Genomic DNA, 72,089 nt, shown 5'->3' with positions numbered 1-72,089 from the left:
AGAATGGAGTCAATCTTTTCAGACCAACGAACAAAAGCAATGGCGCCTCCTGTTCCATCGTAGTTCAAGGCCTGCAGTTCAGGAGTTGCTCATAGGTGCAGCTAATTGGAAGGTTACTTCCACTAGTGCCATTGCTGTGCTAAAAGCGAAGGGCTTTATGTCGTGCAATTGCCTGGGAGATGCGTTTTTGCAGCTCGGCTTCCATCCTTTGCAACGTACTGGTGTTTGTGTCACGCCTGGGTGGCATCCTCTTTTGCCGAAGTGGTATGAAGTGGGTTAGACAACTTTCCAATTGTCTTATAAGATACATAGCACCGTAAGCCATCATGTACTCACCCAATTTTACACATAAATATACTCAATGTATGGGTGGGGAAATAAATTACTGAGCCTTCACATAGGCTTGCCAATTTGGCTTGTTGCTTGAAATAGGATGAACTCAAGGCTTCATCGCCTTGGTCATTCGTGTTCGAGTTATTTCCTGCCACATTAGTTTTCATTAGCTTGACCCGCAGAGTCCACCAGGATTTCTGTGCACTACAAGTCGTTATTACGTGGGCCCCCGTAATAATAAATTGTCTTGCACAGTTACCCCAAATTTTCTCTCGTCCAAGCAGATGATCAATCAAGAAGCAACAGCAGGTGCATTGGCATGAACAGGGTCATGCTCTAATGCGGTGTTAGGAGCGATGCCTGGCTCAGGGGCCACGGCTGGCTCCGGATCAACAAACCCCATCTCAAAATCAGCTGGATCAACCATCACCGGGGGTTACAGGATCCTCCAAGGACTGGCCTAAGCGTATGAACTCAAGGTCATGGTCTGGATCAGAACCAGATAGAAGAACAGGATCACCCTCAAAACTGTGATCAAACTCAAAGCTGTGTGCGGGAAACGGTGCAGCTGATGATGCCGTATCAGGGTCGGCGTCGTGTGAATGGTGCTGCACTCCCTGTATATGCGAAAATGCGGATGTCAGGAACTCAAATGAGTCCGGGACAGGGAAATGGGCATAAGTCTCCCCTGCAGGAGCGTCCGCAAGCAGTAGGTTGATACCAGCAGCAATAGGGCCTCGCCCTCGAATGGGTCCTCCACTAGTAGCTCGTTATCGTCATCAGAGGCCACGTCGGGGGGCATATCAACAACAGAATAAGCGGCAAGGGGCACAGGAGTAGGGATCACCGCGAGTGGCAAATTCCCAACAAGATGGCCATCAGTAGGCTCTGCTACGACTTCAGGCAGCGCAAAAGGGCTGAAAGTCGTCATTGTCTGTGCCGGTAGTATCGGAAATGTGCACCTCGTGCTTCGATGTACTATGTCGTCTGATGCTATGGCCATGGGATTCGTAGCGTCCATCTTTCTTGTGTATGATGAAAGCATGACATTTGTAACATAAACACATATACGTATAACAATTAATCACATCCACATATAAACAGGTTAGCCAGCAATAAGCAATCAAATAATTCTCCTAGTCCCACTAGCCTCCCAGCCTCCCAGACTGATATTCCTAGTCCCACTAGCCAAATTCCTCCCAGTCTCTAAGACTGTTCTATCATCCACCTCGACCTCCTAGATCGAGCCTCGGCCTCCATGACCGAGCCTCAGCCTTCATGACTGAGCCTACTCTTCCTAGTCTCACTAGCCATCTACCTCGATCTCTAAGATCGAGCCTCGGCCTCCAAGACCGAGCCTCAGTCTCCAAGACTGAGCCTAATAATAAATAAATAAAATGTGCTCAACATGTGTTTATAAAAAGGTTTTGGATCTGGACTTAAGTGGTATGCAGTAAAAATGTTTTCGTGAGAGCCCTAGTGATCATAGTCTAGACTCGAGAAAGAATCCTAGTTCGCTATGATCAGAGCTCTGATACCAAGCTGTCACACCCTGGCTTTGCGGAAGCGTGGTTAATTTGGTGTGACTTCTTAATACCGTAGCTTAATCATAACAAAGCTATATGAATTAAAAACATGCAGGATCATCCATTAAGTTTTGAAAACCAAATACAATACCATTGTTTTAACGGGAATACACCCTACAACCATAATCTTGTTCAACAACCAAACAAACATAAACACAGTTTAAGGACTGTGACTTGTCCAGGAAAGAGTCACATTCCCTAAACCCCGGATGACCTCGGAAACTAGTGCAGCGGGAAAACGTGCCATACCGTGCCAGATCCTTTAATTCCCTGAAATACATGTAAGTTGAAAAATCAACAATAATGTTGAGCGAGTTCATGCGTTTAGTATGTGCGCGCGAATAAACCTTTACAATCATTGTAAGTGTGAATATTTTTGTAAACTCTGGTATGAAAGCAAATGAGGAAGCCTATCAGTTAATGTGTACCACATGGTCCAACCTGCGGGCGCATGGGTGGGGATAGGACAAAGTCACCACATGGTCCAACCTGCGGGCGCATGGGTGGTATTACGACAAGGTCACCACATGGTCCAACCTGCGGGCGCATGGGTGGTGTTACGATAAGGTCACCACATGGTCCAACCTGCGGGCGCATGGGTGGTGTTAAGACAAGGTCACCACATGGTCCAACCTGCGGGCGCATGGGCGAGGTTTGTTATGCTCAAATAGGCCTATCACTTCTATCCCTCGATCGTACTACGAGGACTAATGATCTTTAAGATTTCGCCTACCCAATCACATAACCTAACAGTTCCTTCCGTAGCTGACCATACCATGTAAGAAATATTCGTAAACATAGTAACATGTATTTCACCCCCGCAGTTAAGTAAACTGAAAACAGTTAGAGAAAAGGGGGACATGAACTCACAGTGAGTGCGTCACAATATCAAGTAATCCAAATGTCCGAAAGCTGCGCAACGACCTACATGTGCTAATTCTATTAGACGGATGGCCGTGCTTTAGCTTCTTAGTTTATATTTTTGGGAACCGGTTAGACAACCGCTCCGTGTGTCTACTTGATAACGTATTCTCCTTCCCAAGGATGGGGGAATTAATACATGTGTAATTATATCATTTTATTAAGTCCCACTTAATATATTTTATTCCTAATTCCAAAATATATTTATTTTTCTCAAAAACAATATATTTCCTTTTCCATATAATACTTTCCCAAAATAATATATTGACAACACACGCGCTTATGAGTATTTCCGAATAAAGCGTAAGTTATGTTTTGGCGATTAAGTGGTAATGATAATTACCGTTGTAACTTATATATTCGTCGTGTAAGCGTTTGTATTATTTTGGGTTCATCAACGTTTGTAAATATTATTTTTACTCTAAAAATAATATTTATATATTTTCACAAAATAATCATAAACAGTGTGGTGAATAATATATTTATCGAATAAATATTTATCACGTTTAGCTTTGTGAAAATCCCACCTCCGATTATTTATAAATAAAGTTGTGGCGAAATATATTTGAAAACATGTCAAAGTAGTCTAACACTTGTATATAATTCTAAGTGTTAGATTTTAGGAAAATTTCGCCAGAGTTTCCCCTGTAACTGGAGGTGGCCACGCTTTCAAGCGTATCATTTTCTTTTACAAAATCATTTCAATACTTCCTTTAAATCAACCAATCAATTTCCAATACAATCAACAAGTTTCAACACTTCAAATTTGTAGATTAAAATGTGAAATCGCATTATCACACGAACTTGTAATTTTTCCGAAAGTCGTTTTGTAGATCACTTTATATTTAGTGGATCTATACATAAAATAACTTAGTCTTGCAAAAACCCCGTTTTTGGAACAAATCACTTCTTACAACTTCCCGACAATTTTTGTAAAAATGGTTATTTTGCCGGATCTTTCATTTTATAAGTGTTTCTACACTTGTAGACTTTGAAAATCATATTTGTTAACATGTTAACCAACTTTTATAAAACATGATTTTCTCAATACCCGGTCCTACGAATATACCACTTGTACATACGTAGATCGGCTCGTTTTAAATACTATTTTTCATGTTAGAACACTTTTACACAAGTTCATGTTTCCCGTGTGGTGGAGTTTCACCTTTTAACCCTTGTACTGCTAGAAACAAGTGTATGTCAAGATTCGGGATCTTAACAAAGTCGGGTTAAACGATGATGAGAGCCACCACATCATAGATCGGGCCATATTAATCAACATATTCAAATACTACGACATTTACACGCGTTATGAGCTTTTATCCAACGATATACGCATTTTAGTAGACTTTAAAGTTTCATTAAGCGGGTTACCGACATTCAACCGACAAAAATCCTTTTAACCACTTTAGACATGACTAAAAACGAGTTTTAAACATTATACCTCTAGCTCGGGGCTAGGGAAGATTCTAGTCGAAAACTGCGTGGATAAAAGCTAACGGTAGAGGTCCTTCAACTTCCGTTTGTTCCGAACTTCGTTGTATGCGATCACCGACACTTGTACAAGCTTGGAATGGCAAGACTTGAACCGAAAAAATGGATGGATGGGGGTGCTATGTTCGGCCGTGAGGGAGGAGCAAGGGAGAGAGAGAGATTTTCTTGTGTGTGTGTGTTATGTGTGAGAGAGAGAGTGGAGGGTATTTATAGAGAAAAGTGCCTCGTTCTTCGCGTAATCTAATTAAATATAATAAAAATTGTACCCTCATGTACTCTCTAGTTGGCCGAATAGTTAGGGTGGTGGGGCCACCCGGTTCGTTTTCAATCGTTCAGTTACGGTTCAGTTAAGTTAAGTTGGTTACTTTAGGGTCTAACCTCGTTAGTTGTTTATTGCGTTATAAGGTGGGTGTTAGGGTAATCAGGGACCCTAACTGGCCCAGAAAAATACCAATAATATTTCTGGCAATATTTTTATGTTCCGGGTATAGTCCGGTTGTTCGGTCGGATGGTAATCCGTTAAAGTGCTTAAGTAATCCTTTAAGCGTCGTAATTAATATTTTTAGCGACACAATTTATTCTGCAAAGTGTCAGGAATATTTCCCCATGTTTTGGCACTTTATTAATTAGCTAGAAGCTAGTGTGTTGATAAAAGTGCTGTGTTTTGTGCTTAGAGTACGTTTTAGGCACATCCAATCTCTGTATCTTATTCCTAGAGACGCAATTATACAACCCTTGTATCCCTACACACACTATGGGTGTAGTAAAACAATTCCGGCTCATTCAGGCCTTTAGGGGCAGTGTCTGCCTGATGCTGGCTATATCAGCATGTCAAATAGGTTATCCGTTCAAGTGCTACTGTGCTTTTGTGCATCATGTTTGTCACTAAAGTTCAGTAAGTAAATAATGTAGTGACGGAAATCAAAGTATGATGCAGATATGTACAAGTATCAACAGTCAAGTAGCAGTTCATCAGTAATCTCAGTCAAGCACAGTAATTAAGCAATAATTAATAGTTAATTAAGTCGTACGGATACCTGGTTTAGTGAGGGTTGTCACAAGTTCTCTACTTTAGCAGACATCTACTTGAAAGAAGTTGTTTCAAGGCACGGAGTGCCAACCTCTATTATTTCGGATCGGGATGCACGATTCACGTCAGAATTATGGCAAGCAATGCACAAATCTTTTGGCTCTCGATTAGACATGAGCACAGCTTATCACCCTCAGACGGATGGGCAGTCTGAGCGCACGATTCAAACTCTAGAAGACATGCTTCGGGCATATGTTATCGATTTTGGCAACAGCTGGGAAAAACATCTCCCTCTAGTGGAGTTTTCGTACAATAACAGTTACCAAACCAGCATTCAAGCCGCTCCATTAGAGGCATTGTACGGACGTAAATGTCGGTCACCTCTCTGTTGGGCAGAGGTGGGGGATAGTCAAATCACAGGTCTAGAACTTGTAGTTGATGCTACTGAACGAATTGCGCAGATACGACAACGCATGGCAGCAGCTCACGACCGTCAGAAAAGTTACGCTGATAAGCGCAGGAAACCGCTCGAGTTCTAAGTTGGGGATCGAGTGCTACTCAAAGTCTCACCCTGGAAGGGTGTGGTTCGTTTTGGTAAACGAGGCAAGCTCAATCCGCAGTATGTTGGACCGTTCGAAATCATCGAGAAAATAGGCAAGGCGGCCTACAAACTGAACCTACCAGCTGAACTCGGTGCCGTTCACAATGTTTTCCACGTGTCGAATCTGAAGAAGTGTCTGTCAGATGAGACACTCATAGTTCCTTTCAAGGAACTTGCTATCGACGAGCGGTTGCAGTTCGTCGAGGAACCAGTAGAAATCACGGACCGGGATGTTAAGGTCCTCAAGCACACTAGAATACCTCTTGTTCGAGTTCGTTGGAACTCCCGTCGTGGCCCAGAGTTCACCTGGGAACGAGAAGACCAAATGAAACTCAAGTATCCCCAGTTATTCGAAAACCGTGCAACCACTACTAAGGCTGAAGCTACTACAGAATTTCGGGACGAAATTCCAAATCAACGGGGGGATGATGTGACACCCCAGGAAAACCAGTAAACGATGCAACTTACCTAGCTTCCTCAGTAACCGCATGCTAAATTTCGGGACGGAATTTCTTTCAAGTTGGGGATAATGTGACAACTCGAGTTTCTGAGATTCCACTTTCGCATTTATTGCACGTTCACTGTTTGTTTAGTTGTTTACTTGCACAATTGGTTTGCTTTGTAACTGTATACATTTCGGTTCAATAAAGTGTATTGTGATTGTGCATGGTTATGTGTTAAAGATTTGACAAATACAAGAACTTGGTGATGAAATTGTAAATTATATTGTGATGGGTGTGTTTTATGTAAAAGATGATACTTAGGGGTGAGTAGAGTACTTAGTGAAATTTTAATCACTCTTAACCCTAATCTTCTTCACTAATCATATCACAAAAATCAAGATACATACTTTCACATCCTCCAATTCTCTCTACAATCATCTTCTTCATCATTGGCACAAGCTCTCAATCATCACTCTTGATCCCTCTCTTTATCTAGAATCAATCCAAGGTAATTGTTTAATGATTATTTGTTGTCAATCATTGGCAGTTTGATTCATGCAAAAACCTAGTTCTACATACAATAGTTCTGTGTTTATTGATTGATTCTGGTTATTGTGAAATGGTTATGATTGTTGTGTAATCATTTGCCTGATGATTAAGATGCATGATATGTTAGAACTGTTGATTGTTAATTTGATTACTGCACAGGCCAATGTATGAAATTAGGGTTTCTTGATCGAAGAACGTAACTGTTCCATTGATTCTGAAAACTTGTTTTGGAAATCACGTATGTTGTAACTCGGAGATTGTGTCAGGGGTTTTTGTGAAGTAGCAAAGTCAGAGTTTTGCCATGCTTAATTGATCTGAGTTTTGATTAACATGATATGTCCGAAGTTTTATAAGAGGATGAGATGGTCCGAATTTTATTGTATATATGAGTAGTCCGAATTTTGTAACACATGAACATAGTCCGAACTTTATAATTGAGGTGTGGTGTCCGAATTTTAGGATGATGTACACAAGGGTCCGAATTTTTTTTTTTACAAGAATGCATGAGGACCGAACTTTATGAAATGCTTGTTGGTCCGACTTTTGTGAAGTGTTTGGGTCCGAGTTTGTGCTTGATCAACTAGTCCGAACTTTGTGATAACTATGTAGTCCGACTTTGTGATAACTGTATGAGGTCCCACTTTTGAATGAATAAGAGTCCGACTTTTTGTATGTTAAGGGGAGTCCGACTTTTGTATGTTAAAGGGGGTCCGACTTTTTGAATGTGAAGGGGGTCCGACTTTTGATGATAATATGCATGGTCCGACTTTATGATGTTTATACATGGTCCGAGTTTTAAGGGGTTGGGTTAAAACTTGTGTAATGGGCCATGAACTGTTTTGATTAGGAGGTTGATGTGATAATGTTAACTGGGTTAGTTATATGTCGTTAAATGTAACTCATGCGAATATGCGATTAATTGTTTAATGCTATGAGTCGTTTGTTACTTAATCGATACTGTATGATCATGAATGATACGTGAGCTATGTGGATATAAACTGATTGTGTATGCATGCATAACTATAGGACTTGACTGATTTCTTGTGAGCACATAGTTTAGCATACCGAGCAAACCAAGGTGAGTTCACACTCTTACCAAGGCATGGGATTCCCGGGATTGGGAATGGGGTTGAAGGATTAGATTTGTACTTACACTGTTACTAGACTATCTACCATCATCCTCGGATGCGTAGGATACATACGTAAAACCTACATATACTTGTACTCATCACTGTCCTCAGGTTGCGAAGGACACTTACGTAAAACCTACGTAAACTTATACTCACTACTGCCTCGAGTTGTGTCAGGCACTTACGTAAAACCTACGTAAACCCCCGCGTACCCCTGTCCTCGGTTGTGAAGGACACTTACGTAAAACCTACGTAAACTTTGTACGTACTACTGTTCTCGGTAAGAAGAACACTTATGGTTACAAATAGTCTAGTGTATATGCAAACATGGAAAGCCCCCACTAATAGAACATACTATCGGCCCAGTAGAGCCACACGTTACGAAACCAACTTACTATTACGAACTTACTTACTGTGAACTCGCTCAACTAGTTGTTGACTCTCTGTTACATGCCTTGCAGGTCGTTAGGTATACATGGAGCTTGCATGGGGAGGCGCGGTCGTTGTGGACAAGGAGCGTGAATGCTTTGATTGAACATTATGACATTACATACTTATTTATGATTGGGCTTTTACTCATTTGTTTCCGCTAAACGTTGAATTTATACTTATGTTTTGAACACCTTCCATATGGATTGGTTTGGTTTAATGACATTTACTTTTACTATATACGTTGTTCTATATGATTGGTGGCTTGATCCTGGTCAGTCACGCCTCCAAGCGGTGATACTCCGCGTGTGGATTTTGGGGGTGTGACACGTGCAACAAGGTTAACGTGTACTCCATTAACAATAGAAAACGAAAACAGTTCATCTGGTGTGGGGTTGTCCCCAGAACTGTCCATGCGACCGGCGATAGTGTTGCTCATCACTTGGTGGAGTACCCTAAGAAGCGGGTCTCTTAATCTTGATGCCTTAGCTCTCCTCGCTTCATAAGGTGGCCCGACTGCCACTTGAGCCCAAAAATGTGCTCTCGGACGTTCACTTTCGAAATTATACATTGATGTGAAAAGCTCGGAGTTTAGTTCCTCTTCGATGTAAATGCCTAACTTCCTACCTAGCTTCACGACTGACCATTTGTGCCAACGACCGCCAAGTCAAAAACTCACTCTTTTCACGTTGTAGAAATGGGGATTTGTGCCGCCTCTCGGTTTATTGTAAGAGTATGAGGCGAAATATTCTAAGGTAAGCTCCAAGTATAGGGGTCTCGCGATATTTAGAAATCTTGCCCAAGGGTAGGAAATCATATTCTCAACCCTCTCAGATTGATTTAGTGCCTACATAACTGCCCAACTTAACCTCCGAGGCTCACCGATTTGGTTCCTCCGATTCCAAAGAGACTGCATTTTATTGATACATGGACGATCTTTGGATTTTCTGGGTCAAAATGAAGGAAAACATGATCCATCTGCACGTAGGAAGTCAATATAATTAGACTGGATTTGAAATTTTAAAGTCCCCGCAATAAACAATGAGTATACAACATTTTGTTGTTTTTCAGGCCACGCACGCCCGTACAGGGTATGTGCACGGTTGTAACACCCCATAATTTGCAAAATAGGACACTTTAATATTTAAAAGTCTTATATAATTACTTATGGTTATTTTATTAAAAACCTAAAGAAAGTTTATAATATATGGAAAAGGTTATTAAGGGACAATAACCCTAACTTGAGGGTTGATAGTGTAAAATTGAGAAAGTAACATAATAAAATTTAAAAACCCAATACTTCTGGGGATGTGGGTATCACGACCAGAAGGCAAAACAGGGGGAACCCTAACTTCATCAATTAACATCAAAATTCAGCAAGATTATGGAGGAATTCTGTCACAAATCGAATGCATATGCTTAATTACTCCCTAATCCAAGTATTTTGAACGTAAGGTAAGATAGAATTTCATCTTTTGATGCATCTTGATGAAGTAGGGTTTATACCAATCCGTGAATCAGTATGAAATTAAGTTTATATGTGGGTTAGAATCACTATGTAGAAGATGTATTATGCTTGAATTTGATTTGCTAAAGACTTTGGGAAAAACCCACTTGTTCTACTAAGACGATGAGTATGTAATTGATTAGTAGAGTAAATTTTTAGGTATAATTGTATGATTGACAGAATAATGATAGATTATTTTGTGTAGGGTGAATAATTTGAGCAAGAATTGTTGATTATGTGAATTATGTTGTTATCTAGTGGAATTACGCATAGGATATATGTACACTATGCTTGTTATGTTGTACGCACACTATGTGTTTGATGAAATGCCTCAATGATAATCTAAGTACCTTTGAATGAAATATGAACAAGTGGTTTTGTATGACGAAATTAATGTATTGTCAATTATTATATGAATTAGCAATGATATTTGAAAGTAGTGTTATGGGTGTAAGTATTATGATCTAAATAAGAATGAAATACGTGTAGGATTAAAAGAAGAAGGAGCTAGTTCCGGTTCACAAACAAAGTCTCAAGATCGAGGTAAGTTCGTTACTTACATGTTTATTCATGAATGTAGTAGTTGGTTCCTTTTATAATTAGTTATCAAATTAAAGCCATTGTATCAAATGAGAATGCGAAAGTAGGAATCCGTATCGGTCCGTAGTAAATGGTCCGGTTCGGGTTAGAACGAGAATGAATAAGTTGATGTTTTTCCTAAGGATCCGTGTTGAACGGGTTAATGATATTGAATGAGAAGGAGTTTACTCTTATCTGACTCGAAAGGGATTAGAATGTTGGAATAAGAATGATGGGAATGTTATCTTTGTGATCCATGTAAACGGAATGTGATAGAATGAGTTGGAAAGAATGCACTAGCCATGTATGTAACAAGATTTAAATAAGTGATTATTAGATCACCAAGTCTATTAATGTGATAGTTAGTATATGAACATTACGCTAATGTATTTTGTTGTAATGATTGTAGGTAAAACTCAAGCATAAATGTTATTGTCTGGCTCGTAAATGAACACACCTTGATCGTCCTAGTTGCGCTTCCGCAATTTTTGAAGAAACTATAACGGTTAAATGCTTTTGTTGTAGTTGGTTTATGTTGAAGTTTTCGAACTTAACTTGGTGTTTTAAATCTTTTGATAACGCGTTGGTTGTAAATATTTTAGGTATTTTAACTTGATGTTTTGAATGGTGGTTGAAATGTTATGGTCTTCTTGACGTCTTACGGAATGTGTCGTAATTTCATATGGTTTGAAAATTTTAAACAGGGAATTATTCTTAATATGAACGGGTCATGCCCAATTTTTGTCAAGATTAGTATGTTATTGTTACTATTTTCGAATGTGGAAAAGTGGGCATTTCAAGTTGGTATAAGAGCCTAAGTTTGAGGGATTCAAGTACCAAGTGCTTGAACTCAAACCAAAAGCTTGTGCAAGTGTGTTCGTTTCGAAGCGTAATGCAAGTAAGTAAATTGTAAACATTGATTATACTTATAGTTATGAGGTTTGAAAGTTTGTATTTAAGAAAAAGGTTAGAGATGGAATGTTCGTTTTGTTAATAGAATGTTCATTATGTTACTGAATGTTCATTATATTACTAGAATGTTCATCATGTTACATGAATGTTCATTATGTTAATAGAATGTTCATTATGTTACTAAATGTTCATTATATTACTAGAATGTTCATCATGTTACAGGAATGTTCATTATGATAATAGAAGGTTCATTATGTTACTGAATGTTCATTATGTTACTAGAATGTTCATCATGTTACAGGAATGTTCATTATGTTAATAGAATGGTCATTATGTTACTGAATGTTCATTATGTTACTAGAATGTTCATCATGTTATAGGATTGTTCATTATGATAATAAAATGTTCATTATGTTGCTGAATGTTAATTATGTTACTAAATGTTCATCATTTCACTAGAATGGTCATTATATTACTAGAATGCTCATCATGTTACAGGAATGTTCATTATGTTAATAGAGTGTTCATTATTTTACCGAATGTTTATTATGTTACTAATGTGTTCATTATTTTACTGAAATGTTCATCATGATCTAAAAGATACAACATGATCGTCGGTTACAATAATGCACGGAGTATGAATTGTAAATGGAATGTAGTATGATAATACAAGTTTATGTGTGTCGAAGAGGTGTATAAAAAGGAATTCTAATATATAGAATGAATGTTTTATGTAGATGACGGACATAAGTAATATAGATGATGCTGAAATAGCAAGACAAGAGGCATTCGATAATAAGATGATGGAGGCGGCAGAAAAGGTTATGAATGCCAACCTTCCCAAGTTAGCTCAAGAAGTCGAATGCCGTGTCTTGGGGGTTGTTGATGAGATGATGAATAGCAAGATTGAGGAGTTAAAGGAAATGATTGAAGGGTCTAGGACTAAAAGTAAGGAACGAAGGTGTACATATAAGGATTTTATGGCATGTAATCTATTTTCATATAATGGGGAGGTGGACCCGATAAAGTGTCAAAGATGGATAGCAAACATCGAAGTCGTGTTTATACATAGCCGATGTGAGAAAGAAGATCAAGTAATGTTTGCTACGGGTCAGCTCCAGCAACAAGCCAAAGATTGGTGGGATACCCAATGTAAAGAGTTAGGGGAAGTAAGACTCTAAACACTAACTTGGCAAGAATTCAAGGAGTTGTTCCTTAAGCATCATTGCCCACAGTTGACAGTTGATAGAATACAAGACGAATTCTTGCACCTTCGCCAACAGAATGAATCCATTGATGAAACAAACAACACATTCTTTGATAAGCCAAATTTTTGTGATGATTTCGTCAAGTCCGAAAGGATGAAGATAAACCGGTATTACGGTATGTTGAAGGCCGAGTATAGGGAGTTCATTACCCCCTCGAAGTGTGAAACTTTGAGTGAACTTATCAATTTGGCACGGGATAGAGAGATAGAGCTGAAGCGACAAGTGGAAACGGGGGAGAAAAGAGCTGCTGAAAAGACGGTGACTACGAGTCCATACAAGAAGCCTAAGCAGCATGACACTAGAAATAAGGGAGATCTAAAAGTAGTATTCCTCCATGTAAAACTTGTGGAAAGCTTCACACCGGAGAATGTCTATTGGGAAAGAAGGGATGCTATAACTGTATTCAGGAGGGGCATCCTTATTATAAGTGCCCTAGTCCTGTGAGGACGTGTTTCAATTTCTTTACTCCTGGTCACGTCAAAGTTGAATGTCCAAAACTTAAACAAAAGGGGCAGAAGACGAAAAGAAGAATGAAAATCAGAAGGCTCGGGGAAGGATGTTTCAGATTACCATGGAAGAAGCTAAGGTTCTACCAAATGTTGTATCAGGCATTTTCTTAGTCAACCTAATACCCGTGAATGTGTTATTTGATTCTGGTGCTAGTAGGTCTTTTGTGTCGAGTGAACTTATGTGCCATCCCTCTTTTAGAAAGGAACGAATGTCTATACCCTTAGAAGTAGAAGTTACGGATAGCAAAAGCTATTTGCTAAGTGAAGTTTGCATGGATTGGTTATCCTGTTATCACGGGGAAATACAATGCGAGGCGAAAGTCATTCATGTGTTGTCACCTAATGGGACTCGAATAAGTATCCGTGGGTAAAGAAAGTTAGAGACAAAACTGTGTACTATTGTCGAGGCGGTTAAGTACGCAAGAAATGAGGGTATGGCGTATTTGGCTTACGTTGTGGACACAAGACAGAAGGTACCTGAAATTGGAGAAGTTGAAGTTGTGAACGAGTATTTGGATGTGTTTCAGGATGAATTACCGGGGTTACCACCCGAGCGAGAAGTGGAATTCCGAATTGAACTAAATCCGGGTGCCAAGCTAGTAGCTAAAGCTCCCTATAGATTCGCTCCCGCTGAGATGCGAGAGCTGATGACACAGATACAAGAATTAATCAATAAGGGCTTCATACGCCTGAGTGTGTCACCCTGGGGAGCCCCGGTACTCTTTGTGAAAAAGAAAGATGGTACAATGCGCATGTGCATCGACTATTGAGAGTTGAACAAGTTGACAGCGAAAAATAAATATCCTCTACCTCGAATAGATGACCTTTTTTACCAATTGCAAGGAGCGAGCTGGTTTTCAAAAATTGATTTGCGCTCGGGGTATCACCAACTTCGGGTATGAGAGGAAGATGTTGCGAAAACCGCATTTAGAACCCGATATGGGCATTACGTTTTTTTAGTAATGTCATTTGGGTTAACTAACGCACCGGCCGCATTCATGGATCTTATGAATAGAGTATGTCGGCCCATATTAGATAAGTCTGTAATAGTGTTTATAGACGATATTCTAGTTTACTCTCGTAGTAGAGCCGAACACGCAAATCATTTGCGTAAAGTATTAGAAATTCTTCGGAGGGAAAAGCTTTACGCGAAGTATTCAAAATGTGCCTTCTGGCTTAGAGAAGTGCAATTTCTCGGCCATGTTATCAATAAGGACGGTGTCTTGGTGGACCCAACTAAAGTGGAGGCTGTTATGAACTTGGTTCCTCTAAAGAACTCGAGTGAGGTAAGAAGTTTTCTGGGTTTGGCTGGGTATTACCGAAGGTTTATACAGGATTTTTTCAGAATAGCATTACCTTTGACCAGACTGATAAAGAAGAATGAGAAATTTATATGGGGGATTGAATAAGAAAACGCATTCCAAACATTAAAAAGTAGGTTGTCTAACACCCCAGTTTTAACCTTACCCGAGGGATCAGAAGACTTGGTGGTATACACCGATGCTTCACATCAGGGGTTGGGAGCTGTTCTAATGCAACGGGGTAAGGTGGTAGCCTATGCTTCAAGGCAGCTTAAACCGCACGAAAGCAACTACCCAACACACGATCTAGAATTGGCTGCAGTAGTATTCGCGTTGAAACTGTGGCGACATTATTTGTACGGAACAAAATGCACTATATATTCGGACCACAAAAGTCTCAATTATTTCTTCGAACAAAAAGACTTGAATGTGAGACAACAAAGGTGGTTGGAATTAATTAAGGATTATGATTGTGAAATCCTTTATCACCCGGGGAAGGCCAATATCGTAGCAGATGCGTTAAGCCGGAAGGAATACCCACCACCCATACAAATCAAATCAATGAAAATGACTGTCACCCCTAAACTTTTGGAATTGATCAAAGAGGCCCAAACCAAATCCTTAAATTCTAATGATCCAAGGAAGGAAAGAATGAAGGGCTTAGTTTGTGAATTAAAAGTGAATGTTGACGGTATCATGACCAGGTATGGCCGAATATGGGTACCTTGGTTACGTGAAGTGAAATCACGGTTACTAGAGGAGGCCCACAAATCTCGCTATGCGGTACACCTCGGAGCAACAAAAATGTACCAAGATTTGAAGAAAGGATATTGGTGGCCTGGAATGAAACGCGACATTATTAAGTACGTGGCTAAGTGCTTGACATGTTCCCAAGTGAAGGCAGAGCACCAAAACCGTATGATAAATTGCAACCTTTAGAGATACCAGTTTGGAAATAGGAAGACATAACCATGGATCTCGTTACAAAGCTTCCTAAAAAAAAACGAAGTCACGACGCTATTTGGGTTATAGTTGACCGACTTATCAAGAGTGCTCACTTTTTGCCCATACGAGAAACTATTTCGTCTGAAAAGTTGGCAGAAATTTATACGAATGAAATAATAGCTCGTCAGGGAGTACCCGTGTCTATTGTGTCGGATCGTGACACAAGATACACGTCACGATTTTGGCGTAGATTTCACGAAGATGTGGGCACAAACTTGCGACTAAGTACTGCGTACCATCCACAGACAGATGGACAACCGGAAAGAACTATACAAACCTTAGTAGATATGTTGAGGGGTTGTGTCATAGACTATGGGGGTAACTGGGACTCTTATCCGGTTCGGGTTAGAACGAGAATGAATAACTTGATGTTTTTCCTAAGGACCCGTGTTGAACGGGTTAATGATATTGAATGAGAAGGAGTTTACTCTTATCTGACTCGAAAGGGTTTAGAATGTTGGAACAAGAATGATGGGAATGTTATCTTTGTGATCCATGTAAACGGAATGTGATAGAATGAGTTGGAAAGAATGTACTAGCCATGTATGTAACAAGATTTAAATAAGTGATTATTAGATCACCAAGTCTATTGATGTGATAGTTAGTATATGGACATTACGCTAATGTATTTTGTTGAAATGATTGTAGGTAAAACTCAAGCATAAATGTTATTGTCTCGCTCAGAAACGAACACACCTTGATCGTCCTAGTTGCACTTCCGCAATTTTTGAAGAAACTATAACGGTTAAATGCTTTTGTTGTAGTTGGTTTATGTTGAAGTTTTCAAACATAACTTGGTGTTTTAAATCTTTTGATAACGCGTTGGTTGTAAATATTTTAGGTATTTTAACTTGATGTTTTGAATGGTGGTTGAAATGTTATGGTCTTCTTGACGTCTTACGGAATGTGTCGTAATTTCATATGGTTTGAAAATTTTAAACAGGGAATTATTCTTAATATGAACGGGTCATGCCCAATTTTTGTCAAATATTAGTATGTTATTGTTATTATTTTCGAATGTGGAATAGTGGGCGTTTCAACGGTCGTGCGCATCGAGATCGCAAGACAGTTCCCGGAATCACATCAGATCAGTAGCAACGTCGGAACCACACTGTCATGCAGATGGAGTGCATGACCGTGCGTCATCTGCAGATTCCTTAGAATAGTTCCATTCACCGAATTTAACCATTTTGTTTCAAACCAAAGCAATTTCTGAGTGAATGGACTATGTTTTTGCGGTTAAGGCTTGCGATTTATACCAAAGTATCAAGAATTAGGGTTTAGTTTGTATTTATGAAGAAAACCCCAAAAATTCTTGAATAAGAACCCGAAACTTCCCTAGAAACAAGATTAAAAGTAAAAGAAGAAAGGATTTATACCTGTACCGAAGATTTGAAGTGTTTTCTTGCAAAAGATGGCGAAGGGTTGGTGGGGAGGACAAACGGAACGACTATGTGACTTAGGGTTTCTGTTTTGAAAAGGATTTTTTTACAGAAAAGTTCTTTTTATAACCACTGCTTTTTACTATGCAAACACGCGCACACGGTCGTGCCGAAATGTGCATGGTCTTGCAAACTACCAAGTGCACCGGTGTGCACCAGCGTTCAAGTGACGCACGGTTGTGCAGTCGGGGCGCACATTCGTGCGTGACCGAAGAGTTGCCTGGTCGCACAGTTGTTCTCGGACAGATGCAATTATGAAGTGCACGGTCGTGCGGGACATGTGCACGACCGTACGGTATCTGTGTATCTGCAGACAGCATTATAGAATCCTCCCAACTCAATTTTTTCAACAGAATTCACCATTTTTGCAAGGTTTTACCTATTTTGGTAACCTATTTTTTGCTTACTATTTGGTTATGTAGGATTAAATGTTTAGTTAATGAGTTTAACTACAACGAAACAACTGATTAGTAAATGGTTGAGTCACATATTAATGATGGTTACCTGTAAACTCACATAACTCCACCAATACCCTGCTAACCAACATGAACATGTAAATTGCACCTTGTACTGGTCATGTGGCCTTTAAGAGATTATCGTAAAACAAGCTTTCATTTATGGTACAAATGTTTTGAGGTGTTTGCATATGTGTTTGAAGCTTTCAAGAGATTATTTTAAGATAAATAGATCCTCTGGATAAACAGAATTTTGCCTTCTTTGACCTCAGATATTTTCATAAACTACCTAACATCGGCCTGCAACACAATTGTTACAACTTATCATCAATAATCACAGGAGTTGAGTTTGAGCTCGCCAACCTCGAGCTTGGCTTCTTTCGAGCCAAACTCGTTTATTAGTTGTTAAATATATAATTATTTTTATACACATGCTTACTTATAAATTTTGTATATAATATAATATAATATAATATAATATAATATAATATAATATAATATAATATAATATAATATAATATAATATAATATAATATAATATAATATAATATAATATAATATAATATAATATAATATAATATAATATAATATAATATAATATAATATAATATAATATAATATAATATAATATAATATAATATAATATAATATAATATAATATAATATAATATAATATAATATAATATAATATAATATAATATAATATAATATAATATAATATAATATAATATAATATAATATAATCGAGAAGCGAGTGGAGCTCAAAATCCCTTTGGAAACAACGACTGTCACAATAAGACGATTTATCATCAAGTCACACCACAACCATATCAACAACAACAACAAGCACCGCATCAGGCACAAACTGCACATGGGAGAAATGTGATTGAAGATTCAAAGTCTGGTTAATCAAGGTAAGAATGGTGGATTCAGTTGGGATAAATACATTCCAACAGAAAGCAAAGTGTGTTTGGCAGATCAAGACGATGAAAAGTTGGCTGAAGGCTTTAGTTGGGAAAATTTTTGCCCAGACCAAGAATTCATGGCCAAAGAGATGTCCAAAGAGATGTCAAACATTAAAGCCTTTGTTGCTAATGCTTATGATAAATACTGGGCTGAAAAATACAGAAAATTGAGGGAAGCTGAAGAAGAAAAATGGAGAAAAATTGAAGAAGAGGAAGAAGAAGAAGAAGAAAGGTTAAAAGCTGAAGCTGAAGCCGAGAAAAAGAAAAGAGCTGAGTTTTTCCAAGCGAGAAGAACAGTTAAAGATGTTCCGGAATTTGAAATCAAAGTTGATTCTGAAGCAGTCAAAGTTCCTGAAAAGTGTTTAAATTGTGATTCTTTGATCAAGCAAAACAATGAGCTGTTGCATAACATAAAGAGATTGAAAGAATCATACGATACTTTGAACAGAGAGATCAACAAATACACTGAATCAAACAGTGAACAAGCTGTAGCAACGAATACACTCAAAGGAGCTTACATGAGACAGCTTGATGATGTCAACTTCTACACAAAGAAGTGTGCTGAGCTTGAATTAAAGTTGGCAACACAACGAATTGAAACTGAAAGAGTAAACAATTTATTAAAAAGTTACTCATGTTCTACTTTTGTTGTTCACAGGATTTACCCGATTGCGGAGAAATTGAAGACATTTGAAGAAGAAAAGACTTCGGAAGAAAAGAAGTTCGTGACAAAAGTCGAGGATGAAGTGAAAAGTTCTTGTAAGAAACCAAGTGTTGTCTACAATAGATGTCCGCCCCCGATCGAAAATGGATATTCGCCTCGAAATCCAAATTCCGAAAGAGTCAAAAAGGCAATTCACTTACAGTGGGAGTCTGAGCCGTCAGATAACTTGCCAGAAAACATTGATGTCACATACACATCGTCTGACACTGATCATGAGTCAAAGTTAATAAAAAGCGGGGTCGATCAGGTGTTGAATAAAGATGACAGTGAGGAGTCAAAAACAGAGTCCAAACCCGAGTCAAAGTCTGAGTCCGATACGTCAAAGCCAACAATCAAAAAGGACAAACGGGTTTATGATAAGGAGTTTTTGCTATCAAAATCTAATTTGAATGATGAACTGGTCAAAGTAGCTTATACTTTGAAAGATTCTGACAAATTATATTCTGATGAGATTTTTCCAATAAGAAGTGTGAATATTGAAATGATTAAAAAGGTTTTCAAAATCACAGAAATTAATATTTCTGAAATAAAAGATTTAAATCTTTTTAGAAAACCTAAACAATACACTTCAAGAGACCAACAAAGAATTAACAAGAAAATGGGTTACAATTGTGGTTATAGTTTCCAAAAGAAACCAAACCATAATGGTAATGTCAAAAAGAAAGGTCTTGGATTTAATCAACCGAAAAATCATAAAAATGAAAAAGTTTATAAACCAAAAACTGTGTTTGTTTCAGGAAAATCTTCAGAGGCTGAGAAAGAACAAGTATTCAGGAAGCAAACAAATCAAGAATTCCTTGCCAAGAAGCAAGAAGAATCAAAGAAAAATGTTGTTCAGAAAAATACAGAAACAAGAACCTATTTTCATGCAAAACTGCTGGTCATATTACCAAGAACTGTCCGAAAATATTAAAATCAAAACAGGAAGTTTCTGAAAAATTGAAGGAAAAGGTTGTTGAGAAAATCGAACCACCAACGAACAAACATAAATTTTTTGAAAATTCAATTTATGAAGTTGGTGAGTGTTCGAAAAATGTTTCCAAAAAGAAGGAGAAACTTAACAATCAAATATGGGTTGTTAAGAAATCAAGAAACAGTTCTGGTAATGAATCTGGTTCCACAAAATCAGATTAGCCACGTGTTGAAGAAAAAGTTGAGAAATCAGGTCTGACAGTGGATGATGTGAATTTTCCACCACTAAGTGCTAAGAATTTGAAATCTAAAATTGGGAAAGTTAAAATTTCAAACCAATTCTTTCCTAAAAAGAAAGAATTGGATATTGAAAAAGCCTTTAACCCTGCTGTGAAAAACATTTTTGGAAAGATGATTGAGGGGAAGGCTAAAGGGGTAAAAGAATTTAATCGATCGAAACGGAAAGATACAACCCCAAATGAGACTGAAAAGGTTACACCCAAGGCTGGTCAGGCTTGGGTGGATATATTCTTCGTTGAATAGAAACCTGACTTGCCGGAGCTCCCAAGTTGGTAATCGGGGAGCATGAATCGACATCTTTCTTAAAATTTGTTTAAAATTTTTTTAAATTGAGAAGTGTGAATTGCCGGAACTCCCAGGATGGTAAGTGTGGAGTAGGAATCGGTACCTTGAGAATTCAACCAACAGATGGTAACTGGTTGAAAATGTTTGATAGTTGATCTTACAAATGGTTGAGAATTACAAGTGATTCAACCATCGATCCTATAAGTGGTTAATCAAGGTCATTAAGTTGAACTTATCATTCAAAAGTTTTAGTAAACAAAGTGATGAAGTAGCCCCAAACTTACAAATGGTAAAATCAACAAAACTAATTTTCTGGAAAAATCATTTTGATTAAAACAAACTTAAGTGTTTTGAAAGCATAATCGGAAAATAGTTTGTTGTGAGGGGGAGTTCTGATTGTTTATGCCACAGGGATGATGATCTGAAGCTTGATACATCAGTTTGTCACTTTCTTGTACAGTTGTTTTCAATTTTCTTTAGATGTATTTGAATTTTAGGGGGAGTAAGAAATTTTTCAGAAAATCCAAAAACATTAAAAAATTGAAAAAGCCAAAAACATGATAAAATGAAAAATGAGTTTTTGTTGCATAAAAGAGGAAGTGATAGTACATCAGTGCACTATCACAACACGCTAAAGATATGAAATGTTTAAATGTGATAAACAATCTTACTGTGGATGTGTCAGTAGGTTTTTTACACATTTAGTAAATTGTGACGAGATATAAACTTAAATTTCAAACTTGCTTATCTCGTGGGGAACATTTCTTGGATATATGGGTAACCCCCGAAATCTTGTTTGAAAGGTCCCTCTTTCTGAGATACTAGGTCTTTATATTCAGTCATATTTGGGGTATTATTCCGGGACTTCTGCTGAATGGAAATTCTGACCTAGTCCCCGAATAATGCTTTATGCAAAATGCTTTGAAATATAAGCTAGCCCTCAGCAAAATGATTAAACAATAAAATTGATAATCATTGCTGTTGAAGAGAAGATCCTCTAAAGGGGACACACCTAAAGTCGAAGTCGTCATCTCTCTGCATATACGGAAGTATCGACCTGAGCTCTCACGGTCCTCGCAATGTTAACCCCTTTACAGATATCATCCGGGTACACTCACCTGTAAGACTGAATATTGGGATCTGGATACCGGAGTATATTCAAGTAATGGGACACGCGAATGAGTTTAAGTATCTAAGATATTAATATCATATCTCGGAACAGTTGAAATTTGTGTAAAAATTTTAAGAGGACCGATATACTCACAATCTAGGTAGATTGTTTAGAACTTAAAATGTTTAAAGTTTAACGATGTTAGTGATTTGTCTCATAAACTGATATGATCCTCTTGCACAAACTCACAAAAATATTGTCTGTAAATATTTCTTTTCTGCATAAATCATTTTGTTTGTTTACCACAATTGGTTTCCTTATCAAAAAGATTTTCGACAGGTGATGTTGAAAAGTTGAAGTTCAAAATTCCAAGTGCTAAACTTGATAAACTGGTTTGGATAAAAAGTGTGTGAAAATGTTTGTATTGTACAATGTGATTTTCAAAGAATAAATCATTTTGTTTGTTTACCACAATTGGTTTCTGAATTTTAAAAAGATTTAAACTTTGAGAAACATATGTGTGTGGTAGAGTTTTTTGTGCAGGTTTAGAGATAAGCAACGATCTTGAATCTGTGATTTCCAGACTACGATCCCAGCAGATTGAGAGGGAGAGTCTAAAGAACAAAGTGCCAGTTTCTGATTCTGTGATTGCTGATGCTAATAAATTTTAAAGATTCAACATCCGAAGGAGAGGAGTTTTGTTGATGATAAAGTTTGAGTAAGGATGCTTACAATGGAGAATACTTCAGAGAGAAGACTGATAAAGACTGAAGGTTGACAACCGAAGACTCGACACTGAAGACTCCGTCAACATCCGAGGGGGAGTTTGTTGGTGCATCCGTCTGTCGCCTACGTCTTGTATCGAGTCTTGATTAGAATTAGATAGATTAGGGCTCGGGAATCAAGGAAATGAACTTGTAATCGATTCCACTTGAAATGGCATTGTCATTTCAAGCGAAATATTATAAATTCCTGATTCCGCTCGAACATGTTAGGACATGATTTCGCTTGAACTTGTAAGTGGTGATTTCGCTTGAAGTTGTCTGGTCATGTTCAAGCGAAATAGCAAACACTATAAAGAGGTGTATGCTTGGAGCGAAATCAATAGGTTAGTAGTGTGTGTTGTCTTCCGGTGAGCCACGAAGTGCTGCCGAAGTGTTGTCAGGCTTGTAATCTGATTAGTGATCAATAAAACAACAAGATTAAAGTGAATATGGCTCAAATTACACCAAAACATTAGTTTCCGCCTCTTGATTTGAATAAAAACTCTTCTGATCGACTCATTCGGGTCGGAACACGATCCTACACATATCGTCACAACGTTTGAGCAAATAACTTGGAATATATATGCGGCTTTAGATTTTTTTAAGTTAAAGAACGCAAGTTATTATTAATAATAAATCAAATTGAATAATAAATAATAAAAAATCAAATGGAATAAAACAAACAAAAATAGTATTAAACAATTAAAAAATAAATACTTAAAAATTGTTATGTCCTATTCATCGTCTCAATTTCGTTTGTAAGGTTAAATCCAAAAAATATGTTTTTTTAAGATTAAAATTCATGAAGTTTATTTGTCTTATTGAGGGATTTTCAGGGAGTTTATTTTTCTTGATGAAATAATTATCAAAGACAATGTGAACAACTTGTTCGGACCAAGAGGCTGAGGGCGTCCATAGATGATGATGGTTTGTTTAACTTTTGGACCATAGATTTGACTTTTGAGGGACGTTGCGCTTGAAATCACTAATCATATACATCCTCAAGTACAAGGGTTATTATGTATATAGTTAATAGTTATTTAGATGGCGGTTACATGGCGGTTACAAAGTACGAGGACCAAAGTTGACAAAGTGGAAATTGGAAACTACCTTCATAACCGAATGGGTGTGTCTCTACACACACACCATTTCGGAATCAATACAAGGCAAACATCAAGGGACGCGACTGTTGATCATGCGGACGAGAATCAACATACCTCTTCAAGATCCAATCTCAACCACACATCCAAGAGACATGACTTTTCACGAAGAGACGCGTCTATTCACTCGTACCCGTAGGAAACTATAAATAGGGATAGTTAGATTCATTTGTACTTGTTCATTACATTCGAAATCAATTGTATACATTCGGTTATTATCAAGTTATTCAAGTTATTGTTATTCAAGTTAATCACGTTCTAGAGATCAAAGATCCAAGTTCGGGCCAACAATTGGTATCAGAGCATCAGGCTCTAGGCGTGGGAATCGCAAGGCATCGCAGGGAATTCGCGATCAGGTTTCATTTTCGTTTTCAATTCGCAAGTTCAATTCAGAATTTTTTTTTTAGAGTTTCGGTTCTAGGGTGATCGGTTGAACCGAAGGGTTGGTTAGGAATCTAGGGTTTGTTTGATTCCGGGGTTTAGTGCGAATTAGATTGTTGTTTACTACGCGTTGTGGTTATTCGCGGGTTAAGATTTGAAAGTTTAGTGAATTCAAGGGAATTGAATTTTACCGGTACGGGTGGTTCGTATTGGTGGACAAGAAGTTTTTTTTGAAACAAAAAGTGAAGGGTTGTTTTGATTACAAGTTTGTCAAAGTGAAAATCATTCGGTCAGAAACCATGTCGGGAACAACCGGATCGAATCAACAAATTGTAATTCAAAAGGAAGGAAGTTCTCTTTCCCAGTTTCAGTGTCCGATTCTGAAACCAACAAACTATACGGTTTGGGCTATTCGTATCAAGACGATTCTTGAAGCGAATAGTTTGTGGGAAACGATTGAACCGGCAGAAAATGCAACGGTAGACACCAAGAAAGATAAGTCTGCAATTGCATATCTGTTTCAAGCAATACCAGAAGACGTTGTATTGCAAGTTGCAAGTTGTAAAACTGCAAAAGAGATTTGGGATAATCTAAAGGTTAGACACGTTGGTGTTGATCGGGTACAAAAGGCGCGTATGCACACGCTATTGTCAGAATTTGAGTTATTGCAAATGAAGGAAGATGACACAATAGACGAGTTCACTGCAAAGATTAATAGTATTGTTACACGGGCAAGCGAGTACGGAAGGACGTTGAATCAATCCACTCTGGTACGAAAACTTCTAAACGCCGTGCCAGATAGATTTATTCAAATAGTTGCATCGATCGAGCAATACTCCGATCTAGACACAATGACACTAGACGAAGCTATTGGTAGACTAAAAACGTATGAAGAAAGGTTAAAGTTGAAGAAAAAGGAAAGCCCCGTGAACAATTTAGAAGAACTCTTGTATACGGGTCATGGACAACATGTTGGAAATCATGGACGAGGGAGATTCCGTCCGTCACGAGGCCGAGAAAGAGGCAATTATCAACATAGGGGTGAAGGGCACACCTCTTACGAGTCGGAAGGAACCGACAAACCACAAAGTGATGATAGCAAGCAAGAGACACCGACTATGAGAGATAAGTCGAAAATCACTTGCTACAGATGTGAGAAACTTGGGCACTATGCCTATGAATGCCCAACCAAGAAAACCAAAGAAAGTGAGACACTATTGGTCGAAATAGAAGAAGATGATGATGAACCGGCACTTCTGATGTGCCTAGACGCTGAAGAGAAATAGAAACGTGAAACTTGGTCGTGTGAAACGATCAAAGGGAAAACCGTGTGATGCGGAGGAAGATAACCTGTGAAAGGTATAACAAAACAGTCCAGTGAGTGGATCGGATCAAAGCGAAGAATCCGTGAGGGAAGCAATCAAGATGAAGAACCCGTTGTGAGAGACAACCGTGATGACGAGATTAAATCTGTGATAGACCAAAAGAAGGCGCGCGCATGTAGGAAACAAGTATCCTGTGACTGGGTCAGAAGAAGTAATTGTTGTGTGATACAACCGCAAGAGAAATCTGAGTGAGTCAGTTATCAAAATCTATGAGAAATGGATTCCGATCATGTGATATGATGGTGGGCAAGTTAATCAAGACCGGTGGAGTTCGTGCTGAGACAACTACACAAGAGGAGGTTCGTGTGATACAAATCAAGTGCGGTCAAGATAAGTGAGAAGCAAGTTCGTGAGGAGCAAGGTTCGTGAATAAGAAGAAACATGTGAAGTGTTAGATACCGAGGAGACTCGAGATGATAAAGCTACTCGGAGTTCAAGATCTACAACTTAAGGATGTTCATGATTAGGGGGGTGAATGAAATCACTAATCATATACATCCTCAAGTACAAGGGTTATTATGTATATAGTTAATAGTTATTTAGATGGCGGTTACATGGCGGTTACAAAGTACGAGGACCAAAGTTGACAAAGTGGAAATTGGAAACTACCTTCATAACCGAATGGGTGTGTCTCTACACACACACCATTTCGGAATCAATACAAGGCAAACATCAAGGGACGCGACTGTTGATCATGCGGACGAGAATCAACATACCTCTTCAAGATCCAATCTCAACCACACATCCAAGAGACATGACTTTTCACGAAGAGACGCGTCTATTCACTCGTACCCGTAGGAAACTATAAATAGGGATAGTTAGATTCATTTGTACTTGTTCATTACATTCGAAATCAATTGTATACATTCGGTTATTATCAAGTTATTCAAGTTATTGTTATTCAAGTTAATCACGTTCTAGAGATCAAAGATCCAAGTTCGGGCCAACAGCGCTCGCACTTGGGCAGATAAGTGGAGAAGATATATCTGAAGATTTTAGTGTGTGATTTTAACTACAATGAAACTCATTAGCAGTCGAGTCAACGGCGAAGCTTTTAAGGAGGCGGGCCCCCCAGTTGTCCGGCGTTACACAACTTGCAACACGGGTCCAACTAGAATTGGAACATGTGTTTGAAGATGGTTCACTCAGTTAGTGTTTGGCTTGTGTAAACATGTTTGTGTGTAAATAAGATGTGTACTGTCTACAATAAAATAACAACCTTATGTTGTAAGGTCGTTGATTTGTTTTTAATAATATAGGACAATCGTTGCTTGCCATTGGAGATAAGGTGTGAGGTCAAGGGTTCAAATCCCGCCATATGCGGATTTGGTGTGATTTAAGCCGTTCAAAAAAAGTGATCTGGTATTTCAAGTTGGTCTTTTGGGCGAGTCATGCGTGAATCTCACAAGTAATGAGTAACGGGTTTTAACGAGTATGAGATGCAGTTTTAAACCACATAAGGTTATAATAATCTGTTATAGCCGATATCCCAGTGAACATGAAAGGTAACAAAACTTGTCCTATACATAGTTCATTTACATCCGTACAAGTGCTGTTATGCAGATCACTGATGTTACCGCCAATAATGAAATGGGGACCAGAACTTGCTGCGTTGGTTTTGTATCGATAATGAGATGGGGACCGTAACGTGCTCCGTTGCCTTTCAAAAATAAATATACTGAAATGGAGAACATGGCAACATGGACCACCAATGTGGTGTGAGGCCACATCTATCACCATGTAGGCAACCAAAATGACATCTGAATTGCCACACGGAACTTGGTGTTAGAGGTGGCGGATCTAGAAAATTTTGTAACTATGTTTTGATCTTCAGATGTAGAAGAATCCTTTTCCCGGGTCGGGTTTGAACATTAACCAAATTTCCAATAGTATTGTATATGGGGATCAATAAACATGAACAATGGTAATTACATATACAATATCTCTACGTAAAACCTTACAAGCACAAACACTTGAAACCAAGCAGAAAAAACATCAAACACGTATTGAACTCCCTAACTCGTTTAATAGATTTCCTCTAAAAAGGCAGTCACTTGAACTAGAGAAACGAATGTTAAAACAGAAAAAAAACAAAAAAAAAAGAAAAAAAAAAGAAAAAAAAGACAGCCTAGCATAGCAATATATGTGCAAGTAAAACTTTTAATATTTCTTATGCTTCTTGTTGATGCACGATGTCTATTGTCTACGTCTTGAGTCTAGTCCAATTGTATATGATTTAACGTTAAAGTTTAAAGTTAAGATTTGGTAGGTTAGAGGGCCACTTCGTACAGTTCGTACGAAGTGAGTCCTTTTGGTTCGAACTGCCAGATTCGTCCGAACTGGTATGTTCATGTTTTGTGTTTGGGCTCGGTCTATAAATAGGTGTGTAGGGTCTTGAGATGTAACAGTTTTTGCAGAGTAGACGGCGGAGCCCTGTCGGTTTGGATTCTGAATGTACTATTGAACAATCAATATAATCGACGTTTAAACAGTAAAACTTGTGTTAATATCACTAATTCATTTGTAATTCCGTGACAATGGATTAGATACAAATTAGGAAAGCTTTGCATAGTGGAGGAACGGTCTACACTTCTCCATTACAATTAGAGGTTGCCTCTAGAACTTTAAGTTAATAAAACTTTTGAGCGTAAACTTAACACACACAATACTTTTTTTTTACTGTTGTCCCACAACACCAGTAGTAGCAACAGTAGTGTAAGTCCACCCCTCGTTAGAGGGATGAAACTAATGAAATTAAAAACGGGTCACATATTTATTCATGTCAATACATGAGTTTTAACATAGACAAAACAAAAATGTAACTTGAACTTGACCGGTGTAACCTATTTTTCTAAATGTGTGAATTCTTGTTAGCGGCATGTAAACAGGTTGGAAGTTGTAATCAAATTGTAAATGGTTTGGCAAGTTGAGGTTATTAAATTTTATTTTTAATTCTAATTTTGAACGGAATAATGGGTCAACATGTCTAATTTTAGCACCACCAGCTTAATTATTTCGATGTCAGTGTGCCGAGTTACGGCTCTTAGGTGTGATGTTGCATACCACCTCCATATCCAAAATCGATAATGAATAGTCTAAAACCTTTAACATAATAAGAAACTAGGTTATTTTTCCGTGCGTTGCAGTGGTACGATAGCACGAGCACTTGATCGGTGTCGGTTCCGTCCGTTACTGTACCGGTACGATATATGTTTGGTTAGCATCACCAGTGTTGTTCTAACGGTATTGATCGGTTCAAATCGTCATGATACTGGTACCGATATTCATTTATCATCGTACACTGAGTTGCATAGCGAGTTGTATATGAAAAGTTATCGAAACTAGAAACCATAAAATGAATACAGGTATCTAGGGCTGTAAACGAACCGAACGAACACGAACAAGGCCTTGTTCGTGTTCGTTCGGTAAGGAAATAAGTGTGTTCACGAACGGTTTATGAACACTTACCGAACGAGATTTTATGTTCGTGTTCGTTCATTAAGGAAATGAGGGTGTTCGCGAACGGTTCGCGAACACAAACGAACACAAATAAATTTGGTGAGCGCGACGAAGGATAAAGATAGAGAGTAGCACTCGAACTTGAATCCCTTGTTATAGAACGGAGGTCGATTGTATTCGAGGATGTAATAATGAGAAAATGAAAGGGAAATGATGCATAAACAAGGTGAAAGTGGGTTTCCTAGTTTAATTCTTAGGGAAATAAAATAAATAAAAGTTTAATAATATGAAAAGTACAAATAAAATATAAGAAAGTACAAAGAACTTTAATTAAAACAAAAACATACTAACATAAACGAACGCAAATCAACGAATGTTCACCAACACCTTACCGAACGTTCACGAACACAATCGAACGAACGAGACCTCTGTTCATGTCCGTTCATTTAACTAATCGAACGAAATTTCTTGTTCATGTTCGTTCGTTTATTAACCGAACCAACATAAACGAACTTCCCGCCGAACGGTTCATGAACTGTTCGCTGAACGTTCGGTTCGTTTACAGCCCTACAGGTATCAGTACCGATGTTGTTTGCTACGGTACGATAGCGATATGGTGTTATTTATTGAAGCAAAAACAATAAAATTAAATATTGGTACCGAATTGATGTTGTTTGGCCGGTTTCAATATGGCTCATTATCGTAGTGACACGATATCCGTTATCAAAAGGAAATAATCAAATTAAATAAAAATTAATATATAAACTTAAATTATTATTATTCACAAATTATAACTAGTATATATATATATAGGAGAAGGTTAGCATACAATATTACTTAACGTGCGATGGTACAATATAAAATTATGCACGTTATAAAACTCAAAATCCTAATCACACACATGGTTGTAAAAAACAAGGTCTCCAAGGCTGAGTCCTCCCCGAGTAGTCGCTACAAGGTAGGCTGCTGAGGCGACTTTCTTCAACTCCGACTAATTACTCGGAATCGATCAAATGCGGTCAACATTGGCCAAAATTGGATCTAATAGGTCAACTCGAGCCGAGTTTTACTTAAAATAAAATAAAACATAATTGCTATGCCTATCATATTAAAGAATGAATTTCAATATCACGTATTTTGTTATAAATATTAGTTAATTTATGTTATTTGACATATTTTTAATTTCCGAAAACTAATTTCTTTATAATTTTGCATCTCCGAGTACTCCCCGTGTACTCTCCGCCTTGGCCGAGTACTCTCAACTCCCCGGTTGACCGACTACGGAGCGCCTGACGACTTTTAAAATCATGATCACACATATTGAAAAACCATAAATCACGCATGTTGAAAAAACATAATCACGCATGGTTATGATTTACAACATGCGTGATTAGGGATGTGAGTTTTATAACGTGCGTAATTTAATATCGTGCGTTAAGGAGAGAACTTGAAATTTAAAAAAGAGTTTTCGGGAAACCTTGATAATTGGGGCTTTTACTAGAAAAGCTTCCTAAAGGTCTGATCTAAGATAACAGAGGTTTGGGGCGAAAAAATTTAATTTTTTTGGCTAAAAATGTTAGGGATCCGTTAGTCAGAGTCCATTAGAAGGCAATATGTTAATAGTTAGGACTGCCAGTGGTTATTTTTGAAGTTGAAACTGTTGGCGGCCAATGACGAATAGTTGAGATTATCAAAATCAAATACTCTTTTTTATTTAAGGTGTTGTTTGTGCTGTTACTGAACAAAAGCGATGTGCGACGACGGTGTAACTAAAATAAGGGAGGGCGGTCAACGGTTGCTACTATTATTGCGCTAAGCCGAGACCTCTACAAATTGCTCTCTCCAGTGTAACACGGAGAGAAGCAGGTGTGGTCCAGCCGCGAGCGCGAACTTACCTCTAAACTCTAGCTATATTTTAAAGGCTTAGCTTAAATAAAAAAACATCATGTACAAAATGGTTTTTATTTCTAGTTAAATGGATGTTGGTGGGTGTGGGGACCTATAATGAATGTCTCATTTTGAAAACGAATCATCATGTGATGATAAAGTCTATATAATAAGCTTAGCTTGATGCACTAGGAACCTCACAACACAACACTAAGACGTACAAGAGATCGATCATGAACTACATAGTGTTGTTTCTTACTCTTATCATTTGCACGAGCTCGGTTTCATGTGCTTCCTCAATCAATGATGATCAGATGATTGCCATGGTTGTCCAAAATGATCAAACACCGGTCAGTTAAATATCTGACTTGTTTTTGTATAAAAACTGACTTGTCATATTTATACATTACATTTTCATTTTTTTGTCAATCCCTCTTTGCAGGCCACCGTACAATTCGGTCGTTCGATATTGAAAGGGTATAATGCGAGGAGATGTGGAGGTCTTTGGGAAAAATGTGCTTGGTATTCAACATGGTGTTGTGAAGGGCTTGGTTGTAACATCAGCAATGAGTGCGAGCCTGTTCCAGGCTGCTTGCCGGAAGGCAGCACGGGTTGCAACGCACTTATAAAGCCATGTTGCTACCCATATTATTGCAGCGATTTTGTTGCAGTTGGAATTTCAAAATGTGTTCCATTTTAGGTCACTCAGTTAGGGTTTGGCCTGTGTAAACACGTTTGTGTGCAAATAAGATGTGTACTGTCTACAATAAAATAACAACCTTATGTTATAAGGTCGTTGATTTGTTTTTCCAAGTCGTAAAGTCCTTCTGGTGTGTAATCCAGCGACGTTATAAGAGCGTTGATTTGTTTTTATGAATCGTAAAGTCCTCCTGGTGTGTAATTTGCTATTGTGTACGTGTGTTTAATAAAAAGGTCATTAATGTATTGAGTTTTTTTTTTTTCTTTTTTTTTTTTTTGGCTATTAGGTTTTAACCAAAAATGAAGATTGTATCTTATGACGAACAACAAGCCTTCTTTGCATTAGCATCTTGTGCTCCAACAACAAGTGTCTCACCCTGTTTAACGCTACTCGGTCCAGTCTCACCTGAATTGTTTGAAACGACTTGTCAACATTTACAGCTTCTAAAGCAGATGTTTCAATGAACGAAACACCTTCTCTCTCTGCAAAACTTTGTGCATCGCAACGGCCCTAACATGTTTGAGATCGGTTTTGCTACCTATGAGAATGATCACAATGTTGGCATCTGCATGGTCCCTTAATTCCTTCAACCATCTCCTTATGTTTTCAAAGTTTGTCGGTTTTGTGACATCGTAGACTAGAAGTGCTCCAAGGGCACCCCTGTAATATGCACTCGTGATTGCTTTGTATCGCTCTTGTCCTACTGTGTCCTACTATAAGCTGGTTGTTGTTTTTCACTTTTTATGTTCATTTTGGTTTACGAATTGCGGAATTTACTAAAACGTGGTAGATCGTGTTGTCGTCGATTGTGTTTTATGTATCTGTTATGTTTAGTTGCAGCTCGTAAGTCGTAAGATAGTATCATAGTTTTCATGTAAATCTACAAGTGGTTTCTTGCAGCTTGCTAGCCATTGTCTCTTTTGGTGTGTGTTTTGATAAATATATCTTTTAAAAAAAAATGTAAATCTACAAGTGTAATGATGTCTCGCTGTGAGTGGAATAGCATGGACCACTATATATGTGATGTGAGTTGTTGTAAGCACATTTCATCAAGAGTAAAGTTCTATTTTGCTCACTGTGATTTGGTCCAGATATCTAATTTGCTCCAATAGTTTTAATTTGATTTTTTTTCTCCTTGTGGTTAATTAATTCAGTCTCTTCCCTAGCTTACACTCACACCATTAAATTGATTTTTTATAAGGGCAAACAAGTCTTTTGGTGGGGTATATGATTTAGGTTTAAATTACTTAATTATATTAGTTAATATTTCAATGAAATCTAATTACATATACAATCTGTATACGTAAAACGGGATATACCCAATTGCCTTAGTCTAGTTTCTTATTAAAATAGGCAAATTTAGATATGTAAATCGTTTTATATGCATATTTAGCGCAAAGTGTCATATTAAATAGATTTTTATGGTAAATGAGTACCCATTTGCCTTTATCTAATTTTCTTTTAACATATGCAAATTTAAATATATAAATCTTTTTACATGGCACACAAAATTGTGATAATGTGTAGTTAGTACTTGGTAGTAGTTGAAAGGTGATATGTACTCAAGAAAATTGTTTTTTCACATTATAAAATTAAATAACAAGTAACCTTTAGTATTATATATTAACATCCTTTGTATATAATTTTATTTACTCGTATATGAAGTTATGGTTAAAACAATCAGATTTTGACATAAAGTTTGAAATCTCCATATTGTATACAAAATCAAAGCATATATATGATTTTAACAAGGACATATATAAGTCGAAACATGGTCAAACTAACTACGACATGAATCGAGAAAGAACACAGAAAAAATCCAGTGAGAAGAACACAGAAATAATCCGAATTTGTTGTAGAAAATCAGAAATAATTGTTTGACCATGCTTCAATTATATCTATACTTCAATTTGCAGGAATCTGGTGACCGCTAAAAATCTATACTTCAATTCTCATAACCCTAAAAATCTCCATAACGTGAAAGTCACCCGATAGTTTGATCGATATAGAATTTGAGGGGTTTTTAGGGTTTATGAACTTGGCAAAAGACAAAACTGCCCATATGCAAAAAGTCTTGCTTGCCCTTAATAAAAAAATCAATTTGGAGGATGTGAGTGTAAGGAAAAAGATTGAACCAGTTATGCAACCACAAGGAGCAAAAAAGTCAAATTAAAACTATTAGATCAAAATGGATATTAAGACCAAACCACAGGGAGCAAAATAGAACTTTACTCTTTTATCAATGTAAATTCTTGAGTTGTTAAAAGTGTATGCACATGCATACACAACCATCTCTAGACTATAGCTATCCAAAACAACACTACTAGAAAAGTGGTCATTTTGCTACGGAAATTTCCTACGCAAAAAAATGTGTCGCAAATTCTGACACATTTACTACGCATTTCCTACGAAAAAAAGACCTTGATTTTTTTGGGCAATTTGTGACACAATAGTGACAAATATACTAATTCTAAGTATTGTGTCGAAAATGCGTAGCAACTTGCTACACATTTGTGATAGAAAATTTATTGTGTAGGAAATCTGTAGCAACTTGCTACACATTTGTGGTGGAAAATTTATTACCATATTGTGTAGGAAATGTGTAGCAACTTGCTACGCATTTGTGATGGAAAATTTTTTGTGTATGAAATGTGTAGCAACTTGCTACGCATTTGTGATAGAAAATTTATTACCATATTGTGTAGGAAATGTGTAGCAACTAGCTACGCATTTGTGATGGAAAATTTATTGTGTAGGAAATGTGTAGCAACTTGCTACGCATTTGTGAAGACGATTTGTTGTTGTTGGTTCGGATACTTCCAGATCGATTCAGGTTTGGTTAAAATAGATGACATTAGCTTCATGATAGTTCCAGTTTTGTTTCGACTCGGGTCATGGTTCAGTTCAGGTCAAATTTAACGCGGGTCAATCTGTGTATACCCGTGTTATACATATGTATTGTTAACCTGGTCAATATCAAGCTTCTTCAACTCAGCCGGTCAAAGACGACAGTAGTGGTAGTGGCTTGGTTCAGACTCAGTGGAGGCAACTATTTTTATTATTACCATATTTTATTATTACCATATAAACACGTGATGGAGGCATGTGGTAAATAAATCACTTTCAAATATAAACACGTGAGCCAATCAAAATGCTGTGACAATCGGTAATTTACCGCTCTTAATTTCTCGCAAAACAAGCATTAGAACGATAATAAATAGTGTTTAAGTCAAACGATACCTCTGTTCATGTTCTTTTATAAACTGTTCACCGAACGTTTGGTTCGTATGCAGCCCTAATTATTATATAACTATAATTCATTTATTTTTTGTAAGTATGTTTTGGAATTAATAATTAAATCTTATTTGATAGTTGGAATAACGAAACATATTTATACATTATAAATTATCAACATGTTGATGCATTGAGTAGTTGTACTTTATACTTAGGGAGATTTAAAAAAAATTGATACAATTACACTTTTAATGTGATTTATAAAAACAAATTGATATAATTACACTTTTAATGTGATTTATAAAAACAAATTGATATAACTAGTTTATAACAAATTTAAGATTTAAAATCTAATTACATGACATATAGTTTACGAAAAATGTGATTCATAAAAAACTGGATAAAATTTATGTGTCACCATATTAATAATAATACTAATATTTTTTCATTAATTAACTAGTTAATAATAATAATAATACAGTAATATATTCCTATTTTCTAACTTATGAAAAGAATAATGGAGGCATAATGTTTTACACATAATTGAGCCAATCAAAAGCTTTAATTAAACTTCACACGGATCATCATCCTACGGTCCATTGCTCACCTAATTTTTAATCCAACGGTTTAAAAATACCTAAAGAAACACAAAATTCTTAAACCCACAAATATCAAAATATCTTCAAACACAATCTCTGCACACCCACCTACCACACATCTTCATCAACAACACACTCTTCTCCTTTTTGGCAGCTTGTAACTCTTCCATAGTGCTATCACTGGCTGTGCTTTTGGTAGGGCTTAGAGTTCCTGAAGCCCTAAGTATCCCACTGTTCGCCGGAGAAGTTCTTATGGACGCCGGAGCTGAAAACTTCCCTCTTCTCACACCACCTCTACTCATCCCCACCGGAGAAGTTCTTATGCAACCGCTCGACCTCCAACCACCTCGCTACGGCGGCGCGATGACGAACCGACGCATCAGCGGATGCGAGATGATGCGAGATGATGAGCACGAGAAACACGGTCAGTTTAGATGACGGTTCGGGGTCGCGATTGATGACGATAGTGGAGGTGTTTAAGGTGTGGTTCGAGTTGGGGCAATCTCGGTTCAGGTTCAATTCAGTCAAGGTTTGGTTCGGCGTTCGGATAGTACCGATACCATGTTCCGGCAGTTTTGGTTTCAATCAGTTCTTGTTTTTTGTTCTTCTTGTTGTTCGTCCACCACAGGTTCGACTTTAATTGAATGATAGTCTGAAACTTGATGTTTTTTAATGCTCGGAAGGTGTTCGATGATTTGCCTGAATGAAATGGAATTCTTTTCTCACCACTTGAGTTGCTGATGTTGTGTCGGTTGCATGTTGAGTTGTTGAGTTGCTCGGAAGGTGTTCGATGTTGGTTTCGAAAAATGAGATGGGTGTGGGTTGATGTTATTGAATTTGTTAAAGGAATATGTAATTTTATTTTCTTTTCTTTATGTTAGTAGATTTTATACATTTTTTGTTTGTAAATTTGTATAAATTTATGATTAATGTTATTGAAATTTTATAGTTTTTAGTTTTATTTGCTTTTGTATCCGATCTCTCGGATGTTTTATAAATAGAATAAAACTAGAAAAAACATTAAATTTCGTGACAATTGTGTAGCAAAAATAAAAAAAAATTAACTTCCATTAAATGGGTAGGAAAATGCGTAGAAAAATGTGTAACAATGGGTAGGAAAATGCGTAGAAAAATGTGTAACAATTTCTGACAGCTCTTTTCTGTCAGAAATGGGTAGGAAAATGCGTAGAAAATGCGTAAAGAAACCAGTTTCCTACGAGTGGTTTAACTACATATGCATTTCGTCACAAATTCGTAGAAAATTAAATTTCGTGACAATTGTGTAGCAAAAATTAAAAATTAACTTCCGTTAAATGGGTAGGAAAATGCGTAGAAAATGTGTAGCAATTTGTGACAGCCCTTTTCTGTCAGAAATGGGTAGGAAAATGCGTAGAAAATGCGTAAGAAACCAGTTTCCTACGAGTGGTTTTCCTACATACGCATTTCGTCACAAATTCGTAGAAAATCGCGAGTTGTGACGCATTTCCTACGAAAAATGGTGTCAAAAATTTTAATTTTTCTAGTAGTGCAAGTTATAAATGTTTGCATTATTACATCCCTCATCTTTCTGTACTATATTTATTTCTATTGAATCTTGATAAGTAGTTCTTAAAATATTATTTAACTTTTCAGTTGTCAAACCATATGTGGCTCTTGTGCGTATTGGGTGTTAAGACAGGGGCAGACCTGGCTCTATACGAGCCGTAGCACGGGCTATGGCTCAACTTTGTACTGGTAGTGTAAACTTGTTTTTTCGAGTTTTATACAAAGGATACCCCTAAACAACTACGAGTACACCCCTACAAAAATTGTAAGCCCAAATTGTAGTTTATATAGCCCAACCCAAATCAGTTTACAATTTTCTTACAAGTTACATGTTAGCCCAAATTAGTTGTTATTGAATATTGTAAATACTAAGCCCAAAACAATATTATCCCTAAATAATAAGCATATTATCTAGCCCAATCCAAATCCTTAATCCCTTTTGAAGTTTGTATGCGCGACAGAAAGCTAGAAGCCCGTCGACCACGGACCACCAGCAGAAGTCATGCACGATCGAAGGATTCCAAGAATACCAAGTCAGAACAGAAGAATTCCGCGCAATCACACATCAGTGCTGAACCGAACGGCAATTTCGATTAGCGATCATCCGCAAATTGTGAGTATTCTTTATTTATTTTCTTCTTGAGTTCTTGAATGTTTCGATTTTGTATGTTTGATTGAATGTGATTTTATATAACTTAGTTTTTGAATCCTTAATCCCTTTCTTCTTGAATGTTTGATTGAATGTTTCGGTTAGCGATCATCTGCAAATTGTGAGTATTCTTTTCTAATTTTCATTGTTTGATTGATTGTTAAACTAGGGATTGTTGTTATCTTGATTGAATTCTTTGAAGTGATGATGAAACCACAATCTAAGAAACAATCTTTAATTGGGAACCTTTTCAAAAGAAAATTCAAAGAAATTAATGAAAATCTGAATGTTGGTGATGATGATACAATACAATAAAATGATGACGTCGATGCACGTCCGAAAGTTGATAATGATAATATCCAAGCAAATGATGATGTTGATGCAAGTCCTATACAACTTCAATTCCAACAACACGCGGTATTATTGATTTGAATGATCCATATGATAGGCCACCTATTGCTAGTTATCACCCAAATCAAATAGATGACATAAGAAGGGCATATCTTGTTAAAGGGGCTTTTCAACCGCGCAGTCATAAGTTTCCTTTTAGAGACTTTTATGGAAAAAAAGACGGTTTGTTGTTAGTTGGTTTACTGATTGCAGTTGGTTAGAGTATAGCATCAAAGCAGACAAAGTATATTGTTTATATTGTTACTTGTTTAAAGAAGAAGTTGGTAATCAAGGCGGTACAGATACATGGTCGTCTAGTTCTAAAGGCTTTTGTGATTGGAGTAAAAAGGGTTCATTAAAGGAACATGTTGGGAATGTTGATAGTCATCATTTAAAGGCGGCACAAAAATTCACAATCTCATGAATCAAAAGCAACATATGGACGAGAATACAAAGAAGTTGACTAAAGAAGAAATGACTGTAAATAGTTATCGATTACTTGGTTCTGTTATGTGTGCTAGATTCTGTTTAGAAAACTCTTTACCATTTTATGGCCATGATGAATCAGAAGAATCTAATTCTCAAGGTATTTTAATGTCGGTGTTGAACTTGATTAGTACTAACCACCCGGAAATTGGTAAGTACACATTAGGGAACGCAAAAAAGAACAACAAGTTGACATCGCCAAAGATACAAAAGGAGATCATTGAATGCTCGTCAAAGGAAGTAACAAAAAGTATTTGTGCAGAAATTGAAGATGATGTGTTTGGGTTGTTGGTAGATGAATCTAGTGATGTATCTTTGAAGGAACAAATGGCTGTAGTTGTTAGATTTGTTGATAAACTTGGGGCTGTTAGAGAGTTTTCGGGAACGCAAAAAAGAACAAGTTGACATCGCCAAAGATACAAAAGGAGATTATTGAATGCTTTTCAAAGGAAGTTACAAAAAGTATTTGTGCAGAAATTGAAGATGATGTGTTTTGGGTTGTTGGTAGATGAATCTAGTGATGTATCTTTGAAGGAACAAATGGTTGTAGTTGTTAGAATTGTTGATAAACTTGGGGCTGTTAGAGAGAGTTTTATCGGAATTGTTCATGTGAGAGACACGGCTTGTTCAACTCTTAAACAAGTCATAGATAAGTTATTAGCAAGCAAGCACTTAAGCGTAAAGCAAGTAAGTAATAAAATTTATAGATTCTTTACATAAACTTAATAATCATTATTTTTTTATGTTATAGTTTATTTTTATTTTAGGTGAGAGGCCAGGGTTATCTTATGATGGTGCAAGCAACATGCGGGGGGAATTTAATGGGTTAAAGGCGTTGATTTTAAAAGATGACCCGTCGGCACATTACATCCATTGTTTTGCTCATCAACTTTAGTTGGTTATTATCGCTGTTGCAAAAAAACATACCGGTGTCAAAACTTTCTATGAGTTCCTTTCCATGGTTGTCACTACGGTTTCAGCTTCTTGCAAACGAAAAGATATGTTAAGGGAGGAAAAAAAGGCGAGAGTGGAAAAAGAAATACTTGAAGGTGAAATTAAAACAGGTAAAGTATTAAACCAAGAGGTTTCCCTAGCACGAGCCAGTGATACACGATGGGGTTCGCATCATAGAACCATTATCAGTTTGCTTAGATTGTTTCCCGAAGTTGTTATCGTACTTCAATAAGTTAAAGAAAATGGATATTTCAATCAACAATGAACAAATGCAAAAGGTATTCTATCATATTTTAAAAATCTCGAGTTTGTTTTTTATATGCATCTGAAATATATAAGGATATAGAGCGGGTAGCGGGAATCGAACCCGCATCATTAGCTTGAAAGGCTAGGGGTTATAGTCGACGTCGATTCATCATTTTTAACATCTCTAATTCAAAACCGAACATGAAACTTTGGTTTCATTCGGCTCCTTTATGGAAAATGGATAAATTGCTAGATTTAAGATGTAAACCTGTAACACCCCCAAAAATACCACCTGCGGAAACCCCGCGAGGCGTGTTACGCATCAGAGTTCGAGCCACCAATCACATTGAACCAATGATAAATACTTAAATAAAACATGTTATTAATTACCAATAGAAATGTCGACATAATATTAATCCCAAAGGAGTTGCATAGCGGAAGCATGTAGTGAAATCGTTTAACAATTGTTTCATAAAAGTTCTCAAAACCAGTGTATTAAATATAAATTATTCCAAGAGCCTCGATCCATGACCACTCTAGCACTCCCAGATAGCAAGTCCATGTCATAAATGCTAACGACCTGCAAGCATGCAGACAAGTGTGTCAGACGACGCTGGTGAGTTCAAAGTTTAGTTATCGTGTTTGGTTACCAAATAGACGTTAGGCCAATTCCACGTTGTGATTCGATTTGATGTTGTTTATAACTTGTTGAGATACCCTAGGGAGTGTGCCCATATGTATCTTGGAAGTGTGTCCCTCAATAACCTAGAGTGTGTCCAGCCCCCAATGCTCCTAACCAAGCATTGGTAATGATCGATCCCATATATAATAACCAAGACTCAATTTCATTGTTTACCCATGATTCCCTTTCCAAACGTATGTTAGTTGTCCCAAACCACTGGGACGCATGCTTGAGAAATGCAGTGAACTCACCTTGGTTTGCTCGGCAGATTATACCAAAAGTTATTTGAATTAAGAGTGGTCAATCACGGCCTAACAGGATTACCATACGAGTCAGGTTTGGTTCAAGTAAAGCACGTATGGTTACACAGAGTTAACACGTTACAAACACGTATAGGTCATGGCAACACTTAGCAATCAAACAATGCATTCAACTTGTGCGGTTAAGGTAAGTCCAAAAGTAATCGGCCCAATATACACCGGCCCAATAACCACTAAGTAACGTGTGCGATCCAAGCAGACTTGTGCGTTCTGCTTGGGGTTGTGCGATTCATTATGTACCCGGCCCAACAACATAAGTGATCCAATAACATACCCGGCCCAACAACAATAAACAAATGACAACCTTGTGCGATCCAATATCATATACGATCCAATTGGGTTGTGTGTTTGTGATCTGGACTCTAAGGCCCAACATGTTATCTGGAAACATAACTTGTGCGATCCAATAGTCTTGTGCGACTATTGGTATCTTGTGCGACCGAGTTGTGTGATCATGCAATTCTAAGTTGTATACAGCGCATTAACAGTAGTACCCTAACACATTCCAGCTTGTGCGACTAGGGCTTGTGCGGTCGGCTAGCTTATGCGATTGGGCTCTTATGAAATCAAGGCCCCTTGTGCGATTGGTTTTATATATTCCGGGTTTTATGCATTCGGTTACAATCATACCCAAGTTTCCATGTTTCAATCAATTAACAGTTTCCCTACTATCAAAACAACCTACCATCGATCAAAACAAAGTTGTTATATCCAAATCATATGAACCCTAATCGAATAAGACATGAACACTAATCAAACATTCGATCGATAACATGAAACCCGATTTATCATAAATATTCTATAATACACGTAAGCCGATTTCATGAATACTACAATCAACTCTACGGATTCGAATCAAACACATATATGGTCGATTACCTTCATACATCTTTAATCACATAGTATTCGAAACAAACATAACAAATCATCATCAATCATATCGAGCATACATCATAATACCATCAAACGATAGATAATCATACTAACCGAATCGGAAAGGAATGAGGATTGATCCGAACAAGAGAATGATCCGAATCCTATGAACTTCGAGGAGGGTGGCTGCCTTCGGTTCGTGAGAGAGAGAGAGAAGAGCTAGGGTTTGTGTGTGTGTTTGTTCTTGATAAAATGTGAGATGGTTACAACATTTACAACATCACATGTGTTATCGGCTAATGGGATGGGCCGAACCCACACTTGGGCTGCCCCATTGACCCGAGTACAAGCAATACGGCCCAATGGCCTTGTGCGTTCGAGTGATGGTTGTGCGGTTCGGTTCAGTTGTGCTTTCAGGCCATTATATACATACATACATTTCATTACACACAGCGCAAAAATCATAACAATTAATACTTATAATAAATCACATAAGCATGTATCGCTACACAAAGTAGGTTCGAATTACGAGTTGTCACAGTATCCCCAACTAAAAAGAAATTTCGTCCCAAAATTTGGTATGCACTCACTGGGGAAGCTAGGTAAGTTATATCATTCACTAGTTTTCCTGGGGTGTCATATCATCCCCCACTTGAAGGGGAATTTCGTCCCGAAATTCACTAGTTGCATCAACATTAGGTTCACTGGGTTTTGTCTGGTCTTTGGGGAACAAATGTGGATACTTATGTTTCATCTGGTCCTCGCGTTCCCACGTGAACTCGGGACCACGTTTTGAGTTCCAACGAACTCTCACAATAGGTATACGACTGTGATTACGAACTTTAACTTCCCGATCCATAATCTCAATTGGTTCTTCGACAAACTGCAATATGTCGTCTATCTTCAGCTCTTGAAATGGTACAATTAGTGTTTCATCAGCCAAACACTTCTTTAACTGCGATACGTGAAACACATCATGGACATTACCCAACTCAGCGGGTAATTCCAACCTGTAGGCCACCTTTCCAATTCGTTCTAGAATTTTGAATGGTCCTATATAACGAGGGTTTAGTTTGCCGCGTTTCCCAAAACGCACCACACCTTTCCAGGGTGAGACTTTTAACATAACGCGATCATTAATTTCGAATTCCAACGGTTTACTACGCTTGTCAGCGTAGCTTTTCTGGCGGTCGCGAGCTGCGGCCATACGGCTTCGGATCTGCACAATGCTTTCTGATGCCTCAAGAACAAACTCAGGGCCTGTGATCTGACTATCACCCACTTCATGCCAATAGAGAGGTGAACGGCATTTCCGTCCGTACAGTGCTTCGAACGGAGCTGCCTTAATACTTGTATGGTAGTTGTTGTTGTAGGAGAACTCTATCAATGGCAAGTGTTTCTCCCACCCCTTCCCAAAATCAATCACACACGCCCGCAACATATCTTCCAGTGTCTGGATGGTGCGCTCGCTTTGACCATCCGTCTGCGGGTGATAAGCGGTACTCATATCGAGTTGGGAACCAAACGATTTGTGCATTGACTGCCATAACTCTGAAGTGAAGCGCGGATCTCGGTCTGAAATAATGGAGGTTGGCACCCCGTGCCTAGAAACCACCTCCTTAAGATACACTGCTGCCAGCTGAGAGAATTTGTCTGTTTCCTTGATCGCTAGAAAATGTGCTGACTTTGTGAGCCGATCAACAATCACCCATATAGTATCATTTCCAGCCTGGGTCCTCGGTAACCCTGTGACGAAATCCATGGCGATCAGCTCCCACTTCCATGTGGGTATCTCCGGCTGCTGAAGTAGACCCGAAGGCTTTTGATGTTCTGCTTTTGACTTTAGCACAAGTCAAACATTTGCTGACGTAGGTTGCTATGTGAGCCTTCATGCTGGGCCACCAGTAGGTAGTTTTCAAGTCGTGGTACATCTTATCTGACCCAGGGTGTACTGAGTAGCGTAATTTATGTGCTTCCTCCATTACAAGTTCTCGTAAGCTGCCATAGAGTGGGACCCAGATGCGTCCGGTTACGTAGTAAGCACCGTCTCCTCTTCGTTCTAGTCGTTGTCTCGAGCCGCGTAAAGCTTCAGCTCGGACGTTCTTTGGTTTCAACGCTTCTACCTGAGCGTCTCGTATCTGGGAAGGAAGATTAGATTGGATCGTAAGTTGCAATGCTCGTACACGCCTAGGTGCACTATCCTTTCTGCTGAGGGCGTCAGCTACAACGTTCGCCTTGCCCGGATGATACTTGATGGCACATTCATAATCATTCAATAATTCCACCCATCGCCGTTGTCGCATATTCAATTCCTTCTGGTCGAAGATATGCTGAAGGCTCCTATGGTCGGTGTAGATGGTGCATCTGGTACCGTACAGATAGTGCCTCCAGATCTTCAACGCAAATACCACCGCTCCTAACTCCAAGTCATGTGTCGTGTAGTTTTTCTCGTGGACCTTCAATTGTCGTGAAGCATAGGCTATCACCTTCTCGCGTTGCATTAACACACAGCCGAGACCTTGAATCGACGCATCACAGTAGACCACAAAATCTTCGGTACCCTTTGGCAAAGACAAAATCGGTGCGCTACAAAGTTTCTGTTTTAACAACTGAAAAGCCTCTTCCTGTTTCGTTCCCCAAGAGTACACCGTATTCTTCTGTGTCAGCAAGGTGAGAGGTTGAGCGATTTTCGAGAAATCTCTAATAAACCTTCGATAGTATCCAGCGAGACCAAGAAATTGTCGCACCTCCGAGGGAGTCTTTGGTGCCGCCCAATTCTTAACCGCATCTACTTTTGCAGGATCCACATGTATCCCTTTTTCGTTAACAACATGGCCAAGGAAATGTACTTCTCGAAACCAGAAGTCACACTTAGAAAACTTTGCATACAGCTGTTCCTTCCTCAGCAGTTCCAAAATATGACGTAGATGTTGCTCGTGATCCTCCTTGTTCTTTGAATAAACCAAGATGTCGTTAATGAACACTATAACAAACTCGTTGAGATATGGCTTACAGACGCGGTTCATGAGATCCATGAAGACCGCTGGTGCATTAGTCAATCCAAACGGCATGACTAAAAACTCATAGTGTCCGTAGCGCGTTCGAAAAGCCGTCTTGGGAACATCCTCTTCCCTAACCCTTACCTGGTGATACCCCGATCTTAAATCGATCTTGGAATAGAAACTTGACCCTTGCAGCTGGTCAAATAAGTCGTCGATGCGTGGCAATGGATATCGATTCTTGATGGTCACCTTGTTGAGCTCCCGATAGTCAATGCACATACGGAACGACCCGTCTTTCTTCTTTACGAACAAAACTGGGGCTCCCCAAGGCGATGAACTGGGTCGAATGAAACCTCTATCCAACAACTCCTGTAGCTGATTGGACAGCTCCTGTAACTCTCCAGGTGCTAGCCGGTAAGGAGCTCGAGCAATTGGAGCCGCTCCCGGCGCAAGATCAATCTGAAATTCTACTTGTCGGTGAGGAGGTAACCCTGGTAGCTCCTCTGGGAACACATCAGCGAATTCTCGCACCACTGGCAGATCCTTGATCTTACTCTCTTCAGACTGAGGGTTGGTAACTAGCGCTAACAGTGCAGGATACCCCTTTTGTAGATACCGCTGTGCACGCATGGCCGTGATAATACCAACCATCGTCCCACTACGATGCCCTTGAACTAACAATGACTCCCCATCAGAGAGAGGAATACGCACAACTTTCTCCTTACACAAAATTTCTGCTTGGTGCCTAGACAACCAATCCATGCCTACTACAATGTCAAAACTACCGAGCGTAACGGGAAGGAGGTCAATATCAAATACTTGACCCACGAGGTCTAGTTTGCACCCAAAAAGGACATTCGAGGCTTCTATGGTTTTACCATCCGCTAATTCTACCACTTGCTTAACTTCTAAAGGTGTTGGGGTTATCCCCAATCGTCGACTAAATTCTAGGGATACATAACTCTAGTCGGCACCAGAGTCAAATAATACAGAAGCAATACGATTGTTAACAGGAAACGTACCAGTTACAACGTTGCCGTCATTCCTGGCATCCCCTGCTCCAAGCTGGAGCACTCTGCCTCGAGCACCATTTCCCCCATTGTTGCCGTTGTTGTTGTTGTTCCCAGCATTGTTGTTATTCGGGCGGTCGTTGTCGTTAGCATTCTGGTTTAGCTGAGGGCAATCCCGCTTAAAGTGACCCTCGTCCCCACACTGATAACACCCCTTTCTGAAGCCCTGATTTTGCTGGGGTGGTTGTCCCTGCTATCTCTGGTTCTACTGGTTCTGTTGCTGCTGATGCTTGGGCTGGGGGGCCTACAATCTTTGGCCTCGTGGCCCGCTTTACCACACGTGTTACATGTTCGTCCACACTGCCCGAAGTGATGATAGCCACACTTGATACATCGAGGCTTCCTTCCTGCATACGAACCCTGACTTTGGCCACTTCCCTGGCCTTGATTGACAGAAGACGACTGACTGATGCTGCGATTGCTATTGTGATCTGGCCTTTTCTGAGTCTGGCCAGCACTGGATGCTTTGTCGTAATCTTTCCACTTCCGCTTGTTATCATTAGCGGACGCAGTGGCAGTGGGTGCAGCAGTAGTAGTGGTTGAAACACGCGGTGGTAATCTTTCCACTTCCGCTTTGCTCTCCACCTCTTGATCCACAATCTTGTGGGTTAATCGAACAATCTGTGTCAAATCATTGAGATGGGCTGCAGTGACCAAACTCTTCACACGCGGAGGCAGGCCCTTGATGAATAACTCGATCCTCCGAGACATAGGCCGGGACAAGTTCGGGCACATGTCGGCCAATTCATATGATCGCTTCACATACGCTTCAACTTCAGATCCAACCATCTTCAAGTCGTAGTACTCGTTTTCCAACTTCTGGACCTCATCCCGAGGACAATACTCTTCTCTGATCAGTTCTTTAAAGTCATCCCAAGTTGTGGCATTCGCTGCCTCAATGCCCAGCAACTGTACTTGGGCATTCCACCACGTTAGGGCACCATCCGCCAAGGTACCCGTAGCATATTTCACCCTGTCCCCAGCGGGACAGTTACAGATAGCAAACACGGACTCTGCTTTCTCGAACCATCTCAGGAGTCCCACAACCCCTTCAGTCCCGGTGAAGGTCTGTGGCTTACAGTCCATAAACATTTTGAACGTACACACAGGCTGGTTAGGTTGAGGTTGCACTTGCTGACCTAAATGACGAAAGGAAACACATTATAGGAGGGAAAAGACGTGTACGCGGTATTAGAGGAAAAGTACTTGGTACATTCCGTACCAGCTTGATAGGCTGCTAAAGCCTCAGCCACACGGGTGTTGATTAGGTCAGTCAACTCAGCCTGAGTCATGTTGATGTTGCCACGTCCGTGTCCTCGTCCACTCATGATTCTAAAGATGGAAATGAACCGATTCAGGAAATCGAAACGAGATGGAAATCATGTATCACGTTGAGATCTACGTACTACTAAGTTCACACATAATAAGGCAGAACACTTCTCACGCTCGATAAGCCTCACTGGGACTTGCATGCACCCCACGTTATTATTAAGTGTGCACCCATAATAATAAGGTGGTTTGCACGTTTATCTCAGTGCCTCTTAGCTTGCGCTCGAAGTTTCCCCCGTTCAAACAACACACGGATGGTATCACAGTCAATGATTCACATGAGTCGAAGAGTAGTGTTATACTATCAAGCCACTATTATGTTTAAGGCCTCATTTCGTATATGTTGTGAGTGTGTGACTGCTAAGCAAGTAATGTATAAAGTGAGAGAGACGAACCTTGCAATTTGGAGCTGAGTGTCATGATCGATTTTCGATGGTGTTCGGTTATAGTCTGGTTTTACAAAAACGTTTTAAAACCTAGTTCACTATAACCTTGCTCTGATACCAACTGTAACACCCCCAAAAATACCACCTGCGGAAACCCCGCGAGGCGTGTTACGCATCAGAGTTCGAGCCACCAATCACATTGAACCAATGATAAATACTTAAATAAAACATGTTATTAATTACCAATAGAAATGTCGACATAATATTAATCCCAAAGGAGTTGCATAGCGGAAGCATGTAGTGAAATCGTTTAACAATTGTTTCATAAAAGTTCTCAAAACCAGTGTATTAAATATAAATTATTCCAAGAGCCTCGATCCATGACCACTCCAGCACTCCCAGATAGCAAGTCCATGTCATAAATGCTAACGACATGCAAGCATGCAGACAAGTGTGTCAGACGACGGTGGGTGAGTTCAAAGTTTAGTTATCGTGTTTGGTTACCAAATAGACGTTAGGCCAATTCCACGTTGTGATTCGATTTGATGCTGTTTATAACTTGTTGAGATACCCTAGGGAGTGTGCCCATATGTATCCGGGAAGTGTGTCCCTCAATAACCTGGAGTGTGTCCAGCCCCCAATGCTCCTAACCAAGCATTGGTAATGATCGATCCCATATATAATAACCAAGACTCAATTTCATTGTTTACCCATGATTCCCTTTCCAAACGTATGTTAGTTGTCCCAAACCACTGGGACGCATGCTTGAGAAATGCAGTGAACTCACCTTGGTTTGCTCGGCAGATTATACCAAAAGTTATTTGAATTAAGAGTGGTCAATCACGGCCTAACAAGATTACCATACGAGTCAGGTTTGGTTCAAGTAAAGCACGTATGGTTACACAGAGTTAACACGTTACAAACACGTATAGGTCATGGCAACACTTAGCAATCAAACAATGCATTCAACTTGTGCGGTTAAGGTAAGTCCAACAGTAATCGGCCCAATATACACCGGCCCAATAACCACTAAGTAACGTGTGCGATCCAAGCAGACTTGTGCGTTCTGCTTGGGGTTGTGCGATTCATTATGTACCCGGCCCAACAACATAAGTGATCCAATAACATACCCGGCCCAACAGCAATAAACAAATGACAACCTTGTGCGATCCAATATCATATACGATCCAATTGGGTTGTGCGTTTGTGATCTGGACTCTAAGGCCCAACATGTTATCTTGAAACATAACTTGTGCGATCCAATAGTCTTGTGCGACTATTGGTATCTTGTGCGACCGAGTTGTGTGATCATGCAATTCTAATTTGTATACAGCGCATTAACAGTAGTACCCTAACACATTCCAGCTTGTGCGACTAGGGCTTGTGCGGTCGGCTAGCTTATGCGATTGGGCTCTTATGAAATCAAGGCCCCTTGTGCGATTGGTTTTATATATTCTGGGTTTTATGCATTCGGTTACAATCATACCCAAGTTTCCATGTTTCAATCAATTAACAGTTTCCCTACTATCAAAACAACCTACCATCGATCAAAACAAAGTTGTTATATCCAAATCATATGAACCCTAATCGAATAAGACATGAACACTAATCAAACATTCGATCGATAACATGAAACCCGATTTATCATAAATATTCTATAATACACGTAAGCCGATTTCATGAATACTACAATCAACTCTACGGATTCGAATCAAACACATATATGGTCGATTACCTTCATACATCTTTAATCACATAGTATTCGAAACAAACATAACAAATCATCATCAATCATATCGAGCATACATCATAATACCATCAAACGATAGATAATCATACTAACCGAATCGGAAAGGAATGAGGATTGATCCGAACAAGAGAATGATCCGAATCCTATGAACTTCGAGGAGGGTGGCTGCCTTCGGTTCGTGAGAGAGAGAGAGAAGAGCTAGGGTTTGTGTGTGTGTTTCTTCTTGATAAAATGTGAGATGGTTACAACATTTACAACATCACATGTGTTATCGGCTAATGGGATGGGCCGAACCCACACTTGGGCATCCCCATTGCCCGAGTACAAGCAATACGGCCCAATGGCCTTGTGCGTTCGAGTGATGGTTGTGCGGTTCGGTTCAGTTGTGCTTTCGGGCCATTATATACATACATACATTTCATTACACACAGCGCAAAAATCATAACAATTAATACTTATAATAAATCACATAAGCATGTATCTCTACACAAAGTAGGTTCGAATTACGAGTTGTCACAAAACCCACTTATAAAAAAATGATACCCATCTAAAAAAAAGTATACCCATAACATCTATGTCAGCTTTTTGTTTGAAAATATTCAATTCAAAACGACTTGCTTTCTAGATGATCCCTCTAGAAGAAGGCGGAAAAATAAACAGGGATTTTCTAAATTTGAAAGAAAAAAATAGAAAGTCATCAAGTTTTTTATATGCATTTGATGGGAGATATTTTAAGTTACACAAATGCTCTTTCAAAACGCCTTCAACAAAAAGGTAAAGATTTATTAGAAGCGGCCAACATGATAAATGGAACAAAACGAGCATTAAATGCTTTAAGACAAAATGGATTTGAGCCGACGTTGGAAAAAGTGACTCTTTTTTTTTGTAAAAAATACAACATTACAATGTTGGACATGAAGAAAAGTTATGGTAATCCAAGAAACCGAAAGAATGTCATTACAAATCAACATCATTTTGAAGTTGACATTTTTAAAGAGGATTTGGACATGCAAATTCAAGAATTAGGAAATCGATTTAGTGAGGTAAGAACTAGTTTGATAAAAAAAATATGTCAGGTTTAAATCCTTGTAACGGGTTTTCTAAGTTTGACCAATCGAGGATAGTGGCGTTTGCTGTGATGTACCCAGATAATTTTACTACACAAGAAATAGGGACTCTTTTGGGCGATATGGAGTAATTTCGTCATACTATAAGCAATGATGATAATTTTGCAAACATGAAAGGAATAAGTGATCTTGCGCGTCTTATGGTTGAAACAGGAACACATAGCTCTTGTCCTTTAGTTTATCGGGCAGTGAAGCTAGTTTTGCTTTTACAGGTTGCAATCTGTAAAACCCGATCAGGATCTATCAATGATATCAAGCTTAACTTGTGAAGGTGCGGAAAACAATCACAAGGTAATTCAAGAACAAATAATATTGAAAGAACAATAATATGAAATAAACACAAACCAAAGATCTTGCATTCAACGTTGAACAATGACTGATACAAGAATCTTGATTGTAACCGGCTCCTCTTTGAGTCGCAACCTCCAACCGAAAACAACAACCTCAACCAAGAGGTTGAGGTTGGTTTAAATACAAAATCACTAGGCTAAACCCTAAGCCCATTGCGACACAAAGCATACTAGCCCAACCCTTACATAATCGGCCCAAACACATAAACTAAACACATATATAAACAACCCTCAAACTAAGTAAACCTACATGTATAAACCTTCAGGTTCCAACAATCTCCCCCTAGGTTTATACATGCAGGTTCTTAATGCTTCAAGTGTCACGATCACCACCCAAACGATCTTTGAAACCACCAAAACCCTTTTTGCGTATATGAATAGCTGAAGCAACAGCTGAAGTCCATCCCTTTGCAATTCCTTCATATTTCTCGGTAGCTCTAATCTGGTTTTGAGCTAACACTTCCAAATCCTCAAGATCAATGTTGAGTACATCCACTTGATCCACTAAGCGAAAACTAACATCGCCATCACAAACAAACACCGCCTGACCAAGACACTCATCATAAGCCCAAAAATGTAGGGACTTCAAAGCGCCTTTTGGGATCTTCTTGACTAACGGAATCACCTTCTCTTTGTCAGCCACAGGCCAGTGCACTATCTTCATTCGCTTCTTAGTAAATGAATCTCTAACTCCTTTAACCGGTTTAACAAAAGATTCAGCAGTTCGCATTGATGGAAAATTATGCTGAACTTCCCTCTTCAATCTTTCGAAAAACATATGTCCAGGACCTCCAGGTTTATCATCAACATATGGAGCATTTGACAATTCTGTCAGATCAACCTTTGTAAATGACTGAAACTGACCTGGGCGTTTGTACCATTCAACAGGACCGACTTTCCTCTTAATCCACCACATTTTTCGATCATGGTCAAAACCCCAGCTAACCACTCCTGAACGATTACCAACTTGATCATAAAGAGTTTCACCAACATCCATCAAATGATGGGTTGCCTGAACATCATCATCATCTGGGTTCAAATTCTTGTTCTTTAAGATCACCAACTCTCTTTTCTTCTTGATTCTTTCAGCCTTTGCTTTATCTGCCTCTGGATCAGTAACTCTTTTGAAGTATTGATCCATTGCAGCATTTCTTTCAGCATCATCTTTTTCAAAAGCTTTCTTTCTGTTCTCAACATCTGTAGGATCAGAAAATTCCTGCCCGAACTTCTTTTCAAGTTTTCCACGTAAATCATAAACCATAGAAAATAACAAACTGACATCTCCTTGAAGTTGGTCAATCTGTTGATTCTTTTGCACAATAATGTCTTCAAGTTGGATAATCTTGGCTTCTTTATGAATCGAATCTTGCTTAACCAAAACTAATCTTTTCTTCATCTCTCTCATACTTATAAACTCATCATCATCACTTGAGTCATCATCAAAGGGCATTCTTACTGGTTCTTCAGGCCTTTTACCACTTGAACTGCTAGGCATATCATGAACCACGTTAGAAGGACCAGCAGAGTCAGAAGCACCAAGTGAAATAACACCAACAAACTCAGTAACATCAACAACAACATTGGTGGTATCCATCTCAGTTCTTTGAGCATCAGCATCAAACTCAAAGATGTCTGCAGTAGGGTTGGTGGTATCAGTGACATTTTTCTCAAAATCAAAATCATAAAGACCTTCATCATCTTCATCAGCAATCAAGGGTTGATCTTTGTTTTTCTCAATATACATTCCGGGCCGAGGATCCCTCATTTTCCGCTTCAAGGGTAGGGAATCAGGATCCTTTGGGTTTTCACTAGACTCTTCATTTGGAACCGAAAGATCAGAAGGAGGATTTCCCATCTTTTCAGTCACAGACTTTAATAACAGAGCCAAACTGTCAGCAGAAATCACAGGTGGAACAGTTGTAACGGCAGCAGAAATTTCAGCTTCAGGTGGAAGCTCCATATCCTCATCAGAATCACACATAATTTCAATGCCTTCATCTTCAGAGTTAATTGTCACAAACTCAGTCTCAGGCTCATCTTCAACACCTCTCTGAACAGCATGCTCTTCAGCAACAATAGCATTAGCAGGCCCAACATTTTCTTGAACAGGTTGAACTATAACTGGATCCGCAGCAACATCTTCAGTCTCCGAGAATTGACCAAACTTCTCCAAAGGAATCAATCCTTCAAACTTCTTTTCAGTACCCTTCTTTGGAGTAAGAGCACCAAAACACGCAGGACCCATCGGTTTCAACTCCAAAGTGTTTCCAGATTTGACCAACTCAGGATAACGTGCATTGAAAATCATTTGCAGAAACCTTGGATACATGAGAAATTTGTCCTTCCTGACCCCTAGCACATTCCTTTTCATGGCTTCCAAGACATATTTCGAATAATTGAACGGTTCATTGGTTATCACACAGACCAGAGCAGCAGCCTGTGTACTGTTCAGCTGATCAGTACCCCCTCTGTTCTCAGATATGCACAAGAGAAACATGTGCAGCAAAAGCCTCCAATACGGATGCACGAACTTCTTAACCAAAGGTGGATATCTTGCTTCATAACTCAGTCTAGGCAAAATGGCCTCAACTGAACCAGCTGGAACCTCTATCGAATCTGATTCTTGATCATTGAACTGCAGCACTTCTCGAATAACCTGCTCTGACACGGTAACCGTCTTCTTTTGAAATTCAGAAACAATGACTCCCTTTCCTTCAACCACCTCAATTTTCGCGTTCTTCCAAAATTCTTGAATAAGACTCTCAAAGATGACTGGATTATCTCGTAATGCGTGAACAATGCGGCAGCTGTTGAGACCCTTCATTAATGAAGTATACAATTTCCGATGCTTCTCTGGAGGAGGTGCTAAATATCCAGCCTGATTGTGAGTTGCGATGAACTTCAAATCCATGATCTGCACAAAACAGAAGTGTATTACAAACACTTATATTTTTCACAAGAATTTAAACTTCAAAGTCAACATATTCAACTTCAACAGCTCAGAGTTTTCTAATTAGGACTCGAGATCAGATATTGTTGACTCGGAAACATGAATCGAGACTATAGGTTCTCGAGTTGCAATCAGGAACCGCAACTGAGATCTCGAGTCGAGACCTGAGTAGAAACCAAAAGATCTCGAGTCACAGACATGAAGTTGCGACTCGCAACAGCTGGTCTCGAGTCCTTATCTGTTGTCTGAGTCGAAACCACACAAACACTTTGTCGTTTAAACGATTTGGATCAAATCCCATAACATCATCAGAATTGTTTGAAGACCAAATTATATTCAAATTAGGGTTCTTCAACATCTTCAAATCTTCATCAGAGTGTCATCAAATCTTCATAATACCTGAAAATCTTCAAGAAAATCATCAACATACCTTCAAATATCTATGAGTCGAGACCGGAAACACCAAAATCACTGACTCGCAACCGGAAATCAGAGGTTATTCGCCGGAATCTTTGAGAGAATTTCTTGAATGTCTCGAGTGAGATATGAGGTCTCGACTCGAGACCTTGTACTTATACTCAAACCCAAAAATGGGCTTGGCCGAACATTGGGCTTGTTGGGCTGGACACTGTTAATTGGATTTTCTTAAAAAAAAATTTATAACAATTTTAATCAAATCCATTTAGCAAGCAGTTAATCAATTAAAAAAAACATTTAGACTTTCTGAGCATGATTTGTAAAAACCTAAAAACAAAAGTAAATAATAATAAAAAGAATTATTATTTACAAAAATAAAACAGGAAAACAACAAAGATTACTCAGGGATCAAATCACGAGGTTTCGGGCTTGACATCACTTATCAACACTGATCTACTACCGAATGATCTAGACGATTGCCGATATATTTTTCCACCTAAACTCATCTTCCCAGACCTATTCCATACAACTGTCTGTAACATAGTTTATCATGTTTTGATTTCTTAACAATGAACACCCAGGCAAATACTAATCAAATCCCAGAAATATAAACAGGACACTCTGTCATGTATGTAGCTTCCCTACCACATATTTCACAAGTCCAATCCAAATCTCTGAAAGCTTAACTGGGAATAGATTGAGAAGAGAACAGAATAGATCTTTTGCAGAGATGATATAATATACAAATCAAATGAGTTTTTCTCAATTTGATATAGGTTTATTGGGGTTTCTTTTGGGCACTAGAGGGCCTCTTTCGGGTGTTTAGATCTACAGCGCGACAACGTACAGCTAGGTCAGCATGTATCTGGATGCAGCAGAAGCTGTCGTTGCCTAGCACCTCCAGGTCAGCATGTATCTGGATGCAGCAGAGGAGGTACACGACTTTTTCAGAGAAGATTTCAGAGTCAGATCAAAATTGTGTGTATCGGGACAACATACAGACATTCAAATAGATATGAACTAATTCCAAGTGATTTTCTTTCCTGGGGTCATGTACCATTTTAGTTCTAAACAGAAACAGTCAATGATTTTCAGTCTAAAGAATAGAGCCTACCAACACATCAATACTAAAGCCAAACAATTTCGATACTGGTCTTACATGAGTCAGCCCTTGACCAAAATGTGAAAATTTATATCATTTCCCAATCATGCAACACCTTTTTTGTTAATTTTTCTCCCTCGAAATTTGTGCATAAACTACCTAAGAATAGAAAAACTTTATGAACAAATTTACCTACGAAACACAAACATGCTCACTCAGTGAAACGGATCATTTTCAGAAAATCCACAAGCACTCTGAATTTCGAGCTGCTGACAGGTTTGGTGAACAAATCGGCACCATTTGCATCTGTGTCGATTTGTTCAAGAGTAATAAGACCTCTGTCAAAGCAATCTCGAATGAAATGAACTTTGATATCAATGTGCTTGGTTTTGGAGTGAAAAACAGGATTTCGATCAATTTGAATTGCAGCATCATTATCGCAGTAAATAGTAGTATTAAGATAAGTCAAACCATAGTCCTGCAATTGATGTTGCATCCACACCACTTGAGAGCAAGAAGCAGAAGCAGCAACGTACTCGGCTTCAGCTGTAGATATCGCCACTGTTTGTTGTTTCTTGCATTGCCAAGAAATAAGCCTGTCGCCCAAAAATTGGCATCCCGTAGATGTGGATTTCCTGTCACTGTCAGTACCTCCAAAGTTGCTGTCAGAGAAAGCAAACAAGTCAAAATTGGAATCTCTCGGATACCACAGACCAAACCGGGTTCGGCCTTTAAGGTACCGAAAGATTCTTTTAACAGCAGTAAGATGAGAAGTTTTAGGATTAGCCTGATATCGTGCACATTTGCAGACGGCAAACATGATATCTGGACGGCTAGCTGTTAAATACATCAACGACCCGATCATAGACCTATACTGACGTTGATCTACAAAATCTCCTTCTTCATCTTCCGTCAATAGCGGTCTCTCTGCCATTGGTGTTTCAGCAGGCTTTGCGTCCGTAAACTTGAATTTTGCTAGCACATCATCCACATACTTCCCTTGATGGATAAGAATTCCTTGAGAACTCTGCTTGACTTGTAAACCCAGAAACAGTGTCATTTCCCTGAGGGCACTCATTTCAAATTTCCTCTTCATAACTTTCTCAAACTCCTTGCAAAGATCCTCACTTGTAGACTCGAAAATAATATCATCGACATAGATCTGAACTAAGATTTGATCCTTGCCCACTTTCTTGATAAACATAGTCTGGTCTATCGTGCCACGTGTATACCCATGAGCCAAAAGATGTTCAGTTAATGTGGCATACCAAGCGCGTGGAGCTTGGTATACAAAGCCTTGTCTAGCTTGTAGGCATATTCAGGATGATCTGGATGCACAAATCCTGGTGGCTGCTCGACAAAGATTTCTTCCTTTACATCTCCATAGAGAAACGCGGTCTTGACGTCCATCTGATATACAGTGAACCCCATGTATGACGCGTAAGCTAAGAAGATCCGGATGGCCTCAAGTCGTGCAACCGGAGCATATACTTCATCATAATCCAGACCTTCAATTTGTCGAAATCCCTGAACCACCAGCCTTGCTTTATTTCGAACAATGACCCCTGCAGAATCCTGCTTGTTTCGAAATACCCATCTAGTTCCAAGTTTACGCTTTCCCTTAGGCAACTTGACAAGTTTCCATACTCCAAGCTTCTCAAACTGATTTAGCTCTTCGTGCATAGCATCTACCCAGCCTGGTTCCTGCAAGGCTATATCAATAGTTTTAGGTTCGATTTGAGAAAGATAGCAAGAATATAAGCAGGTATTGATGGTTCCTGATTGACTCCTGGTCAAAATTCCTGCATTCACAGGACCAATCACATTCTCTATTGGGTGATTGCGTTGAATACTCGTCGGTATTGCCAAGTCATGTACGGTTTCCTCTTCAGTGGTGGTGTTTCTAGACTCCCCCTCATTAGGTGTTGAAGTACTATGAACTAAAGGAGTGGTGACAGTGCAATCTTCAGGAATTGGTTCAGGGAATATTGCAGATTCAGAACTGCTTGATGCAGAATCACTAGTTGAAACACCTTCAGGGGATCGATTGAATGTTTGCGGAGGCGTAGGATGATGTGTAAACATCATTCCCGGCGGATCAATGGTATGATGCCTCACGCTTTCTTGCATCTGTTCTTCTTCTTCAGTGTCTTCAAAAGACAATGGTTATTTGGGAATAGACATACCTGCATCTGAAACATCACTTGACAAAATGTTAAATGACTTAAACAATTTAGAATAATCGTATAACCAATCTGGACTGACTCTCCCATCCGTAGCGTTCTCTTCAAGCCACTCAATGTTGCACGACTCGAAGATCTTTTTAGTTACTTTGTTGTATACTCTATAAGCAGAGCCTTTAGCATATCCAACAAAGAAACATTCGTCCCCTTTGACCTCAAACTTTCCATTGGAGTCCATGAGTAGTAATACGCATGGACAACCAAAGATACGAAAGTGTGAAACAGAAGGTTTACGTCCTTCCAGAATCTCATAAGGAGTTTTCATATGACGTTTGTTTACTAAAGCATGATTCTGGATGTAACAAGCCGTGCTAACAGCTTCGGCCCAAAAGAAACTAGGAAGCTTCGAGTCAGCCAGCATAGTTCGTGCAGCCTCAATGAGAGTACGATTCCTTCTTTCAGCTACTCCATTTTGTTGAGGAGTTCGAGGCGCACTGTACTGACGATCAATTCCCTTTTCTGTGCAGAATGTATCCACAGTAACGTTCTTGAATTCTGTCCCATTGTCCGATCGAATAACCTTCACTTTAGCACTCGCTTGATTTTCAACCAGAGTGATGAATTATTTCACCAAGACAGCAGTTTCATTTTTATGACTAAGAAAGTACACCCAGGTGTAGCGAGAATAATCATCGACAATTACAAGACAATAAGCTTTCTTCCCAATACTCAGTACATTCACTGGACCAAAGAGATCCATGTGAAGTAACTCAAGTACATTTCGTCGACGGTGCTGGTTTAACCTTATGAGGTTTTCGATTAGCTTTTCCTTTCGCACAAGCAACACATTTCTCCACCAACATAAAATCTTTGATTGGAAGATCACGTACCAGTTGACCTTTAGCCAGACGATTTAAGTTCTTCATGTTCACATGCCCAAGGCGACGATGCCACAGTAGACCATCATGTTCTGAAATCTTTGAGAATAGGCAAGTAATCTCTTCACATGGTTTCTTGTTCATATCAATCACATATGCATTTCCTTTTCTCTCAGCTGTCATTAAGAACCAGTCTTCTGGAATGACAATCCCAGGTTTGAGAACATGACATCCCTTTTTCGTGAAATGAACTGAATTTCCACGATCACAAATCTGAGAAATGCTCAACAGATTGTGTTTCAGTTCTGGAACATAATTAACATTTTCGAAGCTTAAGACGCCGTTTTGAACAGTTCCTTTTAAGTGATTCTGCCTGACTCTCCTCCCGCAAATGAGACATATCCTCCATTAAATTCTTTGACATTCACCAGTTGGGATAAGTCTCCTGTCATGTGCCTGGAACAGCCACTATCCATGTACCAGAGGCGCACGGTAGTCCTCCACAGCTGTTCCTGCACGATTAGCGGGATTAGTTAGATTTAGGAACCCAACCCATAGTGGATCTGGGTTTTCCTAGTGCATCAATATACGTCACTCTCTGCCATACTAAGTTATCTTTATTCAAAAACCTTGAAGTATTCTAATGGCGGAGTTTTGATGACATGAATTCGATGGATTGGAATGCATGGCCTTAGCTTTAGGTTTCCAGTGCTTTGTTGACCAATTAAAATTGTAATTACCAAAAGCATTACTTGGATGTCGATGAAAATTGTTTTGTTTATTTCGATTTTGATTATTGCGTTTGGCTGCATTCCAATCCTGATCAGAAGGTTTAGTCTTGCGATAGTTGTTTTTCATTGTCTTAGTCTTTTCAGTTGTCATTGACTCCGAACAACGATATCGGTTGGACATAACCTTCTGATTTTGCACTGCCATTTTCTTGTACGATGCCCTTGGGAGTTGAACACAATTTCTGGCAATGTGACCAGCAATGCCGCAGTTAAAACATGTCTGACGCTTCAATTTATGATTATTTTGAAAGTTTCTGCTCGATGTGCTTGATTTTGAATGATTTGATGTTTTGGTTTTTTGAACATGTTTGACTTGTGGTTGTTCTGAGCCTTTTGGTGTTTTTTCTTCTAATGACTGCTTACTTATATCAGCTTCCTTTTCCTCATTACTTAATTTTGGTTCAGTATTTGAACACGAAGAAGTTTCATCAATATGCGTTTTGTCAATGCATTTGTCATGTAAAACTGATTCAGGTTCATTTTCTGAACATGTAGCAGTCTCATCAATATGCATTTCCTCAACGCATTTATCATGTGAAGCTGGTTCAGGTTCAATTTCTACCACAGTTTCCAATGGGGTCCCACTAGAGTCAACATTAGGGACACCCACTGAGACATATTCAGAAGAAGAATCAGGATACACTTGATTTTCTTGAGAAGTCGTTTCAGTGGTTTCACTGAATGCGTCCTGAGGGACCTCACCTGTAACATTTTCATGAACTGAAACATTAGAAACGTTAGAATCACACACATTAGCTGAAAAAAAAAATCATCACCACACTTATTGTTCAAGTTATCAACACAAACATTATCAGTTTTGCCCAAAACAACAGGCTCACAAGACGAAACATAAGCTGAAAACGATGCAAATAAAGAACGACTAAAAGCAATGTCAGACTCAGTTGGTTCAGAATAAGGTTCAAAATAAGGTTCAGAAATATTTGAAATAATGACTTGTTCACTCCTATGAACATCACCACACTTTACTTCAGAGCTATCATCTTCACATGAAGACGAAACATTAGGATCAATTGTGCCTTTGGGAACAAAATTCAAAGGAGTAAACTTGTGTTTGTCAATTTGTCTGTCATGAACAGACGACTTATTGTTGGAACCATAAGTCCTTTTACTCTCGTTCATCATCTCCTCCTCAGTCATTGGTAAATAAGTATAGTTATCATTATATGGAGGAGGAGTCTGATTGTAACACAAACCACGCCCTTTCTTTTCTTTGTACGCAAGTTGTTGATCACATAAATTTTTCACTAGTTTACTGGAAGAATCAAATTTCTTGATGTTGAGCTCATTAATTTGATATCTGTCTCTGATATCTTCCAGTTCCTTAGTTACAGCGCACAGTTTTTCTTGAACATAAAGAAGTTGAGATGATTTTACACTGACATCATCCTTGAGTTTGATGATGTCTTTGCGCTGAGCTTCAATCTTTTCTTTGTAAAGTTTTTCATTTTTCGATAAAGTAAAGTTTTTATTTTTTATATCTTGATAATCTTGAATTAGCTCAGCGTTGTGCATTCTATAAACCTCAACTCTTTCTTTACATTCAGGAGTACAGAAAGCAGACAATACCTCTTCTTTGGTTAGACCTTTAACAGGGGCTGAAAGGATCTGAGTCATGTGTCACACCCCCAAAATCCACCTGCGGATAACACCCGCTTCGAGGGCGTGACCGACCAGGATCCAGCCACCAATTATACTAAGCATTGGTTAATAGTAAGTAATCGCTATCTAAAAATGTTAGCAATATCATAGTTTAAGTTTGATACTTGGTTTAAACAAAAACAGCGGAAGCATAAAATAGTTTAAAAGATAGTTCATAGATAAATAAAACCCAACACACGGGTTTTGACGAACACTACGCATCCCCAAGCTGCAAGCTCCTCAGTCACTGGTTACCTGCAAAGCATGCAGTAAGGTGTCAACAATAATGCTGAGTGAGTTCACTAGTTGCCCAGTTTTAATTACCAAAAACTTGTTTCACCAGTTAATTTATCCGTTTATACATGCCATGGGGAGCTACCCCAAAAGTTAGCGACTAAACTGTTTTTCCAATACCGAACACTAGGTAACCGTTTGCGTTTCCGCAGGATGCCCCAATGTCAATGTTCTATCATCATTGACGGATGCCTGAGTACATTAGTTCACGACCGATCCCAAACCATGGCACGGTGTGAGGTTGGTAAAACCTAAATAGCGCTATCAACTAATAACCCGTTCGCCTGGCCCCGGCGACTAATCGGTATTATGTAGTAGGGACTTGAGTGATTGAGTTGCGTTTAGTGCCGTTCGATTGCATTCCGTATAAACAGTAATTAACTAAAAGGTTTCCCCATACAAAGGAAGGAAAAGTAAGTTTGTTCCCAGTAACTAGGGAAGGAATGTAAATGGTATCCCCTTTACAAGGGGATAGGGTTGTTTTAGTCTCGTGTCCCAAACCACCGGGACGCATGCTTTTAAGTTGTGAACTCACCTTGGGTTGCTCGGTAGATTATTTTACCCGGTCAAGTTTGTTGGTCACCACGTCCTAGCATGGTTACCGAATATGGGTCAAGTCGGGTACAAGTAAACACATAGCGAACACGTATGGCAATACATATAGCAAACACATATAACATGCAGAACAACAATCAGTAACAGATACTCATGCAGTCCAGTCAGTAGTTAGTCCAACAAGCCACGGCCCAATAACACTAAGGCAGCCCAGTCGAGACAAGAGTGACTCGCAACCGAGGTTGCGACTCGCAACCGAGGTCTCGGTCCGTCACGTTTTGATTACGAGTCGCTACCAGCAGTTCCGACTCAGTAGCAGTGGTTACGACTCGCAACCGGATTCGATACACGTTGATTGCGACTCGCAACCGGGAGATCTCGACAAGACTTGATGTGATCTCGAGTAGCAACCAAAGGTTGCGACTCGCAACCGTGATTACGTGCACATGAATCAGTTTCTAGAACCTGCAAACAGTACTGGCCAATAGAATTGCAATTTCATGAAATCCGATTGTACTATGCCACTAAAACATGTTTTCTTGTCTAACCCTTGTCTAAAATGGATCAAACACACATATTTTTGAATATACAAACCATCTTCAAACTGTTCATCATTTACACGAACAATAATCAAACAATATTCATCACCACAATCATCAACCATCCTAAATTATGCATTCGATACCCTAACCATATCCTCATTACTAACCGATAACAAACCGTTCAAGCATGAACAAGGATTTCATAACCATCATCATATATAACACATACCAACAACATAAACCGAAACATATCCTTGCAACTAGCAACGATTTAAATCAAACTCCAATGTCTAACCGGACAATCTTAGCAAACAACACATACATGATTATGATCTTTAGGTCCTAAATGCATCAACCGGATAACATAACAAGAGGCTACAAGCATCATTTAGTAACAAGCAAAGCAAAACAACTTGTAGAAATATTAAAGCTAACCGGTTGATCCGAGGAATCAATGAACCAAACTCCAAATGATGATCTTGAGCTAGAATCCGGGAGTGATCTTGGTACCGGTTGATCCGAAGAAGAAGAAGATGAGAGGGTGATCTTGGTTAGGGTTTTTAGGGTTTTAGTGAGAGGTAGAGAGTGTGAGGAAGAGTGTTGTAAAAATGGTTAAGGGAGGGAAGGGTTGGCTTATATAAGATTTCGAGTGGGCTTAGGGTGTTGCGACTTGGGCTTTCACATGGCCCAAACCAAAGCGGCCCCTAATATGTCTTACTGTTCACTCGAGACCAAGGGGTCTCGAGTTGGGTCATGGTTTCGGCTCACAATAACACACACACACCCACACACGTATATAAACCCTTGTATATTTACCATACAACATACTTAGCACAAAGATCAATTAGTTTCATCAAGATAACACGCAACTTTTCATTTGATAATATATACACATAAATTACATCGAAAGGTTGTCCGGGGAAACCCGAGGTGTCACATTATCCGCAAGTTTTAGGAACTTTCGTCCCGAAAGTTAAGGCAGCCACTGTCAAGCTAGCGTAAGTGAAAGCGTTTCAACGGGGTGTCACATCATCCCCCCGTTAGTTTGGAATTTCGTCCCGAAATTCAGTTGTAGCTTCAGCGCTGGGGTTTTCGTTTGGGAACAACTGGGGATACTTGTGCTTCATCTGGTCTTCCCGCTCCCAGGTATACTCTGGGCCACGTCGCGAGTTCCATCGGACTCGTACAAGAGGGATTTGGCTACGTCTGAGGGTTTTGATCTCTCGATCAGTGATTTCAATCGGTTCCTCAGTAAAGTGTAGCTGTTCGTCAAGAGTTAGTTCCTTGAAAGGAATTACGAGCGTCTCATCTGATAGACACTTCTTCAGATTAGATACGTGAAATACGTTGTGCACCGCACTTAGTTCTTCAGGCAGATTCAATCTGTAAGCAACCTTACCGATTTTCTCGGTAATTTCGAATGGTCCGATATATCGCGGATTAAGCTTGCCCCGTTTACCAAAGCGAACCACACCCTTCCAGGGTGAGACTTTAAGTAGAACCCGGTCACCGACCTGGAATTCTAGTGGTTTCCTACACTTATCAGCGTAGGTTTTCTGACGGTCACTAGCTGCCGCCATGCGTTGTCTGATCTGGGCAATCTTTTCCGTTGTGTCGACCACCGTTTCTGGGCCTGTGATTTGGCTATCGCCAATCTCCGCCCAGTAGAGGGGTGATCGGCATTTACGACCGTACAATGCCTCAAAAGGTGCTGCCTGAATGCTAGTGTGGTAGCTGTTGTTGTACGAGAACTCTACTAGCGGTAGATGTTTCTCCCAGTTCTTGCCAAAGTCGAGCACGCATGCTCTGAGCATGTCTTCGAGGGTTTGGATGGTGCGTTCAGACTGCCCATCCGTTTGCGGGTGATAAGCCGTGCTCATATCTAGACGTGAGCCAAAGGATTTGTGCATAGCCCGCCACAAATCCGAAGTAAATCGAGCATCTCGATCGGAGATAATGGAGGTTGGCACCCCGTGTTTTGAAACCACTTCTTTTAGGTATACGTCTGCCAGGGTAGAAAACTTATCCGTTTCCTTAATGGCCAGAAAGTGTGCGGATTTGGTCAATCGATCTACTATCACCCAAATAGTGTCATTCCCGCGTTGAGACCTAGGTAGCCCTGTAACAAAATCCATGGAAATCTGCTCCCATTTCCATTTCGGAATTTCTGGCTGTTGGAGTAGGCCTGCTGGTTTCTGGTGTTCTGCCTTGACTCTTGAGCAAGTCAAACACTTGCTGACATATGCTGCTATGTTCGCTTTCATACCAGGCCACCAATATGTGGTTCTCAGGTCATGGTACATCTTATCCGAACCAGGATGTACTGAGTATCGGGACTTATGGGCTTCGTCCATCACAAGTTCACGCAGGTCTCCATAGAGGGGAACCCAAATACGCCCTGCTACATAGAAAGCACCATCTTCTTTCTGTTCTAGCTGCTGTCTCGATCCTCGCAGGGACTCAGCCTTGATGTTTTCAGGCTTCAATGCTTCAATCTGAGCATTACGAATCTGAGTAGGGAGGTTAGACTGAATGGTAAGTTGCAACGCTCGAACGCGCTTTGGGATAGTGTCTTTGCAGCTGAGGGCGTCTGCCACGACATTGGCTTTGCCCGGATGGTATCTAATGGCGCACTCATAGTCATTCAAAAGTTCGACCCATCGACGTTGGCGCATATTCAATTCCTTTTGCTTAAAGATGTGCTCGAGACTCCTGTGATCGGTGTAAATGGTACACTTGGTGCCGTACAGGTAGTGTCTCCATATCTTAAGAGCAAAAATCACTGCTCCCAGTTCTAAATCGTGCGTAGTGTAGTTTCTTTCATGCGTCTTGAGTTGTCGAGAGGCGTAGGCAATCACTTTCTCGCGTTGCATCAGCACGCAACCGAGTCCATGGATGGATGCATCGCAGTAGACCACGAAGTCGTCAGTACCTTCAGGTAACGAGAGAATAGGAGCACTACAGAGGTTATCTTTTAGTCTTTGAAAAGCCGACTCCTGAGCTTCATTCCACTTATAAGTAATGCCTTTCTGAGTGAGAGTCGTGAGAGGTTGAGCAATTTTTGAGAATCCTTTGATGAATCTACGGTAGTACCCTGCCAATCCTAAGAATTGACGGACTTCGGTGGGAGTCTTGGGTGTAGGCCAATTCTTTATCGAGTCGATCTTAGCGGGGTCGACGTGAATTCCATCCTTATTGACCACATGCCCAAGGAAATGGACTTCGCGGAGCCAGAAGTCACATTTCGAGAATTTGGCGTACAATTGCTCTTTGCGTAGGAGTTCGAGGATAAGGCGTAGTTGTTGCTCATGCTCTTCTCGGCTTTTCGAGTAGATCAGGATGTCGTCGATAAACACAATCACGAATTTGTCGAGGTAGGGTTTGCACACACGGTTCATGAGATCCATGAAGACCGCCGGCGCGTTAGTCATCCCGAAAGGCATAACGAGGAACTCGTAATGACCATAACGAGTCCTGAACGCAGTCTTAGAGATGTCTTCATTACGAACTCTCAACTGATGATAGCCTGATCGCAGATCAATCTTGGAGTAGTAACTCGATCCTTGCAACTGATCGAATAGGTCGTCAATACGCGGGAGAGGGTAACGATTCTTGATGGTAACCTTGTTCAGCTCACGATAGTCGAAGCACATTCGAAATGTGCCATCCTTTTTCTTAACAAAGAGTACTGGTGCTCCCCAGGGCGATGAACTTGGACGGATAAATCCTTTGTCCAATAGCTCTTGTAGCTGCGTAGAGAGTTCCTTCAGTTCTGCAGGGGCTAGTCGATAAGGTGCACGAGCTATAGGCGCTGCTCCAGGAGCTAGCTCGATTTGAAATTCGACCTGACGGTGGGGAGGGAGTCCCGGTAGTTCCTCAGGAAATACCTCGGGGTAGTCACGTACTATTGGAAATTCTTCAATCCTCTTTTCTTTTTCGTGGGTATCGGTGACGAGTGCTAAGATAGCGGTGTGCCCTTTTTGTAAACACTTCTGGGCCTTTAAGAATGAGATGATGCTTGTGACTTCTCCGCCTTTGCTGCCTTGGACGATGAGGGGTTTGCCAGAACGGCGAGGAATACGAACAGCCTTTTCTTGACAAAGGATCTCAGCACGATTCTTGGATAACCAATCCATGCCGATGACGACGTCGAAGCTTCCAAGAGTAATGGGGAGGAGATCTATACGGAAGGTCTGACCAGACAATTCTAGTTTGCAGTCACGGATGACGTGTGAGGCCTCGAGGTTCTTACCATTAGCTATTTCGACGATGCGCTTGGCGCTTAACGGCGTGAGAGGGGACTTAAGTTTCTTACTAATTCGTAGGGATACATAACTAGCATCTGCTCCAGAATCAAATAATACGGAAACATAGCGATCATTAAGTAGGAACTTACCCGCCACCACATTAGGGTCGTTCCTTGCTTCAGCTGCCCCAATCACGAATGCCCTGACTTGGTTTCCAGCTTCCCTGTTGTTGTCGTTGTTTCCAGCACCTCGATTATTGTTGTTGCGGCCTTGGTTCAGTTGAGGGCAATCCTTTCGCATGTGCCCCTCTGCTCCACATTTAAAGCACCCACGGTTGTTTCCCTGCTGCTGCTGCTGGGGTTGTTGTTGATTCTGCCTTGCTGGGAACTGACTCCTACAATCTTTGGCTTCATGCCCCATCTTGTTGCACCGCTGGCACTGACCCTTGCCACATGCCCCATTGTGGTGCCTGTTACACTTGTTACACTTAGGGTAGCTTCCCCGATAGCCACTCTGTTGCTGAGGGCCTTTGTTGTTGTCAGTTTTCCTTTGCTGAGCTGGGGCTTGAGCAGAGTTAGCATCTTTGCCCTGATTTCCATCCCACTTTCGTTTACCATCACTAGAAGTTCCTTCCGCAGCACTGATCCTTTTGGGCAACCTGCCCTCTTCCACAGCCTGGTTGGTGAGTTTGTGGGCAAGACGAACCACAGGCTGTATAGCAGTGAGGTTAGCTGAGGTCACATGGCTCCTGATTTCTGGGGCTAAGCCTTTAATGTACAACGCAATCCTTCGATACATGGGTCGGGACAAGTTTGGGCATAGAGCAGCGTAGTCGTTGGACAGCTTGGTGTAGGTCTCAATTTCTGACCCAACCATCTTGAGAGCATAGTACTCGTCCTCGAGTTTGTGTATGTCATCCCTGTGACAATACTCCTCCTTGATCATATCTTTGAAGTCTTCCCACGCAGTAGCATTAGCAGTCTCCAAACCAAGCATTTGAATCTGTGCCTTCCACCACGAAAGCGCACTACGCTCAAGGGTACCAGTAGCAAACTTCACCCAATTTGCTGGAGGACATTCGCAGACAGCGAAGACAGCTTCCACTTTCTCGATCCAATGCAGAAGTCCTATGGCACCCTCAGTGCCATTGAAAGGGAGAGGCTTGCAATCCATAAAAGTCTTGAAAGTACAAACACGTGGTTGCACAGGCGCTTGCTGACCTATACGGTGGGCCGCGAAAGCTGCAGCCACCGTGTTGAGCAAGTTTGAGAACTGAGCCTGAGTCATGTTGATGTTTCCTCGTCCGCGTCCACTCATTGTCTTCATAACCAGAAAACATAGCATGAGTGTGATGTCGTAATATAGCGAGAATAAGATAGAAGAGGAGAGGCATATTTATCTAATTAGGCGAACTAGTACGTATAGCAGAGCAGAGAGCATAAGACGAACAAGCAAGTAAACATGGGTCCGAGCTGTAAGGTCAGATAAGTCGAGTCTTGTGCTGGGAGTGTAGTGTCGTCACGAGTCACGGGTTATAGTCTGGTTTTTCTCAAAAAGATTTTCCCCCTTTTTAAAACCAAGTTCACTATAACCAATGGCTCTGATACCAATCTGTCATACCCCCAAAATCCACCTGCGGATAACACCCGCTTCGAGGGCGTGACCGACCAGGATCCAGCCACCAATTATACTAAGCATTGGTTAATAGTAAGTAATCGCTATCTAAAAATGTTAGCAATATCATAGTTTAAGTTTGATACTTGGTTTAAACAAAAACAGCGGAAGCATAAAATAGTTTAAAAGATAGTTCATAGATAAATAAAACCCAACACACGGGTTTTGACGAACACTACGCATCCCCAAGCTGCAAGCTCCTCAGTCACTGGTTACCTGCAAAGCATGCAGTAAGGTGTCAACAATAATGCTGAGTGAGTTCACTAGTTGCCCAGTTTTAATTACCAAAAACTTGTTTCACCAGTTAATTTATCCGTTTATACATGCCATGGGGAGCTACCCCAAAAGTTAGCGACTAAACTGTTTTTCCAATACCGAACACTAGGTAACCGTTTGCGTTTCCGCAGGATACCCCGATGTCAATGTTCTATCGTCATTGACGGATGCCTGAGTACATTAGTTCACGACCGATCCCAAACCAGGGCACGGTGTGAGGTTGGTAAAACCTAAATAGCGCTATCAACTAATAACCCGTTCGCCTGGCCCCGGCGACTAATCGGTATTATGTAGTAGGGACTTGAGTGATAGAGTTGCGTTTAGTGCCGTTCGATTGCATTCCGTATAAACAGTAATTAACTAAAAGGTTTCCCCATACAAGGGAAGGAAAAGTAAGTTTGTTCCCAGTAACTAGGGAAGGAATGTAAATTGTATCCCCTTTACAAGGGGATAGGGTTGTTTTAGTCTCGTGTCCCAAACCACCGGGACGCATGCTTTTAAGTTGTGAACTCACCTTGGGTTGCTCGGTAGATTATTTTACCCGGTCAAGTTTGTTGGTCACCACGTCCTAGCATGGTTACCGAATATGGGTCAAGTCGGGTACAAGTAAACACATAGCGAACACGTATGGCAATACATATAGCAAACACGTATAACATGCTGAACAACAATCAGTAACAGATACTCATGCAGTCCGGTCAGTAGTTAGTCCAACAAGCCACGGCCCAATAACACTAAGGCAGCCCAGTCGAGACAAGAGTGACTCGCAACCGAGGTTGCGACTCGCAACCGAGGTCTCGGTCCGTCACGTTTTGATTACGAGTCGCTACCAGCAGTTCCGACTCAGTAGCAGTGGTTACGACTCGCAACCGGATTCGATACACGTTGATTGCGACTCGCAACCGGGAGATCTCGACAAGACTTGATGTGATCTCGAGTAGCAACCAAAGGTTGCGACTCGCAACCGTGATTACGTGCACATGAATCAGTTTCTAGAACCTGCAAACAGTACTGGCCAATAGAATTGCAATTTCATGAAATCAGATTGTACTATGCCACTAAAACATGTTTTCTTGTCTAACCCTTGTCTAAAATGGATCAAACACACATATTTTTGAATATACAAACCATCTTCAAACTGTTCATCATTTACACGAACAATAATCAAACAATATTCATCACCACAATCATCAACCATCCTAAATTATGCATTCGATACCCTAACCATATCCTCATTACTAACCGATAACAAACCGTTCAAGCATGAACAAGGATTTCATAACCATCATCATATATAACACATACCAACAACATAAACCGAAACATATCCTTGCAACTAGCAACGATTTAAATCAAACTCCAATGTCTAACCGGACAATCTTAGCAAACAACACATACATGATTATGATCTTTAGGTCCTAAATGCATCAACCGGATAACATAACAAGAGGCTACAAGCATCATTTAGTAACAAGCAAAGCAAAACAACTTGTAGAAATATTAAAGCTAACCGGTTGATCCGAGGAATCAATGAACCAAACTCCAAATGATGATCTTGAGCTAGAATCCGGGAGTGATCTTGGTACCGGTTGATCCGAAGAAGAAGAAGATGAGAGGGTGATCTTGGTTAGGGTTTTTAGGGTTTTAGTGAGAGGTAGAGAGTGTGAGGAAGAGTGTTGTAAAAATGGTTAAGGGAGGGAAGGGTTGGCTTATATAAGATTTCGAGTGGGCTTAGGGTGTTGCGACTTGGGCTTTCACATGGCCCAAACCAAACCGGCCCCTAATATGTCTTACTGTTCACTCGAGACCAAGGGGTCTCGAGTTGGGTCATGGTTTCGGCTCACAATAACACACACACACCCACACACGTATATAAACCCATGTATATTTACCATACAACATACTTAGCACAAAGATCAATTAGTTTCATCAAGATAACACGCAACTTTTCATTTGATAACATATACACATAAATTACATCGAAAGGTTGTCCGGGGAAACCCGAGGTGTCACATCATGAAAGCAAAGTTTTCAGTTGTAGTCTCTTCCTCGGGCTAAGAGTCTTGATCACTTGAGGTCATGAAAGCAATGTTGTTGGGAGCAGCTTGATTTTCTGGAGCTGAAATGTTCAGACGCTCAATCTCAGAAGTCCAATTAAAATTGATGTTGGGCTGAACCACCAGGGCTCAAGCTAATCCTTGCGGTTGAGGGCTTCCAGTAGCAGCAGCATCAGTTATACTAGCAGTAGTCACAAGAGCTCTTTCACGATTAGGTGTTACAGGCTGTGCAGGAGTTTGTTCTCTATTCATCAGAGGCTTTGTGCAATTTCGAGCGTAATGCCCTTCCTCATGACAGTTGTAACAACGCAAGTTAAAAGGCACCTTAGCAGCTCCATTCCATGCATTCCCCCACCTGTTTTTACATGTTCTTTTCACAAACTTTTGAGCCCTGAAAGCAGCCATTGCCATCTGCCAGGTGATGTCCATTTCTTCAACATCATCAGGATGGACCCTATGATAGATCATCGGGACACCATTTTGGAGGATCAAGCTTTCCTGCAACGAAGGCGTTCAAACAGTTTATAACAGAGGCTGCGATATCCAAATTTTCTTTTGACTGTTTTGTAAAGAAAGCTATCATCTCATTGTTTGCAATAGAAGCGGGAGCAGCAGAAGCATTCACAGCAGATGCGGAAACAGCAGTGGAAGATGATGGGGCCGCCCGTGCAGCAGATCCAGAATAATAAACATTTGCAGGAGTAGGAGCAGTTTTAGCAGATGCAGCATTGCTAAACATTTTAAATCCTCCTTGAGACAAAAGGGCTGTGTTGTCATTGGTTGACAGGGTTGGAGCAATAGTGAATCCTGCAGCTAGCAAGCTGTTTTTATGATTAGTTTCTCATTGTTTATCGTCCAGATCACATGCTTTGATATGGGAAATCATCTCTGACAGACTGCACCTAGCAAGATCCTTCGTTTTCTTGATCATTGCAACATGATGATCCCAGCTTTTAGGCAGCGCATTCAAGAGTTGTCTATTTGTTGAAGCATTAGATGTATGAATTTCTTCCATCTGCATTTGAGTGACCAGTTTGACAAACCTCTGAAGTTGATTATCAATGGTTTCCCCATAAATGTGATTGAAATTGTTGAAGTTTTGTCTGAGCAAGTTTCTTCGGCTCTCTTTCATGTCTTCATTTCCTTCGTAAACGTCAATCAATGATTCCCATAGTTCCTTGGCATATTTTCACGTGCGGAAGCCAATGGCTATATCTGGACCTAATCCCATGGTCAGATATGACAACGCTCTATCGTCTTCTTCAACTATGAGGAAATCCTCTTCAGTATATTCACTCTTAGCCTTTTTGACCTTTAGACCTGGTTCAGTAGGATTTTCTGTCATTATCTCCCTGGGGCCTCTCATAATACTTCTCCAAATTTTTGAATCTTTAACCTTTACATGTTGTTCAAAGCGCCATTTCCATTCCGGAAAATCATTAGCATCAGTTAACCTTGGAATGCGTGTGGTGGTTCCAACTTTTGAGTCCAGTTCTTGTTGTTTGTTAAGGGCAGCCAAATCAACGTTATTAGTCGACATAATTAATTAATCAATTAATTATTTTAATGACCAAAAATGTTCAAAAGTTCAAAGTCCAATTATCGTTGCAAAGTGACGTTGCGAGTCAAAATCTCAATTGCGAGTCGAGACAAGGATCAAACAACTCGAGATCTCAATTGGTTGCGAGTCGAAACTAGACCAACACTTGTCGAGACAATGATAGTTGCGAGTCGAGACCGGAGCAGAATTCAAGACTGATGATTGTTGCGAGTCGAAACTGATGCAGGACAAGTCGAGACGAAACCACGATTGCGAGTCGAGACAGAAACAGTACGAGCCGAGACCGTTAATGATTGCGAGTCGAAACCTGCAAAACAGATAAGAGATAAGCACTGTTGACTCGTAATCCCGGTTTTTCAGCACTTCCAAAATTCAAAGATATCG

The 72,089-nt window shown here is 39.6% G+C and overlaps 2 protein-coding genes and 1 long non-coding RNA gene across 3 annotated transcripts; 2 read left to right on the top strand and 1 right to left on the bottom strand.

Annotated features, from left to right (window-relative positions):
- The first annotated feature begins 30,885 nt into the window (after positions 1 to 30,885).
- On the top strand, positions 30,886 to 31,773 carry LOC110883815. Its single transcript, XM_022131460.2, has 2 exons — positions 30,886 to 31,177; positions 31,270 to 31,773. Exons 1-2 carry the CDS (start codon positions 31,061 to 31,063, stop codon positions 31,525 to 31,527), a joined length of 375 nt encoding a protein of 124 aa, XP_021987152.1. The 5' UTR covers positions 30,886 to 31,060; the 3' UTR covers positions 31,528 to 31,773.
- Positions 31,774 to 38,382: 6,609 nt separating this feature from the next.
- LOC110880433 (zinc finger MYM-type protein 1-like) lies at positions 38,383 to 39,325 on the top strand. Its single transcript, XM_022128955.1, has 3 exons — positions 38,383 to 38,796; positions 38,905 to 39,117; positions 39,182 to 39,325. Exons 1-3 carry the CDS (start codon positions 38,383 to 38,385, stop codon positions 39,323 to 39,325), a joined length of 771 nt encoding a protein of 256 aa, XP_021984647.1.
- Positions 39,326 to 39,861: 536 nt separating this feature from the next.
- On the bottom strand, positions 39,862 to 49,685 carry LOC118483344. The gene is made up of 2 exons (XR_004870431.1): positions 49,565 to 49,685; positions 39,862 to 39,898 (listed from the first exon to the last, which is right to left on the bottom strand). It is a non-coding gene; the product is annotated as an uncharacterized LOC118483344 (long non-coding RNA).
- Positions 49,686 to 72,089: the final 22,404 nt, after the last annotated feature.

Source organism: Helianthus annuus, chromosome 10 (genome assembly GCF_002127325.2).
Source record: "Helianthus annuus cultivar XRQ/B chromosome 10, HanXRQr2.0-SUNRISE, whole genome shotgun sequence".
NCBI classification, from domain to species: domain Eukaryota; kingdom Viridiplantae; phylum Streptophyta; class Magnoliopsida; order Asterales; family Asteraceae; genus Helianthus; species Helianthus annuus.
The sequence above is the reverse complement of the archived record's forward strand: the minus strand, read 5'-3'. Positions and strand labels throughout refer to the sequence as shown.

Bases quoted from the DNA above. Each gene is read 5' to 3' on its own strand.
- LOC110883815 (XM_022131460.2), top strand. From the start codon at position 31,061: ATGAACTACATAGTGTTGTTTCTTACTCTTATCATTTGCACGAGCTCG. The intron at 31,178-31,269 runs GTCAGTTAAATA...CCCTCTTTGCAG, and splicing joins TCCAAAATGATCAAACACCG to GCCACCGTACAATTCGGTCG.
- LOC110880433 (XM_022128955.1), top strand. From the start codon at position 38,383: ATGGACGAGAATACAAAGAAGTTGACTAAAGAAGAAATGACTGTAAAT. The intron at 38,797-38,904 runs GTTAGAGAGTTT...GTATTTGTGCAG, and splicing joins TTGTTGATAAACTTGGGGCT to AAATTGAAGATGATGTGTTT. The intron at 39,118-39,181 runs GTAAGTAATAAA...TTTATGTTATAG, and splicing joins AGCACTTAAGCGTAAAGCAA to TTTATTTTTATTTTAGGTGA.